This window comes from Myripristis murdjan, chromosome 13, assembly GCF_902150065.1.
Source record: "Myripristis murdjan chromosome 13, fMyrMur1.1, whole genome shotgun sequence".
NCBI lineage: Eukaryota > Metazoa > Chordata > Actinopteri > Holocentriformes > Holocentridae > Myripristis > Myripristis murdjan.
The window spans coordinates 23,355,831-23,427,350 of NC_043992.1; the positions used below are offsets into that span (position 1 = coordinate 23,355,831).

Sequence of the window (71,520 nt, forward strand, 5' to 3'; positions counted from 1 at the left end):
TAGTGTGTTAGTCAGGATTTTATAGTGATCGCCCACAGGGACATTGCTTCGTGACTGGGAGAATAACTAAGCTGGGTCAGTGTGGTCCAAGAGGGTGGAAAACCCCTCTGAAGTTGCACAGCAGGCAGAAGTGACTTTGTTGAGGCTTGTGGGGAGGTTTGTGAAGGAGGTGTTGAAGAACTAGTAGACGATGCACTGGACTAATTTGAATTGCTGCAGACAGAGGGTCTCCTGCTCCTCCTCCCACAGGTTCCTGCTGACAATTAGGCCTAGCCAGAAACTGAGAAACCGCTGATTCTGTCTACTCTGATCCTGGAGAGAGCCCGGAGGCGGTGAGACCTCACCAAGGTGTGATGACAAACAGCGGAGGGTAATTCATGGCAGGGTTGGGAAGTGGGTGTCCTTTGTGTGTTTTTCATAGTGAAACTCTTGTGCATGCTTTTTATAAACACCACCTTCCTGTATGCAACTGTCATGTTTAAATTGATCTCCGGTGTTAAGTTTTGGGAGGTCTTCACCTTTCATCATCAGGCTAAATGGGCCGTTTGGCTGCCCTGCAGAAATAAGGCAGGAGGTACTGGGCCTGCTGATCTGGTGGCTGTGTTTAGGGAGAGGATTACAGCACATGTCTGGGTTACATGCACAGTTGTTTGAGAAATGACATTGCTGTATTTGCCTTGGAAGGACCTAAATATCTGAATGTGGTATGTCAGTTTGGCTCTGTTGCTGATAGTGTTTCTGATGTTGTTGCTGTTACTGTGTTCGTATTGTCTGTTTTTTCTCTCTGTTTTGGCACGGTTGTGTTTTGGTCTCTTTACTTCCTTGTGTTTTGTTGCCCTGCTCTGTGTGCCCCCCTTGTCTTCCAGTTGCCGTGCCCAGCTCATCCTCACCTCCACACCTGCCTTGTGTTTTTCTTGTTGGCCCTGCCCTGCTCCCAATGTTTTCCTTCATTTTAAGAGAAGGGTTTATTAAAGAAACAAAAGTTTCTTTCTCTCTCCTGCTGTCTTCCTCTCTGTTTTTCTCACACAAACCGTACCTTACCTGCAGACACACACCATACATTTGTGCAAAAAATATTAAATACTGACAGGGCAGGTAAGGTAAGTTTTTTTTTTTTTTTTTTTTTTTTAATCTACAGGTCATTAATCACCATGCAACCATCACTTCCTGTATGTTAATGTATGGTGAGATATTTTTAGTAGTTGGTGACAGGGCTAGATAGTCTTCTACAGTCAAACTACTGTCCCTCCTCTCCTCTTCCACTGTGTGTACCCACTGCTACCATTACATCACTTTATACACAGTTACACATTACACTGCATATCCACCTCTTACAGGCTCTTGGTACAGGTTCTTGGTGTAGTCATTCAATGTGCTGATGTTAATTGTTTGACGTTATGTTGTCTTTTGTTGTGTGTTTTTATTGGACCTTGTGTCTGTCAATAAAATAAATAAAGAAAGAAAGAATTGGGCAAAATGTAGCCACCTTTCTCTTCTGGCATAATGTTTACTTGCCTACTAATTACAATGGTTTTCCTATGGCAGGCAATTGACATTCTACACTGCACACACTACTATGGTGGCAAGCAGCCACTCTATTAAAATGTCCACAAGTAAAACAATGAAGCCTTACAAGCTCCAGGTGTGATTTTCCATAATTGATGCTGTACTCTGATCTGCCTTGTGACAGGCGAGGGAGAATTTCCTTATTGGGACAAATACAGTGTCACATCATTGTAGCCAAGATACAAAAGAACAAAGTCCCAACAGCTCCGTGTCCAGAGGATAATATGCATTTAATTTTTTTTACACATAAAGTAGCCACTGGTTGTGATCATAACATGCCCACATCCTTAATAGTTCCCATCTCTTCTCCTGTAGAGTGCAAACCTGATGTCCTCTAGGTGCTGTTTGTAGGTTTCCACATAACTCTACTGATATGTGAATTGGGCTGAAATACAAGGCCAACTCTTGGTATCAATCAGAAGTTGCTTTTTTTTCTCACAGACTGTGTTTAAAGACAAGCTGGCATATTTATATCAGGCTAATTTACTATTGCAGGGGGTAATAAATTTCTGGAAACATTTCCCCTCCACTTTGAGTTACAGCTGGGCTTTCATGTGCACTGGAGTGTGTGTGTGTGTGTGCATGTGTGCGTGCGTGTGCGTGTGTGTGTGTTTGTGTGTGTGCGTGTGTGCTTGGTGTACTTCTACATTTAGGTTTGGAGGGAGTCCAGAGTGGATCAATTTCTCTTCAGGTGTAGAAAAAGCCTGAGCACTTTATTGCACTCTGATAGAAGATCAAGATTTGAGTCCATTCGTTCTTCTAAAACTTGCTTACCTTTTTTCTTTGTCATTTTCTATCACTTTCTTTTGCTTTTATGGTGCAGTACATAAATTAAAAAACTGCCGCTAAGTTGTTCCCAACATGAGGTCTATAGCCTACTGTTTCTGAGGAGGATGACTTTTCTTCTGTTCACTTACACAAATGCACTTGTCTTCTCTCTTTTCTTCCACAACATAAAAACAGAGTGGAGGGTGCAGAGGGTGACACTGGAGGAGGAGATGGACATTGTGGAGGTGGCAAAGGAAGAGTTAGCAGAAGAGGAAGAGGGCCTGTGCGAAGCAGAACTGAAATAAGATTAGTTACACTACATATGGGGAGATTAAATAAGCAATTACAGCTTGGAGTGTGAGTGGTGAAAAAAAGCTGATGAAACGAAAGAAGACATGTAGGGCTGTTAAGGACAACAGGTGACAACTGAAACCAGGTAACCTTGACAGAACAAGGCATTTTGTATGGATGGGGTGCATGGACTGATAAATTGATGAATGCATGGGTTAAAGGGGGAATAGTCTTATGTTTCAATGAGAATGTAATATTGCTAATCACATTGGGTCCCAGGGCAACATTGACATTGTCCAATCTGCAACCTGCTGGGAAACCTCAGTTGTTGCTGTAGTGTAATTTCTACCCCAACTCTCTGTCATAGTATCTTTTAGTGGTTAATCATACATAGCCTAAATCCACTGTACTACACGAGATACCTTTTTTTCTATGGCTGCTTATTGCTTCTAAATTCTGCACTGTGCAATATGATCCCTATATTGTTCTCTGCTTTGGCGCCATCTGGCGGTCACTGACTGTCAGAGGAGGGATGCTTTGAAAAAACAAGTGTGTGTCATCAAATCCATGTCACTGACAGTCCTCTAAAGACAACAATGTGTATACAGTGAACATGTTTATGAAAGGCCCGACAACAACCCTATACTGTTGTTGTGATACAATGTGGAAGCTGCTCGCTGAAACGTGAACCAAAGACAGTGTGGGCTGGTTACCAGTAAATGTCACAACCTGTATGCGTTCCATGCGTATGGAAACCTGATGGACACCCTTTTAAACTGTAATATAAATGGTAAACAAACATGATGGGCGTCCAGTATACAGCCTGTAGTCTGTAACGTTAATTTATTCAAGCAACATCATATATACTCATAACCGACACACAGCATCAGAAAACAGGAAACTGTTTAATTTCTATTTACAATGCAAATTATTGTGTCACGACGCCTGCAGTGGCTTATTACGACCTCTTCGGCTAAACAACAATATATAAGTTTCTGTACTGAGTGACAGAGCCTCAAGCAGCGCCGTCTCCTCCTGCCCACCTGATGTAACTATAAGCGAGGGCAATTAGCTTCCATCAAAACTACACTTCCCATGGTGCACCGCGCGTTCTGGTGACATCCACGGCACGCCGCGATGAGTAGCAGCGGTTGTTTTCGTCCCGCTGCTGATTGTTATTAGCCGCCTTCAACGGGGGTATAAACCGTTGTAACGGGCGGATTGACGCCGTCTTCCCGGCCTGCTGGGGATTTGTTGTTATCTGGGATTACTGTCGAGCCGAGGTTTTTCACCCCAACCTCGTTTTCGGTGAGTTTTAACGCCATGTTATCATCGGTACCGACCAGGCTGATTGCCCGAAGGTCGCGCAGCCTGTCACCGTGCAGCCGCGTGCTTCAGACCAGCGCCGGTGGTGCCTCGTGCCAGGCCATCCGGGAGACACCGGCAGAGACCAACCGGAACCCCATCGTCTCCACCTCCCGGGTCTCCAGGAGGGGCATTTTAGCCGAGGAAGCTGCCAGTGCCAATGTGAACCCAGCGGTGCAGTACCACCACCTCGCCCCTAGGTGGCTCTCCAACCTGGAGAATCGTCGCAGCTCCTGGGCTGCTCTGGCCAGCAGGGGGCGCAATAACAACAAGTACTGGGAGGAGAGCAGGCAGAGGCATGAGGAGGACGGCCGGGGTCACGGCGGGGGGCCAAACCCGTATGGAGTGGCTTCTGCTGGGGTGCTGTCAGCTGCAGCCGTGGCCTTCTGCCTGAAGAAAGACTCTGACCACAAAGGTACACCTCAGCAGCTGGAATGTGTGTGTGTGTGTGAGTGTGAATGTGAGTGGGCACAACAACAAGTGTTTGAGTGTGTATAGTTTAGTATATGTGGGTTTCTCTCTGTGTGCATGTGTGTTTATAGTTTTCACTATTTATTTTGGTAATGTGTCTCTGTTTTTTCCAATTTTAAGGTGATGCGCTTCTGGAAGCAGCAAGGACCAATAATGCTGAAGATGCTGCCAGGTAGCGCTCTCTCTCTCTCTCTCTCTCTCCCCCCCACACAGACACTCACACATTCACGCCTCAAAATCTCACACACACAAGTATAAGCATTTCAGAAGTGTATAAAATCTATATCTAAAATGCAGACATCATCAAATGTAGCTGCTACCACCTCATTAAGCTGTGGAAGTGATTTAAGAACCTGATCCACCTTATGTGGCCTAAATCATGCAAATATATATGCACCCAAAGACATGAATGCATATACACATCTGTCACCAGAGCAACACGTCTCAAGCCCCAGGCCCTTGTTTTTATATTCATGTCCTCTGTGCTCAACACTTATGGAGGTTATATCAAACCAGTGGATGCAGAGCTCTCAGTAACTATGGCTACGTTCACACACAGCTGTTGACAGTGAACTAGTTCTGATGGGTTTTTTTTCTCAGATCTGATCTTTTTGCCTTGACTGTTCACATTTATCTTTGTATGTAACCTGTGAATCACATCAGTGTGACCACATGTTCTCTCCCACATGGACACACTTACAGCAAGTATTCATGCTAATAAAAGACAGTCCATCATCAATGTGAATGAAATGGTGCATTCATTTCTTGAATTGTTTGCTGTGGTCACAGTCCATCAGCTGTTCAGGCTGAGGGCTGCTCTGATCCTCCATATTTGGTTTTGTTTATTACTGCTGACAGTGAAATAATAATACACATAGCTGTCACATCAGCAGAAATCAGCAGAGTGTAAACAGCAAAATTGTTTTGCTGTTTACACTCGCCAAAAAACAAAACAAAAAAAAAAAAAAAACAGGTCTGTGTCACATTTGAGGGAAAAATATGCAAGCGACTTTCTACTGACTGTCTGAACGTAGCCTAAGAAGCAAGTTTGTCATAAAGATGTAATGATTTTGTACCAAAAATGAAATCCATGGCTCTGCACTCCTCAGTTCAGGAAACTATACAATTGTGGTTAACCATGCATTTATTTACAATATTTATTGTTAACTCACCATAGCTGAAAACCTGAAATCTGAGACAGTTCAGTTTTTTTTTCAAGCAGAGCGACCATGAAAAAGGTGAGCTGTTACCCCCCTAGTTTGTTGAAGTTAATAAGTAAGTGAGCTGGCATGGAACTCGCTTCCCAGAAAGCAGCAGTTACAAGCTGCACTTCTGCAATTTAACAGCATTATCTAATTTCTAATAGGTTTGTGATAGAGTAGGGATTGTTATTTTTTCTGAGCTTTGGCCCCCAGATTTTCAGGCTTTTTGTTCACACCACTCCTCTTTATCCCCTCACCATTTCCTGTTTTTTGTTTTTTCCAGTACTTTTTTGAGCTTACAAATGATGCAATCACAGATCACCTGCAGATGCCATGTGCCAGAGTTGTTATACATGTTATTTGGTTATGTCACTGTGCTTGTAGTCCCCTAAACAACCACTAGATGGAGAAAGAGGACTTTCTGTCAGTGTGTGCGTGTGTGAGAGACAGAGAGAGAGACCGAGAATGAACAATTAGTTGCAGCACTGAGGTCAACCTCAGCCATACTGATTTTGCTCAACAGTGTGATTTGATTTTTTCCCCTCTTTCTTGGTTTGTGTCCTTTTCCTTGTCCATTTTCTCTCACTATGCATTCTGTCCTCTATTTAGCCTCTCTAACACACAAATTAATACACACATCCGTGCACAAACACATTCTCACACACACATTCTCTGAGACTGATCTTAAACTCAAACATACTTCCCTCCGATTTCCCAGCACACTCAAATTCAGTCACCCAAAACGGATGGGGCAGGAGGGTGTCTCTCTTTGTGTATGTGTGTGTGTGCCACCAGGCCTATAGTGCTTCTTGGTACCATCTGTGTTCTTGTTAAGAAGATCCGTCTGCTCTAATGACTGCACAAAGTGGCTCATGTTATATTATTTTGAAGAACATAATGTCTCACCTTTTCAAGACAGAGCATGGAGATTCAGGCAGATTTGCACACACAGGCTGAACCTGAACCTTCTTGTGTGAATTTATCCTCTGACTGCAAAATGCTAATAAAATTACCTGTACTTTTACACAAAAACACACATCACTACATGTGTTGTTTGATGGCCCTGTCAGTCAGGACAGAAAAGTTACATGTGTGTTTTTCTCCACTGCGTGTGTGAGAGACGGTGACTGTGTGTGTTTGTGTGCATCATTTTCTGCATATCCATGCAACATGCATGTGTGCAGATATATGTGTCTGAATCTATGTGTCGTTGGGTGTGTGCATGTCTGTGTGTGTGTGTTTATCCATGTGTGTCTCCATGTGCAGGTTTGGGTTACCTGTGCCCATGTGGCAGATGGTGTGTAGGTGAGAGTGCAGTAAAAGAGACAGACAGAAAGACAGTCAGCGGGTCACAGATGTGTTAAGTGCTCTGATTGAGTGTGTGGAGGCGGTGGAGTGTCAGGGTGTGTCTATGCAGAGGCAGCGGAGAGGAGAGAGGCAGCATTTCCACCGCTGTTTTAAAACAAATTCTGCCGCAACTTTGGTGACAAGTTCTCATCTTAATAACATTTGACCAACAGGAGGAGAAACAAAACACTGAACTGACACAGGCACGTGTAGGTTTCCTTTATTAAGAAACAACAAAAGTGAAATCTGACGAGTTTTTCATGACTACTTCTGATTCGTCAGTTAATCAGTTTGTCAATTCACAGAAAATTCATTTGTTGTAATTTTTAATTAAGTAATCATTTTAGTCATTTGTCAAAAAGTAAAAATCTCAAATGTAGGTGCTAGTTACAGCATCACATATGCTAAGCTTTGCTTGGGTTTCTCTTGGTTTCTTATCATTGCAAAATTAACACTGGAGTTTTTTTTGTTTTGTTTTGTTTTGTTTTTTGCTACTGGTCAGAATAATGAAGTAATTCAAGGACATAATTTGGGTAACTTGTGATGGACAGTTGGTGACAGTTGGTAGTTTGGTAATGATTTTTCAGTTAATCGTAAAAGTCAAATAAGCCTTAGTTGTAACCCTACTGAAGACTAATATTTTTTTTTGGAAAGGCCAATATTTTGTGCTGATAGTCAGGATATAGAATTCAGCTTTTCATCCATAATGTTATTTTAGCATAGGTTGAAAAGCCTCTGAAGCAGCATTTAGACAGTCATGTGGCCCTAAAACACTGAAACCCATACCAGTGAAGTACTTGATTTGACGTGATTTAGCAGCTCTCTGGCTCGGGGAGGCACGTTTCATCACAGGTTTCACAGACTGACACCTGAGAGGCTGTTTAGCAAGACCATATCCTCCCTGCCATCGTATCAGCCGAGGTAGATTTTGACTGGCTAGTGTTCAGTTTTTTATAAAGGATCGATTTGGCCTTTTAGAAAATTTGAAATGCTGAGTCTTGTTATTTATAATTGTAAATTTAAGTTGACTTATCAACAGTTGTATTTTAATCATAAACCATTTATAATGGTTTTTAAGAGGCAAGAAGCTGCAGCGGAGTGGTACATGTCTCATTATTATGAATGATGGGTGTCAACATTCAATAACACAGCATGGGCTAAAAAATAATGAGCTAAAAAGCCCAAATTATTAATGGTCTAAACCTTGAACCACAACCAATAAAAGCTGGAATTTGTTCGGTCTGATATGTGAGTTCTTGATTTCCCACAGTCCCCCTCTGTTAGACTGACAGGTGAAAGAGCTTAAAGCAGCTGAAGTGCTGCACTCAGTCCTGAAGCATTTGTCCAAACCCCGATGTCACACACAGACAAGGCAGTGAAAACAGGGCCAGAGAGCAGCGGAGCCCAGAGCAGACCAGACAGAGGCCACCGTGTTGACTGTAAACACACACTCTGTCTGCCTGCCCAGCGCAGGAGGGGACCGACGGATCGCTTACACACAGCACACACTTACAGCGACCCTCCCACTCCAGCACCTGATGTCACACCCTTAGGCACAGAGCTGAACACACACCTGGCTCACACACACAGACACAGGGATCTAATGTGTCGTTCCAGAGAATGACAAAGGGGACAAGAGTTAGTTAAATGGCGTGCCTGTCGAGGCTCACAATTCCTCAGTTTTACACAAGATACGTTTTGTGCAGGGCTAGGCGATATGGCAGAAATCAGTATCATGACATAAGGATTATTTCAGGACTGATATTACAATATGACTCATGTATAATTATAATATAAAAAAATATATATTAAGTAATAGTGATGGGGAAAAAAATCCTCTCACTTAAATATTGCATTTCTTACAATCCATCTTAAAATCTTCAAATCCACCTAAAAAGGGATAACAGGACTGAATGTATTCTTGTTTGAGTATCTGTCTTTGTTAAGTCAGTGTGAATATCGCAGTGCAAAAGAGTGAATTACAACACACTGTGTTTCTTTTTTCCCCATCAGGCTGTTGCGTGAGGGGGTTGACCCCAACCAACGCCACCGTCTGGGCTGGACTTCTCTCATGGTTGCTGCCATGAACCGACAACATAGGTCTGTATGTGTGTGTGTGTGTGTGTGTTTCATTTGCCCTTGTTAATTTGAATGCGCTGAACACATTGTGTGTTTCAGAAACGGCTTGAGAGAGTCTGTGGGTGTTTTCCTCACTGACATGTGTGTCTGTATTACTAATGTGTCATTTTAATATTAAGCAGCTGTGTGTGTGTTTATATGTGTGTGTGTATGTGTGTGAGCAGGCGTGCTGAGCCCTGCCCATCCAGGAGTTGTTACAGTAGGTCTTCTGAAGTGCAAAGTGCTACTTTCAGGCTGACAGACGGTCTTTACCCGGCCCCCATCCCTCTGTCCAACAAATTAAATTAGCCCCCTGGCCCCCGAACACACACAACACAGAGAGGGGCCGAGGTTAAGACTCGGCCAAATCCAATTTATAGAGAGTTTTTTTTTTTTTTTTTTTTTTTTTTTTTTTTTTTTTTTTTTTTTTTTGGACGCTCCATCAGGACTCTGGTAACATTTTTGTTCAGGGAGCTCATATGTTCCTAAATTTGTGAGCACAGGAGAGCAACTGAGAAGCGTTACATGAAAGTAATTGAAATTGACTTTTCCTACCGCAAACCTCAACTTTAACATTTGCTCCCTTTTTTCAGTTTTTGTGGGTCGATTGAATTGATACTATTGAAATGGTCAGGTCGTAATCATTCAGGCTGAATGCCATGACAGGCCTCCGGCGTAAAGATAGCAAACAAACAGGAGGACACACACCGTCACTCAGGAATGCAGTTTTAAGTCTTTTGAGCATATAAGTTTTATTAATTTCATAGTGTGGCTTGCTGTTGTTGGGCCCTTTTTTCATTGTTTCTGAATATATCGCTCGTCTTAGTGCAGCGCTATCTCCTGACCCACCTGTCACTGCACAGCTTTGCATGTTATCCATCTAATTACAGGCTCTCAAGCATTTTACTTCACACACTGTCCTGCCACTGACCCACCCTAAGAGGCAAAGATGATCATACTATTTGATCATTGTACCATGTGGTAAGGATATGTGTGTGTTTATGCCTCGTGTGTGTGTGTGTGTGTGTGTGACAGAAGTTGATGTACACTGTGTGTCATGTGTAGAGTGATACAATGTACTGTGTGCACAATTTTTTGTTACAGATTTTGCTTGTATGTGTCTGTGTGTATACACGCTATTTGTACCAACTCTGTTTGTATAGCATGTGTGTCACTATGTGTTGTGTGTGTGTGGTGTGTGTGTGTGTGTGTGTTATGAGAGCTATAACTCAACAAGGCGATGACACTCCTCTGTGTTTAATCCCGTCTTGCAACCCCCCAGTGAGCCGTCGCTGCTGCAGGGAAGACAGAACACCGATTCACACACATCATTCACACACCGCTCTCTCTCTCACAGGCACACACACACACACGCACACACACACACAAACTTCCATATACCCAAGTGAGGATATGCACGTACAAACACACATAAATATGCGTCGCACACACTCAGACAGGGGGAGTTTATACCAAATATCTTCCGGGGCTTCTGCCTATTACTCAGTCACACACGACTTTATTTGCAGCCACTAAGTGAAAACTCAGGGAGCATTACTCAAGAACGAGGGTCTAGCCCATAGCCAATATGTCAGCATAGATCTCATTGTTGAATGATTCCTCCCCTCGTCTCGCACTATATTTATATTTTCCTCGGCCCGGAGTGATAAATGTATTTCAAGAGGAGCGGGTTTTAACCACGAAGCCATTTCTGGGGAAACTGCAGCAGTCCTATGACAACTTCGAAGTGTCGTGTCCGCAGGACGGCTCAGCTTGTATTCAGGGGTCGGGGTGAGGCTTAGGGGTGGAGTAGAGGGGTGTGTGTGTCAGAATTAAGGGTGGGACACCAGTTGGGGGAGGGGGTGTGTGTTTGCTTAACTTTGATGTAGAGTTAAATCAGGGAGGCGCGGGGCCAGGCCCTCTGTTTACACTCTTTTAATACACAATGCCCATCTCCATCTCTCTTTCTCTCCCTCCATCCCTCCCTCCCTGCTTTCACGTGCACAATGAGCGTCCAACCGAGTGTGACGCCTGTTGACCGTTCCGACCTGTCAGCCAAGTGACTCGTTGGGGGGCGGAGGGATGATAGAACAAGAAGATGAGTGGCTTGTTGGGAAACGGGAGAGGGAGAGAATAGTTTTGCCATGGAAAAAGAGGGTTGTGGAGTGGGATTATGGATTTGGGTCTGGGATTAAGTAGGCTGAATAGCAGCAGGACGGGTGAGAATCACCAGAGAGCTCTCACTAGAATATTAAGACAGTATTTTGGTCACGATACAATGTTATTGTGATGGTGAGCATTTGGTAATGCATTTCTGTTTTTATGAGTTCAATTTTGCATAAACCTTTGGAATGTTGTCCAAATCTGCATTTTTGCAATAAATTTTAAGCTGTTGTTCAATAGAACATGCAAGGCCCATTATTCACATGACAAATGCATCTTCCACATCATTTTTCTTATCTTTAACTTCACCGCATGTTTAATTTTAGTGACTTTATAATGAAATTTTAGGAGTCAGGAAAAATCTTCATTAGTTTGTAAGATTTTGGTTGTAATTCCAGGCTTTAGGGCCACAGAACCGTAAACCCTCAAATAACTATAATGCTTCGCACAACATTCCTCAGTCAAGTTCACACATCTTAGCCCTTTGCCCTGTTGAAGGCCGACTGGTAAATGGGGACGTGTCCTGCCAGAAAGTACAAGATGCCTGTTCGACTAAAAATACTTCCTGGAAATCACTCAGCATGCACCACATCAAATGATGCAGAAAATGCTGCATGCTACATGCTTTTTGCATGGACCTTGATGGTTAAAAACCATCACAATCCAGTGATCTGCATGACCTACATTCTTTGGGTCAAGATATTTTATGGGTCAAATCTCATTGTAGGGTTAACTGTCAAGTTAAACACCAAAGCTAATTTTCAAAGTTTTTTTCTTTCTTGATGACGATATGATAATTTCCATAACGGTACTTAGAAGGCAAACCAGCCACATTTGACCATGTTTTATTTATTTGGCATAAAGATAACAAAGTAAGTAATTAAGTGTGGTGAACCCTTCTTCCTGGCAGCCAGCTGACCCCAGGTGTTGGCCAGGTGAGGTGGGGTCAAGTGAGGTCCAGCGTCTGGGACAGGTGGTCAGAGATATGGATGGTCAGCTAAGCTCAGGTGTCTCATCTTGCCCTGTGGAGGCGGAAGTGTCTGCTTCCTGTCCTCCCTCCAGGGCAGGACGCGAAACTAACACCAGCCACCAGGCACACATTGGCAAACTTTGACTGCAGCTGGAAAGTTACCAGCCACAGAGTCTGCTTTGGTTAACTCTTTCTGCTGTAAGAGGTGGTAAAACAGCAGTTCTTTGTTGTAGTGAGCAGGTAGACCCTCCTTCAACTAAGAACCAGGTTTTTAACTCTCTGTGTCCCTAAACATATGTCCTGCTGAAGTGTCTTTGAACAAGACATTGAATTAGACAGCCCTGCAGTCACTGCTCTGTAGCTGAACCTGAACTCTCTAACATCCTTGTTGAGGGGGGCAAGAGAAAAGAGAAAACAGAAGAAAAGACAAATTTTGTACGGGAATCAGTAAAGTATTACATTGTTACATTATTTCAATAGGGGTATAAGGATTTGCCAAATCCATGGTTCCGTTCAGATCTCAAATTTTGTTTGTTTTTTATTCTATATTTTAATGATCCAAAAACATTACCTTTCAAAAGAAACCCTGTTTAATGCATAAAGTGCTGTATGACATTTTAAGATATTAGTTAGAATTAGTTTTAGGATTTTGAACTAGTCATAATTCCCTCTCTGATAACTATTTTATATTGCTGTGAAACATTTACAAATTTCTCCTTAATACAACTATATCAATCTGTACTATATTTTTTATCCAAAAACTAAACAATAATCTTTCACAAGATTACATTTGAACACGTCATAATAACATAATTATTTATCTTTTCCCAACGCTCATTTTTTCTGATTAGAGCTTAAATACATCATGTTGTTACTCGATGCAACCTCTCAATAACAAGGAGCTTAGAGCAGCTCAGTGAAACCTGGTCTCAGGAAACTGTGACCCAGTTCCAGTTATGATCCTTATCCCTGCTCTGTCCCGACTTGTAGGCCGACTCGGGTAAGATGCAGCTCCACAATCTTGGTTGTCGGTTCATGTGTCATCTGTGACACTGCCTCCATTTATGCTCATCAAATAGTGCAACAGTTTTGCTCACTTCACTGGGGAAATGGTCGGTAACATGGGAATATTGCAGAATGCAAGAGATCAGCAAGACAGGAGACACTCAGTTGTGGTGGAAAACACTGTCGGTAGTTGCTTTAGGTGCCAAAGTTTAGACACTTTTTACTGTGATCTTGAGGAGCCTGTCTCTTCTTCTTATCTCTGCTCCCTTCCTCCATCTTGCTACCGTTGTTTTCAGCTCACACAGTCAAATCATGTCTTTGTGTCACAGTAATTATCGTCCATGCACTCCACAGTATATAGAGTTTAATGCAGCAGACCTGCTATCTTCTGTCTCAGGGCTGCAAGATTGAAGACGGAACCGCAACTCGAGACCATGTTTGTTTATAAGTTTGGTCTTGGTTTCAGAACAGTTACACCCCTAATTTTCAATATCCGAACTGTTAGTGCAGTGGTCGCCTCAAGGTTAAAGATAGGTTAGGCTGACACATAGAGGCTGAGGAGATAGACCAGTAGAAGTACGACAGAGGGAGAAGGTGATGAGGGTGTTCACTCCGCAGTTTTCTCCCACATTAACTCACTCTCACTTTTCCATCCGTTAGCTTTTTAGAATTAGCTTTTAATTTTCAGAGGATATTGTTTCAGTTCTCTTGAAATCAGATTGTAATAGTAAGTCTATTATTTTAATTTTTGACCCAGTCCTTTTGAAGTGTCAGTTTAACCTTGTTACCCTCTGCATGCCTTCAGTTTGGCCTCAAATTAGTGCTGCAGCTCTCTTACTAAATGTCCCAAATAAAGTTAGCCACTTGATCATCAGTTGATTACAAAACTGTAAACTGTTTATAAGAGCTCATTAGTAACAGGACCCTCTTTTATAATTAAATCCCCTTTCATCTTTTTGTCCACCCTTCCCTCCTTCACCCTCTCCTCCTCCTCCTCCTCTTCCTCTCTGCAGTTTTTCTCTTTATCCCTCCGTGTTTACCTTTCTGATGCCATTAACCCTGTTGAGACCATCTCGTTTCTTCACACACCCCTGCCCAGCCTCGTGTGACCAACCATCATTTGTGTGTGTGTGTCTCAGAGGATGCAGAGACCTTGTGTTTGTAGAAGTGCTTGGAAGGGTGAGAGAAGAACCCTCTGTGGGTCACTGCCCCCCCAACCGGCTATAGTGATACAGTAACAAAAGGGGACCCCCCGATAGTCCCTTTTAGCCCCTCAGCAAGGTCAAACACAAAGACCTGGCCAGGCCGTTCTCAGCCCTTGCTCTCCCACAGAAACACACCGGCCCTCTGGAGGTCAGCGCAAACTACCAGAGAGGTCACTCGGCTCAAATTTTACCACAAGGATGGATGGGAGAGGAAGTGATATAATGGGGAAAGGTGTTGTGCTGTGTTCATTTTTCCTCCATGCTTGAACTTCCACAGTCACTGGTCTACCAAACAAGCACCCGGATGAAGATTCCTCTCCTTGCTGCATGCATTAGGTGTGTTTCTGCTGCAGCGTGGGCTATACAGTGTGTTATGCATGCACAGTAACGTGTTAAACTTGGATTATTTTTTGTCCTCAAGTTTAAATGTTTTCTGGCATTGCGATATTTATTTTTTAACAAGCCACATTTCATGTAGCTCTAAGAGTTGTAGGGGTTGTTTAAATTCACTCCTAACCTTTACATTGGCTCCTCTAATATCAGAAATAGTTTTGGAAGTACCTTAGATCCCTTGTGTGACTATACATGCTGTCAAATAATAAGATAAGATAAGATACTTTATTGTCATTATACAGGCATATACAACGAAATTAAGGTGCACAGTCAGGATGTGGACTCATAACGAATAAAAAAATAAATAGGAAAAAAAGTCAATCAAATTGAAGAATAGGCCTAGGGTCTAATGAATGGAAGCCACTGCATGTAACATTAATGACAACCCGCTGGATGGTCACGCTCAGTGGTTCTGAAACCGTTTCATTCTCTTATGGAAAAACATTTTGCTCTATTTAAATTATTCCACGCCCTTTTTCGCTTGCCATAGTCATATATGTGAGATTTATGCATTACTACTACTCAGAGGTTATAATACATAGTCGCAGGTTTGATGACAGCAAGCGGTGTGCTGGCAGAGTTCATGTGTTCATCGCTCCTGTCGTCTCTGCCAGCCGGTGGAGACGAGCTGACTAGCTGGTCTGTGTGCATGCATTCGTGTGTGTCTGTGTCTCAATGTCAAAGCCATTGCTCATGTTCAGGGTGGTAAAGGGAAAGTGCGTGCGTGTGTGTGTGTGTGTGTGTTCTGTAGACGGAGAGACGGTACCTGGAATGTCCGCTGGGTCACAGTGAGTGGTGTTGCCGAGGTACTGGCTGTTTGTTCTATAAGGCGGCGTGGTGCGCTTCACTGAAGGACAACACACACCAACACCCACTCCTACACACACAGACCCCCCAACGGTGCCGGAAGCAAGCCCGACCCTTGCCCCTGCAGTGTACACATATGTACATGTCATGCAGCAGACACACACACACACACACACACACACACACACACACACAGGAGGTCCATGACTGAGCTGTAAAGTGTGTCTAAGTGTGAAGAGAGGGATGGAGTTGGCGCGTATCCATGGTAACAGAGCAGACTGTCCGTGATTTTTAGTCATGAACAACTAAGAAATTGGAAATTTGTGTCTGATGTGTGCCGTGTTTTTATTTTCTGGTGATGAGCGTGAGGTTTGTTGATGTCGAAGGCAGCAGGTGTCCTCATTGCATTTCCAGTGCCACACACTTCAAATGCCTTTAGAGACAAACTCTCAACATTGGCCGTATGTTTGCAGAGGTTTTAGGTCAAGGTTTTAGACGTGATTGCTTCTTTAGGAGTCGGTGATGCCGCTGCAATGATTGGTGAAAAATTGATTAGTTGCCAACTGTATTCCAGCTTCTCAAAATGTGAATATTTCTGGTTTCTTTAGTCCTCTGTGACAGTAAATGAAATATCTTTGGGTTGTGGACTAATGGTTGGGACAAAACAAGAATATTGAAGATGTCACCTTGGGCTGTATTCAACATTTTTTCACCGTTTTTTGACATTTTATGGACCAAGCAACTAATCAATTAATTGAGAAAATAAACGACAGATTAATCAAGCATGAAAGTAATCATTACCTCCAGTTGGGTGCATAATGATTTTGTACTGTGATCGAAACCCGTACGCGTAGTGAACTGTGATGGTTATGTTTCCTTCTGAGTTCTTGCTCTTCATTTATATCATGAATCGAAATTCGTAATGTAAAATTTTCCACAAGTTTTATACAAAGACTCTGCAAGACCTTCACAGAACAACATCAAAAATCCCTACATTCAACTTGTTTTGGTGTTGATGTGTTTAAATCAAACAGAAAGATCATGAATCCTGAGTCAAGTTTAATTTCTTTCAAGTCACAGATTTCAAAGAACCAGGTTGGATTCTAACATATTTCCATCTGTCTGTCTGTCTAACCATGTGTATGTGTGTGTGTGTGTGTGTGTGTGTGTGTGTGTGTGTGTGTGTGTGTGTCTTCCAGTGTGGTGAAGGTTCTGCTTGAAGCCGGTGCCGACCCAAACGCCGGAGACCACTTCAACAACGTTTATGACACTTCACGGGAGAAAGGCATCCACTCACTTGAGGGTAACGGATCACTGTGTATCTGCGTGCACATTTGCTGTGTGTGTGTGTGTGTGTGTGTGTGGGGCTGTAATATTACACATATGAATCCTAACTGTAGCTGCAGACATTATTGGGCATTATAATTTGCATAAAGATTTGCATATATGTACACGTTTTATTTCTCGTGTACTTGTTTTATTTATACTCTGATGTAGTGTGTGCTTTATTTGTTTTTTGTTTTTTGTTTTTTTTTTTTTCTTCACGGCTGCACGCGCTCACACAAAGACACAGTCACACAGAAACGCCAAAAACACACACACAGGCTTGCACAAAGACACATTCAGAAATACACGCACTCACACACACACACACACACACACACATCACCCCCCTCGGTCTGTGCTGGGTTTCTGCAGACATATTTATATGGGATATGTATATTGCAGACATTTATATGGCTGTCAGGTTTGGGTCCACGTGGGGCCGGTGTAGCGTGGGGAAGCGTTTCCCAGACGCACGCTGATGGATGGGCTAGGGGGGCCTGTGCGACGCTTTATTGGGTTAGCTATGATTATCCCGCCCCAACTCACACACACACACACACACACACTGACACACACACACACACACACCGTCTGCGGAAAGAGAGACTGTTGGAGAGAGAAGGAGAGGGAGACTGTGGGATGGATGGACGAAGGGAGAAACTGATGGAGCCGAAGAACCAGAGAAGGACGGAAGCCGAGAAAGCGATAGAGAGATGGAGGATAGGTTATGGAGGGAAGGAGAGGTTAAAAATGAAGGAGAGGGAAGGGGACGGGGGTGCTTGAAGGGGGTGAGGCAGGGATGGATTGAAGGAAATAGGGTGGGATGATGATGGAAGGAGGAGAGGAGCGGAAGTCAGGAAATAGATGAGACAAAGTTATTGGGATAGAGGGAGTGGGGAAGGAGGGAGGAAGAGGCTGTAAGTGACGAAAGGAATTGATGGATATCGAGGATAGGAAGGAGGGGGAGAAATAAAAATGGATGATGGAGGAGTGGCACAAGATGAGTCCTCTTATGAAAAAGGGAAGTAAAGAGAGAATGATAGACTAGCTCTATTATTAGTACGGAACAGAGGCAGGGAAACCCTAAAACAGGACTCACATTATCCGTACGATCTGGGGCTGTTGAGTCGGTGAGAACCACAAATATGAATAACTCGTTCAAAATAAGAAAGCCAATTTTGTAGTGAGGTGATGTTGTCTTTTCTGTAGACGTTTATCGGTCCGAAATTATCGGCGCTTGGATGAATCAAAGCTCTTTTGGATGCAACGGCTCAAACAGTCTGAGCCAAGTCAAGTCTTGTAATCATTTCTCGATCATATCTCAGACTTGTTTCCCGCGTTGACAAATTTGCATATGTTCACAAATGTGTTTTCACAAAAGCTGACACTGGTACAGCGTGTAATTTTGTTTTAGGAGGAATTTTCTCTTTGTTGGTGTCAAATGATCCCTCATCAGACAGCCCTCTTTGAGGACATTTCAGACAATTACACAAACACATGAGCCTTTTTCTCATTTTTTCCCCCTGCAGTTTCTGTGTCTGTGAGATGAGAGCGGTGCTTCCAGTGATGTGTGTATCTTGCTCGTACCAAAGCATACTTTGTGTTTTCTGGCTATGTTGTTACAGCCCTGCATTTTTCAGAGAGTGGAATAAAACTTGTTCTTTTGCTCATTTCTCACTCTTTTCCTACTTTAGTTCCCTCTCTACTTCTCCCCTACTCTTTCCTACGGTCTCCTTTGTCTTTCTCTCGTTCTTTCCCCATCCATCTCAGTGTCTTTCTGACACGTCCTCCTCTTTTACTGTCTCTGAGACGTCTTTCTTTCCCACCTGCCTCCATCTCTTTCACTCCGTTTTTTTTCTCTGCCTGTTTTTTCTTGTCTCCTCTCCTCTCATTGTCCTCCCTCCCTCTGTCCCGGCAGTCCTGGTGTCCAGAGAGGATGAATTCAGCAGCAGGCTCAGCAGCAGGGCTGGTTTCCGTGGTTGCACGGCGCTTCACTACGCCACACTGGCCGATGACCCTCGCACCGTCCGCATGCTGCTGGAGGCTGGTACGTTGTCCTCCCCACCCCACCCCGTCCCACCTCGCCTGTGAGGTCCAGACATTTGCACATAGACTCTTGAGGGTTTCTCTTTGCAGACTTATGCAGAGTATAATAGATATAATAATGGCCAATTGTGCAGTGGCAGTTTTTAGTGTAGTATTAAGCATTCTTGACTTCATTTAGTCCCTCCCTCTGCCTCCTCACATTCAATCCTCTTCTCCCTCTTTTGCTGCCTGGTTTCCTGCCAGTAGAAAGTGCTAAGTTAAACATGGGGTTGAAGTTTGAGATTCTCTGCATGAAATATAACATTATATGGCTCTACACTTTTACAGCCCCAAATCTATCTAAACCATAAATCCGAGCCCAAACATAAAGTCTCTCCACTCACTAGCACAAGTATTGATGAGTGTACTCTCCAGCTAAAGGGGGCGAAACCGTGGCGGTAGAAATTCAACTGTGGCAGCCCGACACAGTTTAATACATTAATGTGAAATCCTGGATCATTTGATTTCAGCGAAACCCAAAGAACGATCCTGTGTTTTGCCTTTCTTGTTCTCCATTTATTCTTCCATCCTCATTCTCAGCCAAATACTTTGTGCTCAGATTTAGAAAGGAGACAATGGACAAGTCTGAGTTTTCATTACAGTTTGGTCAAAGAATAGATGAAACAACAAATAAAGCTTAATTCAAATTTCAAATTCAACCTGATACGTTGTGTGTGTGTTGTGTGTGTGTGTGTGTGTGTGTGTGTGTGTGTATGTTGGACTGTATGTTAAGAGTTTGTGTGTTGTGTTTATTATTGGTTGCTTGATTACAGTTATTTTTAAAAAGAAATTGGATGATTTCATATATCCTGGCAGCACAAAAAAGAATATCTAAGCCTATGAATGATAACAGAATATTGGTAGAAAAATAAAGTAATCAGTTAGACCCTTTTTAAATTAGAATTTATATAAAAAACAACTTAATTTGATGTGGCTGCAGTGTGGTCAACACAGCTGAGCAGCACACCGATGGTAGGGTACAGACAACATCATCACATGGATTAATGTCTGCACAGGCAACAATTTGAGGCTTTTGAAGATGCCAGTTTTATTATAAAAAAAAAAATATATATTTTGTTATCATGCTTTTCTTCCAAATAGCTCACTTTGCTGTACAACATAAACTAATTCTCTTCCAGCAGGCCCAGCTGAAGGCAGTATTACGCCTCTCCAGCTCCTTTAACAGCTTTCCATGTATCATCACCTTAATGCTTCCACCCCCTACTCATCTAAACAGTATTACAACGCTCATTTGAAATTGATCACTCCCTCTCCATTCACCCCTACTACACTCGCACCTGTCGTTGACTCAGCTCCACCAGCACACAAACACACACACACACACACACACACACACACAGAGACCCTGGGGGCAGAGCATCCCCCGTTTCCAAGCGAGCAGCTCTTAAACAAGCTAGGCCTAGTTGAACTGTGACCCCTGCGCAGAACATGCCCTTGGGGTAACACCACAAACTGCGTGTGTGTGTGTGTGTGTGTGGCTATGTGCACTCAAGCTTCCATTTTCAGTTGTTTAAATATTCATAGATATGCTTTCATAAAAAACCCTTTTTAAATCCTTGACAGTGCACATTTGCCTTTTTGAATCATGACTTTGGAGGCACTTGCAGTTGTTGCCGCTGCTGTTTGGTGATTACTTTTTAATCCAAAGCATTCCACATTTCTTACGTCATAGCCCTCCCCAACACACACACACACACACACACACACGCAATCTAGTAATAATGTCTTGTTTATGTTTATGATGGATGGTGCATCTATCTGCCACACCTCTGTCTGTCTGTCTCTCTCGTCTCACCCCTCCGTCTCTCCCAGCACTCTGCGTGCTTAAACAAATCACCTCCACTAACTCAATCAAATGTCCCACAGACGCATTTTTGAATTAAAAAGGTAAGAAATTTCACAAAGCAGAGACATTTGTTTTAAGACAATCAAATTAAAGACGGGGGCAGTTGTTGCTTGGCTGACTGGACCTTTGCCAGGTCGGCGCCGCTCTCACGGCCAATAACAATCGAGACATCACACGCTGTCAATCACAAACACAATTCTGCATGTATGTGCGTACGAAAACACTCATTTCAGACATAATGGAAGGCAGATTATATTCAAATATTTTGGGGGGGTTTCCATTACTCTTGTAAAGGCTGTGTGTTTTTTACTGCCGCCCTTTATCCCCCTCACTCTCCATCATTTCCCCTCCTCTCTTTGCATTTCCTATCCATTTTTCCTTCCCATTCCTCCATCACTGAAGGCACAATACACTGGCACAGCTTAAGATCTTATATGTTTTCATGTGTGTGTGTGTCTGTGTGTGTCTGTGTCTGGTCTGGCCTGCCTGGGTGTGTTTACAAGATTGTTTGTCAGCTCTCGTTCATGTATGTGTACATCTGTGCCGTGTGTGTGTGCATGTGTGTGTCCCATACTTGGTTATTTCCCTTGTGTTTGCGTATGTCTGTGTAACACCAGTAGCCGTGGGTTTGCTCTTTTGGCCTCAGCCGGCCCTCGCCTCACATCTCCATCCATCACCGTCTCCTGGCCCACCCTCAGGCTCCTGTTTACCCCACAGTCCCTCACCCTGCCTGGGGAGGCTCTCCACCTTCTCCCCAGGCTCCATATCGGGCCCTTGGCCAGGGGCACTCAGTAATGGACGTGTCCAAAGGTGGCCGGAGGTTTGGAGATATACCTAAAACACATACACACAATACAGATACAAGGATACCCACAGCACACACGCACACACACACAAAGAACAGCAGGGGCTCTCTCCCACCAGCTGCATTGAAAGAGAGGGAGGAGGAAAGAGGAAAGAGGAGGCGACTCCTAATAGGCATATCTAAAGCACTCCTAATGAAAGGATGTGCCGTGTGTGTCTGTTTGTATGAGTGTGTGAATGTTCAGCTGTGTGTGTGTGTGGGTCAGTGTGTCTGAGGGAGAGAGCCTCAGTGTCGTTACTGCTGATCCTGTTATAAAGTGCTATGGCCCAGAGGGTTGGCCTGATATTAAAGCCTTAAATGATGCTATTTATTATGTCCGAGGTGTGTGTGTGTGTGTGTGTGTGTGTGTGTGTGTGTGTGTGTGTGTGTGTGGGAGGGGGGGTAGTTTATTGCTTTTCTCTTTCATGTTTTTTTTTTTGGGGGGGGGGGGGGGGGGGGGGTTGTTGTTAGGATCGATAGCTTTGTGAGTAGGTCACAAAATTTAGGGGTTTATCGATAATCACCACAGTGATTATTAGTCTCAGTGGTCACTGCTCAGAGCTATAGGACGAACCTGCGGCTGTATTGATTACAAACACACACACACACACACACACACACACAAACACTACCAAGCTCACTTAGAAGAACTTTGTACCTCACAGATATAGTCCGGCTCTGATGCATCGCAGAAATTAACAGTGTTTAATGTCCTGACATGTTGTATTTTCAGATAAGGTACAAATGTGCACCTGCATCAGCAGAAAAGATGCTACAAAGGCCTTTTTATACAAACTACGTCCTGTCTGGAAATATTGTTAATGCTGTTACTTTAATCAGTTTGTGTCAGAGAAACAAAAAGTAAAAAGTGTTTCCTGCTGGTGGCTCATATAATATCCCCAAGAGTTTGCTGCCTTTTTTCCCAAGACTCAGCACTCTCAAATTGCATCAGGGATTCACAGTATGTTCTCAGACGTTGTGTGATCTTCAGTCCCATCTCTGAGCAAAACCTGGTCCACCCAGCAATGTGCCACCCACTAAAAAAACTAGAAAGCACACAGTAGAGTGCATAACTCCTCCAAACACTGTGCAGTTGACAAAATATGCCAGTTCCTCATGTTGGATACTCACCAAAAGTCAGTCATGGCCACCACCACAATCCCATGTGTCCAGTCTTTTTAAAGTGAATAATTTCTTCCTTCCCCCTTGACCTGCCTTTCCACAACATTTCATGCAAATCCGTTCATAACTTTTAGAGATATCCTGTTAACAAACAGACAAATATAGTGGACAACACAATGCGTGCACTGCAGGGGCTGTAATGTTTTGTTTTTGTTTTTATTTCTTATAAAAGAAGGGCCAGGGTTCATATGGTCATGATAAACCTGGAAAAGAGATTAAGTTTGAAAATACAATTTCCAGGCCCTGGAAAAGTTATTGAAAATGAAACTATTTAAAAGTGTTGGAAAAGGTGTGGAAATCTGACTAAACCAGCATCATGTTAAAGAATGATTAACCAATTTTTAAAAAAATAAGAGCATGGCAGCGTTTTGTCGGTGCTTTTGGGATTTGCTTATATGCTCAAGCATCAGTTTGTCCCAGTCTGTTGAATAAAGGCTTAAAATCGCTTATTTTACTTAGATGTGTAGTCATTGAAAACTATCGATGAGAAAGTGTATCAAACCTGAGATATGAGATGAGATATTTCAATATAATTTCCGTATTTCAATTTAGAGACATTCTCTCATTTGTCTTTGGAAAAGTTTTTTTTTCTCTCTTTCATTTTTTCTCACTTATTTTGTGCATTTTTTGTTCTGTCTCACTCTCTCACTGTGGTGCAGCTGGGTGACAGCGCTACTAAAAAATCCACTTGTGTGTGTAGAGGCACGTGTGTATCTTTGTGACTCAGAGTTGAAAGTGCTTGCCCCGGTCAGGGCAGAAGGCACTGCTAACCACCTTCACTGACACGCCTGCCACTGCTCAGCCCTGGCACACGGCGCACACAACACACTCTCCACACACTCCACACACGCTGTGCTATTATGCCTTTTTTTTTCTCTCATTTACCGTCTCACTTAAAAACAGTAGATTAAACAAGCTTTCTCCATTTGACCCCTCCTGCTGTGTGGAAGTGTGTCTGTGTGCCTTGATGCCCCCAAACCTGCAGTGTGTATGGATTATTTAATAGTGAGGGGTGTGTGTGGGTGTAGGGGTCAGAGCTGCATTATTGGCACGCGTTGCGGATATGAAGCCCCCTGCAGACTCACTGCTTGGCCCTCCTGCTTGGCTGCAGTTACCCCAGATGACCCCTGAACTGCGACCTCTCACCCCTTACCTCAGGGTCTCTTTCGATGTTTTGACCCGGAGGGGTCAAAACGGAAGAAAGATGTGGAAAATCTTAAAAACTGAGAACATTTTGTATTGTGTCCTCCTTTTCAAAGGGTTTGTTTTATAAGCAGCTATAGGAGGAAGGATTCACAAGTAGGCAAGGCATCATACCAGAATTTTGATAGTTGATATCAATATCAGTGAAAATCCATGACTCTTGATACCCGAGTCAGCACCACAGCAAAAACTGAAATCCCATTCAGCACATACCCTTGTATGTAAAATTTTCAATTAATATTAACAAGTAGTGTACATTTTGTGTATGTTATGAAATGTCCTGCTGTAGCAGTGAATACAATGTTGTGATTATGTGCTGACATTTTGATTTGCAGTTGATTTACAGTTTACAGTGTATCAAAACAAACAGAATACTGGCTCTAACAGATCAATAGTCCCAAACTTTTTGTGGGTATGAAGCGTGGTTTTTTGTTTTTCATGCTAGTAGGCCAATCCTGGTATTCTGTTTGTTTTGGTGGTTGTTGCAGCCGTGCACTCGATACAAGGTATAAGATATGGAGCTGTGCGCGCCACCCCTCCTTACCATACTGTCCTAAAAGTACGCCCGGAATTTTTAGTGTCTCAGATAATGAACATGTTGGATTCATTGGACTAAGAAGGCTAGTATTGGTATCATTTTCAAAATTTTGGTATTGACCTGATACCCAAATATTAATTCTTTTGGCATCCCTAGTCACAAGTATCTGTGTGTCTGTGTGTTTGTGTTTCTGTTTGTGTGTGTGTGTGTGTGTGTGTGTGTGTGTGTGTGTGTGTGTGTGTGTGTGTGCAGGTGCCAACCCCCTGCAGAGCAATGGCTTGGGACACACACCACGGGCGTATGCAAAGGAGGGAGAGCTGAACACACTCCTGCAGGAGTGGGAGGGCAAGGTATGACACACTCAGCACACTCATCCAGATACAAACACACCATTTTGTTTAGAATTTGTACAAGGCCTTAAACTATCTGGGTCGTAGGGACATACCAGGACATACGAGCTTTAATAGTTGTTTGCTCTGACTGTGGGCAACTGCAGCCTGATAAAATGTAAAATTTTGCACATTCACTCAGCAGACATCTGTCCATCCTGATTACTCGCTCCGTCCTGCAGACACGCCCCTCAGGAGGTCTGTGTTAGTCGGGTGACTGAGTGACAGGTGCTATTGAGAGTTGGAGATGTGAAAGCGGGTGCAGGCTGGTAAAGGTTAACTGGGGTTAAAACAGGTATTATTGCCTAATTATCTAAGCTCTAATGAAGTTCCTATAGTAACAAAATGTGTTAGTAGCCATGCCATTTTGACACTTTGAGACATCTCTGTTACTGATTTGAACCTTATTTCATCATGTGGGAAATTTATATTTCAGCAAATAAAGCACAAACAATCAAGGATGTACTTTCCCAAACAAAACACACAAAACAAACATTTTATGAAACATGGAAAAGTGATTGAGGCACTCCAGAATAAGTTAAAAAGCTTTCATTCTATTTGGCTGTTCATTTTAAAAAGTATAAAGGTGTGGCTGACACATTTTGGCACCAGTGCCTTCATCAGGGTGAAGCTAAAATCCCCTTGAGTGTTCATGTTTGGATGTTTGGAAAGTTTTTTGCTTAGTATTCAACATCCAAACAGAGGAAAATGCTAAAAGCTAAACCAAGTCCAATGCTTCACATCAATACATCACCAGGCCCGCGTCATGTTTTACATCAATCACAAAGATTGTCCTCCATCTTGTACTCTGTGTTTTGTGTAAAATATGGGAAACACTTCAGTGTACACTGTGTTTGCCAGGTAAAGAAAACAGGAGGAGTAATAAGTTACCAAGTAACAGCTTTAACAAAATGAAGGTTGAGGTAACTACAGTGTAGCTGTCTGAGCGTTGGGATGCTAATAGCCTGAGTTTAGCAGCATAGTATTTAGGGTTTTGTAATATTTTATATATTATCTCTATACCTCTGTTGTATATATTATCTCGTATAATATGATTTGCTGTTTTCTTGTACATTCACTTAAGATTAAAACACACACTTTGTGTTCTGTTAAAGTACTATGTTAAACATTCCAGTTGAAAGCTGTACTTACAGAGGAAAGCTAATTGCTACCATGCACAAAAACACAGCAGCTATTGCTTTTCACTGGGAATCAGAATCATCACTTTGGATGCATGCAATTACTTCAACACCACCATGAACACTTGGTAAATACAAACTGTACTTGTTAACAAATTGCCAATTATGTCGATTATTTTTCTTGTTATTAAGATGTAATTTACTTTACTGAGATTGATGGAGAGCAGTCCTTGGGCTTGGAGGGTTTGACTGAGCAAAGCCCTGAAACCAGCTGACCGAGCTTAGCTTTCAGTATCACAGAGCTCTGTAGTGGTAGGAGCAATGAGTGCTCTGTTCTTGAATAAAACTTGAGTTATCCATAGTTATCCACCTGCCTGACAGCAGGCCAGAGCTAAGCAAGATGGAGAGAGAGAATAAACAGCCTGCCTCCACTGCAGGGTGGAAACCTGGAGACTGGGAGACAAAGAGGAGAGGATGAATGAGTCATGGATTAGAGAGAGCTTCGGGGCTGAAGGGAGGAACGTGGGGGAGAAAATGAGGGTGGTGGGGAAGGAGAGGTGAGAGAGGGAGATAGTAAGAATGGAGAAAGGAGACCAGAGAGGAGAGAATAGAGATGAACAGAGGAAGGCAGGGGGAGAGAGATCAAATCAGCAGTAGAGAGGAAGGGATGGGTGTCGGAGGAAGAGACAAACAGATAGAGCGTTAGAGTCTGTTAAAGAGGAGGAGAGGCGGAGGACAAAGACAGAAAGCAGATGGCTGCTGGGAGGTGGAGAGGAAGCATCCTCAAGAAGACGTGTCAGATGAAGATGGAAAGTGAAGTGGGAAGTGACCAGATTAGTGGAGAGTGATAGAGAGAGACAAAGATTTTGAGGGGAGACATTATATGAAACATCATTTTAAAAAATTCACCAGTTGCACAAAACAACAAACAACGAAATGATGACTGGCATGAGAGTAAAACGCACTGTGGGTTGCTGTTGACTTTATTATCCAGCCAAAATCTGTTGCTTACAAAATGGTAACAGACGATATCAGTTATCTTTTAGATACGCACCATTTAGAAATAAAAGAATTTCATACTTACGTAAATTAAAGGAAAATTTCAGCCTAAGTGAAATGAAAGAGCAAGGGCTTCTTGGTCACTAGAAACACAATGAATCCCTGATTTTAAACATTTAATGTGTTTTAAGCTGGAGATGAAGAGACGTTTCCAATATTTTGGGGGAGGATTAGTTGTGGTTTTGTGTTTGGAAGATTATACAGGAGAAAGGTCTCTATGTCTTTCTCCCTGTTTCAGCGCTCCTTCGTCAAGATGAGCTGCAAAGTTGGCAAGGGTGGTAATGAGCAAAGGTGATGAAAAAGAGATAGAGGTGTGTGGAAAGCAGCCGTGGGGACTCTTGTTCACTTTGTCTTTCTTTTAATCACACTGTTGTCTTACAGTTTTTATTTTACCATGTCTAAATGAGCTTATTTCATACTTTTTTCCAGTTTTTTCCTCCCTCGCCTGTTTGTTATAATTTCTTCCTCTTCTGTCTCTCCTGTTCCTTCTTCCTGGTCTTATCCATTTGTCTCTTCCTGTAGTTCCAGGAGGCGCAGGCCCGCAGGGAGGCGGAGGAGAGAAGAAGGTTCCCCCTGGAGAGGAGGCTGAAGGAGCACATCATCGGACAGGAAGGGGCCATCAATACCGTAGCCTCAGGTACACACACACACACACACACACACACACACACACACAGGTGAACAGATACAGAAACATAATACACATAATGCACAGTATACAAATACATATGTAAGTAAACTGATAGATGCATACATAAACTTGTGCACCCAAATTAACTAACAGTGTATTAATGCACATAAAGACACCTTAGCCTCTCAATCCTCTCGTTCTGTTTCATTCCTCTCTCTTCTAGTTCTTCTCTTTTTTTAAATATTTCAACCAGTAGTTGAATGTGACCCATCTCTTGCTCTCTTGCTCTCTTTCTCTCTCTCCTCCTCTCTCTTTCTCTCTCCATTCCCTCTAGCAGTAGGCGGGTTCAGACAGGCTGGCAGAGGCTGTAATTGGTTAATTGTGATGAATGAGCTGTCTGTCAGGCATACACAGGTGCCGTGTGCGCGTGTGCGTGTGTGTGCGTGCGTGTGTGTGTTTGTGTGACAGCTGAAGAGGCCAGGCTTGGAGCCGCCAGTTAACACGATTACAGAGAGGAGAGACATACTACAGACCCCCTCCTCTCTCTCTCTCTCTCTCTCTCCCTCTCTCTCTCTCTCTGCCTTCCCCCACTCTCTATCAGTCTCTCCCCTGCTTTCTCCCTCTCCCTCTCTCCCTCTCTCTCTCCCCCCCTCTCGCCGCCTCCTCAGGGTTCCTCTCCATCTGCACCCCTCTCCATCTCCATCACACACCCACTCTCTCTCCTTCACCCCTCTGTCCTTTCCTGTTCCCTTTGCCCTCTACACATCTGCATCTCTCCATCACCAGTCCTCCATCTCCATTTTTTTTCTCCTTTCTTTTTCTCTTACCTCTTCTCCGGGAACTGTTGCAGCACATAAACAAAGAAAGAAAAACACGGAGAGCAGAAAGACAAATTGACATGGAGAGAGAAGAGATGGAAAGAGGATGTGAAAATGCAATGAGGAGAGAGACAGAATGAAAGATAAGGCACCGAGGAAAAAGAGAGATTGAGGCACCGGGAGATAGAAAAAGAGATGGCAACACTGATGAGAGACGATATTAGAGAAGACGCTTAGAAACTGAAAGCTTAGCATTGACAGAGAGACAAAGAGAGCGAGTGTAATGCATGAAGAAATGGAGAGAGGATGAGTTAGAGCACAATAACGCAGCAGACAGTAAAGAGCTATTACACCAGGCATCCATGGAGGCCATGTATCGATCTGTGGAAGAGAGAGAGAGAGAGAGAGAGAGAGAGAGAGAGAGGGGCTTCTGCACCAGAGAGCGAGTGTCTTTTAGTTTTATTATCTTGGACAGTTTATGTTTAGATTTGTGAAAATAATCAGCTCATTCCCAAGGCTCCAAGCAAGAGAACCAATATTCCAATCTGCAGTGTCATCGTGAGAGCGAATAAAGCAGCAAATACAATCAACAGGAGATTTTTGCCCCAAGATCCAGGTGAACCTAATGACAAAAACACAAACTGCAGATATGTGATCTGTGGATATAGTCTCTAAACCGAAAAGCAATAGCAGTCTGGTAGATGTGGTTTGAAGTGCAGACTTGGGGGAGCGGGGGATCATGGGACTTGTAGTCTTTGGTAAAGTGACGAATGGTTGCCGTTACCATGGTAAATGTCCTGAAAGCCATGGAAGACATCACCACAGTGTGAAAGGAACAGTTTATTGATCCCTGAGAAGTAATTCAGTGTATATATCACACACACACACACACACACACACAGACACGTAGACGATATAGGATGACAGGACTAGAGGGTGCCAAAAGGCAGGCAAAGGATCCTCATGCCAAGATATTTATACCAATGCACACCTCCTACTGCACGGTTATGCTATCATGTGAATGTTTTGATCCAGAGTGCTCTGCAGAACGATGTGCGCATGCATCTTTAATTTGGGAGTTGAACCCGTAACCTCAGTAGTGTCAGAAGGATTTAGAGATTCGGATTGACAAAGAGACAGGAATAGAAAAACAATAGAGGGATGCAGACATGGAGAAATTAAATGAGCGACGGATGTAGAAATAAAGAGAAGAACAGGAGCTACACATGATCATTTTACAAAAATACCTAGAAACAATAATCTCACAGTGGTGTTTATGTGTTTTATTATAAAATATGAATTTATCTGTTGTCTTACAATCAGCAAAAGATTTTGTTGTATATATTGTCCTGCAACTGTGTACTGTAGCAGTCCACAATAAAGACTACTAATATTTAATATAACAGACTGCTATCATACAAAACAAGAAGGAGAAGCTAGAGGTGACCTGAGAGGAGCAAAAAGACAAAAAGGCAAAAAAAAACTGAATTTTTTTTCGAGAGGATGTGTGAAAAGAAAAGTGGAAAAAGTTTGTTTGGTGTTTTTATATTTTGCCTTCAGTGTGTCAGCGCATCTGCAAAAGGACCGTTTCCGCCAGGACTCTTCATGATGAACGACTGGCCTGCAGCAAGATACACACACACACACACACACACACACACACAAAAGAGTATACATGAGTACACTCACACACCAACTACACACAGACAGGAAGGAGGCTAGATTGATCCAGGTTTAGCTCTCAGGGCTAAGAGTTATTGAAGAGAATCATCCCTCTGTAATCATGTTAGAGCCAACCAGACCTGCCCAATACGCACTGCTCTGCACACATGCGCGTTCGTGTGTGTGCGTGTGTGTTCGTGTGTATGCGTGCGTGCACGTTTTCATGCAAGAGAGAGAGAGAGAGAGCTTTCATTTGTTTTTTGCGTCTCCTTGCTTTCCCTGTTGTTGTCAGGGTCCTCTGAGAAATGTCAGTGTGCCCTTCTGTCAAAGTCGGTCTCAATCAGCTAAAACACACAAACACACAGAAGGTTACGCCGTCATTCACACAGCTATTGATAAAGCAGACGGAGCTTTGGAGCCCCTCTTGTCACTATTCATCTCAATAGCCATCTCTGACACGCTCATTCGCTCTCTCCTTATCTCTGTCCCTCTGTCTTTTTTCCTCTCTCTATATATCCTTCTCTCTCCATCCTCACTCATTCTTTCTTTTATCTCCACCTCTCTCTCTCCCCCCATGTTTCTTTCTTTCCTGTCTTTATCTTTTTGTCATCCTTACTTGGTGTTCCTCTCCTTCCTATCCCTTTCTCTCTGTGTCATTTCTCCATCTCTCTCTCTCTCTGCATCCCTCTCTCTTCCTCTTTCTACTTATCTTTTTGAACATCTTCTGTCCTTCACCTACCAAGCCTTGGTGCCCAGATGTATACAGCATTTTAAATAAAATGTTTTCCTCAGCAGTTTGCTTAACATTTCCTTAGGATAAATGCAGAGCGCAAATTTCAGTAAGAATGTTTAAGAAGAGTGTTGTTTATGTTGGTGAATGAGCTGAGATCTATGAGTCTACATGGAGGTGATACTCTGATGCAGAGCGACTTGCAGTGAAGTGAGCAGGTTGGGGTTTAGTACCTTGGTAAAAGATACTTTAACTGGACAGATGGTGGTTGATGAAACGTATTTTGCTGTAATGTGAACAGTGCCCTAATCATTAAATGGTGACAGTGTCAGAATTTTTTTCTGTCCTGCTAAACCACTGTCAGTATTTTTCAGTCTGGGCTATTGAAAAGTTGTTATCATGAGCCAGGCTCTGCCGGAAACTGTAGTAACATGTTGGCCAAATGATGTGCGACTGATGATCAAAATGCTTTAATTTCCACCCTGGAGGCTGTGAAGCTGTCATCTAACCTCTCCCCCTCAGACGGGCAGGGGAAACTCGAGCCAGAGCCAGTTTTGGAGGGAAGGCCAGGTTGCGCTGAAGGTGCCATATTGCAGCTCCTTCTGTTAAACTGACAGAAGTTGGCATTAATTGGCAGCATTTAAAATGGTCACCACAGAAAACTGCACCAGCCAATTCCCAGAAAAACTAAAATCATTAAATTATCTTGACTGATCACTTGACTCCTAAACACTCAAACAATAAGTGTTGGTTTGATGAATGGGCGAAGGAGAGTTTAAATAGACGGGCTGAGAAAAGACAGACTTGACCCAGTGTTTGTTCTGTGTAAAGGCAGAGAAACGCCTGCGCTTATGTTGAGGTAAACAACCTCTCGTGACCCTACAAGCTTGTCCTCACTTGTGCACAAGGTTGATGTGAAAGTTGGACATTCAGTGGGAGACAGTCAGTTGTCAGCTGCTCAAGGTGACGTAACCAATACAGCATTTAATATTAACAATGATTATGCCTGAGAAAAAAATACAGTAGTATTTGCCGGTAGGATTTTTATAGCAGATAGGGCATTGCCAATGTTTGGGAACATAACGTGATATATAGTAATAAAAATTTAGGTCAGGTACATACATGTATACATTAGTCACTTTTTCTCTTCTTTTTCTGTGGCAGCTGTGCCTTAGTTTTGGAGCAGGGGCTGTAACTTGCAATATTTTTAAGTAAGACACTGTATATTACTTGGAGTGAATTTCCCTCCCCGCATTGTAATGATGAGGTTCAAGAAAAGTGGATAAAGGTCATTAAAGATCATTAATCCGAACCCTAATCCCAGCTGTGCAACAGTATTCGCACCAGTGCCACAAACTAAACTGTTGTTATTTCAACTTTATCAAGATTCAAAAGCCATTTTAAGTGCACTGAAGGAGACTTGAGCATGATGATACAGCAGTACCTGCCTCTGCTTTAATTGTATGGTCCAGATGCTATTCAGCCCTGATCTTGGCCTCAGAGTCTCAACAGGTTCAGGTATGGATGAGTTTGTGCTGCTAGCATCTGTGAAACCACAGCCAAATACACTCTCTTTACTTCGCTCCAATCTACCTCATCCCCCTCCCTTTGTGTGGTTGCTGGGGTGATGGCAGGGTTGGGTAGGCACTCCTCTTTAAGCAAGCGTGTGTGTGTGAGGCTGCGATCCATGCTAAACTGATTTAGCCTTGGCCGCGCCAGGGAGGCTAACACAATTACCGCTGGCTAATGGCCCCACTGACTGAGGGGGGAGGAGAGGCATGGCGGGCGGCTTTCTGGAGGTCCTGCATCTCTCTCTCTCTCTCTCTCTCTCTCTCTCTCTCTCTCTCTCTCCCTCTCCCTCTCTCCCTCCCTCGCCCTCTCTTCCTCTCTCTTCCCTCTCCTTTTTCCACCAAATGTGTCTGGCCCTTTTCTTATCCCATCCCTCCTCTCCCTCCTTTATCATCGTTTCTGGGATACCCTTCCCCACGCAGGTCAGCTCAGTTCAGATGAGCTTTACTTGTGCAAACCTTAAATAAGTATCGCCAAAGCAAAGTCAACAAATGCAAATAATTTAGATAACAGTCTCTCTCTGTTTCCGTCTCTCTCTTCACTCTAGCCATCAGGAGGAAGGAGAATGGTTGGTACGATGAAGAGCACCCCCTCGTCTTCCTCTTCCTCGGCTCATCAGGAATCGGTAACTCTCTCTCTCACACACACACACACACACACACACACACACACACACATTCTCTCTCTCTCTCTCCTCATCCCTCACACCCAGCGCTCTCCTCTCTGGTTTGATCTCATGAAGAGATCGCAGCAGCCTCTTCAGCTTCCCAGAGGTAGCTGCCAAAATAAACAGAACACTTGAGTGAAGTGAAGTTTCTGAAGTATTTTCAGTGCGTTTGGAGTTCATTTTCCTCCAGCCGAGTCGTTGAATCCAAATGGCAAAAAAAACGGAACATGCAAGAAAAGCGTAAGCGTAACTTTGTGAAAATGGAAATGTTAAAGATACACAGCAAAGTTGGCAATGGTTGACTGAAATGATTGAACCATTTCGACTCAACAGACAAACAACATGGGATATTGGTGGTTGAGTCTACACAGTTCTCATTGTCAGTCTGGCTCACTAAAAGATTATATCCATGCCACATTTTTTTTTTTTTTTGTTATTTGACTCTAAACGTCCTCACTTCAATTGATCCTTGGCAATTTGCATAGTCCACCTTTAGAAATAATTTTGTTCTGTGCCAGAGGTGTCATGTGTTTCTGTGTTACTTTATAATCTCTTTCCTCTACTTCCTTGTGGAAAATGGTTTGGAGAAAGGCCTGCATGTGAAGAACAGACAGAAGAAGATGTGTGTGTGTGGGTGTGGGTGTGGGTGGGGGGGTGGTGGGGGTTATGGGCCACGCAGATGGATACGAAAGGGGGAGATAGTGAAATGACAGGCTGGAGAGATAGATGAAGCAGAGACAGTGTTCATATTCTCTGTTGCCTTCAGCGACAAACACTGGCCATGAGACATAAATATTAAACACAGCAACAGGACACGTGCACACGCACGCACACAGTGCCTCTGTCTGTCCCAGAGACACACACACACACGTAAACACAATCACCATACCCATATGCATACCAAATACAAGACATCAATATCACATATGAGCATTTTTATGCAGAATATTTTACTGACAAAGATAATCAGTGTTTGTGGAGAGCGTCAGATGATTGAAAGCTTTGTAGAGGGAAGTGCAGAGATTTAGGCCAGCGGTGAGAGAGGAGAAGAGGAGAAGGTCTGGTTCCTTTGCTTATGAATTCTGTGCATATTACTAATATATTCCATGCATATTAGTGTACTCAAAAAGCACTTGTGTTTTATTTGTGTAAAAATAAAAATAGTGGTTAGTGGTGTTTCTGTTGTCTGATTGGTGAATGGCTGCCCTTCTTTTCTCCATTCTGGACTCTAATTGGTCGATGTTCTGTGTCACAGGAAAGACAGAACTGGCCAAACAGGTGGCTCGCTACATGCACAAGGATATCAAAAAGGTATGTGAATTCACACACACACACACACACACACACGCACGCACACATGCACACACAACTGTTTTACCAGTCAATGGTTGGGGTAGGTTCTTGCACCTTAAAAAGTTGATAGAATTATGTTTGTATTGGTTTCTATGGCAACATTTAGTGTTACATGGTCACCCAACCAAGCATAACCCAGATACACATAAAAACTGGTGTAGTATGTTCCGCATCTCAGGAGGTTAATTGGTCCTGTGATTGCAGGGTTTCATCCGGATGGACATGTCGGAGTTCCAGGAGAAACACGAGGTGAGATTCTGTTTGCTCATTTCACCTTCCTTTGAACTGAAGAAGCAGACATTATAGAAATAATGGAAATATTTGATCTAGTCTCTGATGCCATGTTCGCTAACTGATGTCTTGGATGGGTTCCTCTCTGATAGAGTTCATTCATTCCAAATGAGAGAATCTGCATGCTCTGTATCATTCTTCTGCATTTGTGTAGGATTTATTCTACTTATTTACTGTTAATGCATGCATAATCTAGAATGAATATTGTTTTTTCCACCTCATTTTTTGCTAGTTTTGGTGATGAAAACATTTTATCACTGAATCAGAGTTGCAGCGAAAGTATATGTTAGAGTACAACAGTCGGGATCTGCTTCTCCTCAGTTTCACCTCAGTGTGCTGGAAACTAGAACAGAGTTGTGTGTAGAACTCCTGCAGACAGACAGACACAGACACAAAAGCATCACCCAGTCAGTAATAATAAGAACACACTTTATTTATAGGCGCCTCTCAAAACAGTCAAGGTCTCCTTACAAGCCAGAGTTAAAAGAAATAAAAAAAATGTACAATGATACATCAATAATAACCAATAAACAATAAAACACTTAAAGGCCCCATGGCATGAAAAATGCAATTTTCGTTGTTTTGTCGTGATAGGGAAGGTCTCGGGGCCACATAAATACTGTCCCATGCATTAAGCCTGTGATAAATGGAGAAATGCACACAGCCCGTTCTTTGAAACTCTCCCTTTAAGACGAGCGGACAGCTCCAAGTGAATCAATTTGTGAGTCAATGTGTGAAATCATGTCGAGCTTCATTTGCTGCATTATATCCAAGATACTTTGAAGAGTAATTGGCTCACCCATTGTGAGGCCAGCAGTGTTTCCACTCGCACAGCGAAAGGGGTGTCATCCCAAAACTGGTGGGTTTGGTGCTTTAGGCTGTTTTAGTTTTCCTTTCTTGTCTCACCACAGATAGTTCGATAGCAACAGATGATTTTTAGAGTGGAAATATATATTGCAACGACCTTAATAGATAAATAATTGAGCCAGCAGACTAGAGCTTGCAGCACTCACTCACTCCACGGCGGCCATTTTTATTAAATATAAGGCTACGCCGCCCGCCAGCCCGCAGCTTGTTAGCTTGCTCCCCAGGTAACAAGCTAACAAGTTAGCCACATGTCGAAGAAACGTTGCGCCATAGAAGGATGCAAGGAGACTCATGTGTCATTGCACAGTCTTATAAGATGATAAGATGATAATTCCTGTTTACCACTCAGAAAACAGTCAGCCAATCAGTGAATAGATGCTGACTCTCTCTTCTGATTGGCTAAATGAACCATGCTGCCAGAGCTCTGGGAGAAAGGCAAGAGAGAGGAGCTGTGAAACGATATTTAGCAGACCACAGGTACTCAAAACCACAGATACATCATGGTAGGGACATCAGCAGTTAAATTAAAACCCTGGAAAAGTGTACAGCACGGGGCCTTTAAGTGTGACAGCTCTTGAGCACTTACTTTGACCCGTGTTTTTCTCTCTCTCCCCTCCTCTCAGGTGGCGAAGTTCATTGGTTCCCCGCCGGGATATGTGGGACACGAGGAAGGGGGTCAGCTGACCAAACAGCTGAGGGCATGTCCTAACGCTGTCGTCCTGTTTGACGAAGTGGATAAAGCCCACCCCGATGTCCTCACCATCATGCTGCAGCTGTTTGATGAGGTGTGAACATGCATACACACACACACACACACACACACACACACATGCACACGCACATGCACATGCAGATAGACACAGACATCAGTATGTTTGGAGAAATAGAATATGGCCTTGTCATGACATTTCACTTTTCTATCACTCCATCTCTCTGTCTGTATAAATATCGTTCTCTCTGTTTCTCAGGGCCGGTTGACAGACGGTAAAGGGAAGACCATCGAGTGTAAGGACGCCATCTTCATCATGACGTCCAATGTTGCAAGTGATGAAATTGCCCAGCATGCACTGCAGCTCCGCCAGGAAGCTGAGGAACTGAGCCGCAGAAAGCTGGCCGACAGCCTCAGTGAGAGAGAGATGCACTAACACGTATACACACACACACACACACACACACACTGTTCTCTACTCTTGAGGAAAGCCATCTGACTTAGATTTGTTCTGTAGATCTCACTTTACAACTGCACAGTTTCATTGTGTGGAGTCATGTATATTGAGATCTTAGTTTCCACAGCTCATAAATGTAGAATATTGGCATGTTAGCATGCCAATATTCCACATTCAATATGTCGTTATATCACCTTGCACCCGTCTTTTTAACCAAAGGACAGATTAATAAAATCACAGATGATCAAGGTGTTGCCTCTGTGTTTTCCCAGATGATGTACAGAAGAGTGATGACATCAAAATCTCACGGCAGTTTAAGGACTCTGTGATTCGACCGATCCTAAAGGTAACACACACACACACACACACACACACACACACACACACACACACACACACACACACACACACACACACACACACACAAACAAACAAACATACAGATGTACTGAAGACAAAGTCACACCCTTTGCTGGTTTCATTGCAGGCGTATGTTGTCATTATTTTAGCTCTAGTTTTTGTTGTTTTTTTTACCTACTGACTCATGTTGACCTGAAAACTGTTATAATTAAATCTGCGGCTCCTGCCCAGGCCCACTTCCGGAGGGACGAATTCCTGGGTCGGATCAATGAGATCGTTTACTTCCTGCCCTTCTGTCACTCAGAGCTGCTGCAGCTGGTCAGCAAAGAGCTCACCTTCTGGGCCAAGAAGGTAACTGTGTGTGTGTGTGTGTGTGTGTGTGTGTGTGTGTGTGTGTGTGTGTGTGTGTGTGTGTGAATCTTTTCACCTAAGTTGTGACTCCCACAATCCTCTTGTCATTTTCACAAAGTGTTGTATCATCTGCTCTGTTTGCAGTCACTCGGGTCAACATCTGATGAAAAATCTGTTTTTATGAACTCTCTGTACTATTTATTGTCTGGTTTCAGCTGCTACTCAATTGATTTACTTTTAGGTGGGACTTTTTGGTCAGAAGTTAAGCCCTGTCTGGCATGGGTTACAGCTAGAGCACATTTTACAGCATCTTTTGAAATCATCTTCCGAACTGTAGCCTCTAAAATTACACATGCATCATAGAAATGTACAGACTCAGTGTGTAGATTCACGCAGCCCGGCTAGATTATTGTGTTTTAAAATATTTGACAGCAGACACACCAGCCAGAGAATGAATACTATAGCTGCCTTGCTGAAATACAAACACACGATTAGCTGAGACTATATAGAAAGTGGACGAGTGTGTTTCCAGCCCAGCCAAGCCTCCGTCTTTGTATCTGAGAAAGAGAGAAAAGGAAATGTGCCGTTTGGTTGAGGCTCCTCTGCAAAGCCTCCTGCATTTGTAGCCCGGGTGGTCCCAGTGGGAGTGGCAGGCCTCACCCTGGCAGCGTGAGCCCCACACTGCAGCCGCTGAGCTATGCAGGACCTCAGATCAATATTATGTGCCACTGCTGTTCACTATAATGTGATTACAGTGTTTAACATGTGGAGCCTTCATCAATATTTAATTATTAATATTACAGCTGGCGTCCTGACAGCCAACACTGCCCCCCAGGCTACTGATAGGGACCTGACTCATGGCTCTGTGTGTGTGTGTGTGTGTGTCAAAGTCTCCGTCTGTCTGTCGGATGGTGCAGTGTGTATATTTGTGCACACATCTATGCTTGTCTGGCATCGTCTCCGTGTCAGTATCTCTCTTTTATTTTGAGCATGCTCACAGCAGCTCTCAGTGTTATTTATATTATTGTTGACATCTTATTATTACAGAATTTCCACAAGCCATTTGTTTATCATTCACTCACGTTAAATGAATTAAATGGGTCCTGCCGTATTGTGTTATTTATGCTGTTGTAATATTAGTGATTATATCTCTGGAGTACAACATGGCGTGTTATTTATTGAATGGAGTGTTAACAGCAGTAGCTAAATGAGCTGCTCTGATCACTACTATTGACTGGTGTTTGATTAAAACGCATTAGGGGCCGGTTGATTAGCGCTGGCAGACATGCTGCTTGACACAATCTTCTGTCTGCTCCTGATGCATTTCTCTCCTTTCTCCCACTCACTTTTTTTTTTAATTCTCTGCCTCCTTGATGTAATTTCTGTATGTCTGTCTCATCCCTTTTTTGACCTTCTCGGATGTAACATCTCTTTGTTTCTCTGTCTCTTCCTCTGTCATTAGGCTAAGCAGCGCCATAACATCACTCTCCAGTGGGATCGCCCAGTTCTTGACCTGCTGGCTGGAGGATACAACATGCATTATGGAGCACGCTCCATCAAACATGAGGTACACACACACACACACACAAGGATACTGACAGACAAGGGTACCAATATGTGTCCAGAAAAAAAATACTATTATTATCCCCAACTCTCAAGAACTTAATAGGTACTGAATGCAGACAAAAACACTGAAAGTGTTTCTTAATGTTAAAAAATAAATAAATAGCCTAAACCTAGGTTGTTCTCATTTTCACCTTATTTCAGTTACAAAATATTACTATTATTTCAGTCTGACTGGCATTACAAAGGTGTTTAAAGTCTTAAACTCAACTTGGTGAAGCAAAACAGATTTGAATCTTCTCACTTGTGGTTAAACGCTGCACTACAAACCACAACGTCCATCCAACACCAGGATACATACTGCACACACACTGACATGGATAAGCACAAAGTAACATGATGACGACAGATTATTCAGTTTCTCACTGTTAAAATGCTGCTTTAATACGATCTCAGAAATGAAATGAGCCTATTTTTGCCCATAGGTTTTATTGATAAGGCTGATACCAGCACTCTTGAATTGAAGCTGCCTTGATTTTAACCATTTTTATACACAAAAATTACATGTGCTCAGTGTGTCCCTCAGGCACAGGCAGAATCGAAACACCTGACTCAGCAGTCAGACCATGTTGGGACACAAAGTCTCCCCTGAAACTCAGACAGTTCTTTCAGGGTTAGCAACTTTAAGGCAGGGTCATATCAATATTGACAATATTGACAGTATTTATAGGCATCTGATTTGTACTACTGCCAGTCAGTTTATTACGTATCGGTTGCCTGTCAATAATCCAGTACAAACACACACACACACACACAAGACAAAATGCCATTTAACTCCGTCACTGATCCCTCAGGTTGAGCGGCGAGTTGTCAACCAGTTAGCCGCAGCGTACGAGCAGGAGCTCCTGCCCAAAGGCTGCACCCTGCGTCTCTCCGTCCAATCAGAGGGCGAGGAGGAGCGCAGCACACCCAGCCTGCGCCTAGAGGTGGTGGGAGAGGACAGCTCACCGAGAACACTGGACATCCGCCCACCACTCAGCCCTGAGCACTGACACAGTCACACAGGCACACGCACACACACACACACACACACACACACACACACCGGGAACCGGACACTGACACAGAGACACACGCATACACACACACACATATTCACAAGGTATGCATACAAACTCATGTGCACACATCAGTCACCATCATCATCCTCATCCTCCTCATCCTCTGTGACATCAAGGAGTGTAAAGGCTGTCTGATGAGATCTCTAATAAATTACCTCTCTTATGAACAAATCACTGCCTCTCGCTCTCTCAGTATCCACATGCAGGACAGGAGCGCCAGTTCTGCCCTGACGGGACTCATGGCGCATGTGCCATAACTGACGACATTACACTGTCAAAACATAAATAAAATAAAATAAACAACACTCTGTTTGAATGTTTATACATCCTGTCAGAAGTAGGTGTCATACTTTACGTCCATTAAATCTGATCTCAACATATGCACATGCGTCGCTCTAACAATGTATGTTCATTATATGAATGTGTTTGCAGGTACGGGTCTAATTGTAGCTTTCCACTCAGGACCTTACAGGCTGTAACACCTGTAACATGGAGCCTCAGCATCATCATGAAAACCGAATAAACATCTCATTGTTATTGTGGATAGAAGCCATGTTGTAGCCAAGTTGCATTGAAAAGCAAGCGTGCTTCAGGGCGCTGATTTCTAGGCTTAGCTGCTGTGCTATCTGTTTCCTGTCTCAATGTTAGTTTTTGATCAAAGGGTCCAGAAAATATCTATCCAGGCAGCTCACATTTATTGAAGTGAGTCCAGCGGTCTAATTTGTCTCCTCTGATGATTGAATAAATTTAAGAAATTGGTCATTTTCCACACTGAGAGCTCCTCAGCTGCAGCAGAACAGTAAAACAAGGTCAAAATATTTAGAAATATGATGTAGATTGTTATATAACTTATATATGTATATTTAAACTTCACAGTAAGCAGTATCTTTTGTGTAGGAAATTCACACGCAAAGCCAAAGTTAATACAGTTATGTATAGCACTTTCTTGTGGCTCTAGTCATTACATTTGGCAGACATGGGGAATAGCCACTGAGGCAGAAATTTGTTGTCAATATCGATGAGAGGATTGTAACTTGTAGTCACTGAAAACACAAAATGATTTAATACAGAGATGGATACATTTTGCCAGAGTGGGATAAATAATAGACACTTGAAAGCTGCCCATTTGCTGTCAAGGAAAGAAAGTAAAGAAAGCTAAATATTGTCAGATTGTTGCCCATGTGTCATGGCCTTTAGAAATCAATGTGTTTATCATAATGTGCGTTTGTGTTGTGGGGAAAACAGCACTAGCAGAGTTACACTGATGAATACATATATATATATATATTAACACAGCTTATTTATTCATTTCATCTGTTAAAAAAAAATGTGTTAGTGAAGAAATTACACAACCAAAAATGTATGTTAGTCAGTGTAAATTATGGATAATATAACTGCCTTGTGAATTGCTTGTGTTGATGCATGTCAAATGATAAAGATGCCTCTGTCATGATCGCGCACTCTGGTGCTTCTCAGTGTGTTTTTGTCTTTACAGGCAAATCCATTTGACATTAAGAAGAATGTAGACACATAAAGAAATAATATTTAAACACTTGTATCATAAATGTTTGATGTGAACAGCATGCTGACAGGGCGCCGAGCTTAATAGGATGGCATCTTTCATTCTTGTATCCGACATCCACCATGTAAATAAAGTCAACGCAACAAAAAAAGGAATTCCTACTTGTTTTCTGTTTGTGTTGCACTGACACCCCTGATGGATGTGTGTGTGAGTGTGTGTGTGTGTGTGTGTGTGTGTGTGTGTGAGAGAGAGAGAGAGAGAGAGAGAGAGAGAGAGAGAGACAGCAGTGCCTGGGTGGGAATTCTACAACAATAACGCTTGTCCACCCAGTGAAACAACATGACAGAGGAATTTCCCTGGAATGCCATTTTGTGTGTTTGTGTGTGTCAGTGTGTGTTGAACAGTGGGAATGCAGCAGGATACTCCTGAATGCCATGGAAATGTAGAGATGTAGAAGGCAACACGCACACACACACACACACACACACACTGCAGGCATGTCTCCCCTGTAGGGAGGGATTAGCATGCAGGAAAAGGACACATTCAATCTTACTGTTCCCGCCTGGACCCCCCACGACACACACACACACACACACACACACACACACACACACACACATCTGCTTCACTCATGCTTACAAACAGTACACTCAAATGCTTCTCCACAACTAGAGATGTAACAATATGAAAATTATAAATCATGATAATCGGGCCCAAAATGTCATGGTTTTCAGTATTGCAGTATCGTTAAAATGTACTGAAACTGTTAAATAATTGCTGATAACACATTGAAATCATGTCACTGTTTTGTATTGAAAACCACAACTTAGATTCTCAGCATGACAAACTGCAATAAAATCATACGTGACCATGAAAAGAGGAGGCGTCCCTAGTATTTAGACACTGAGTGTATGACGATCGTCTGCACTAGTGTTGGATCAGCTATCGCTAGTTTGTTTGATTATGTGTCCTAACCGGTGAAAATGCTCCTGTATCTCACAATAAGTTGAAATTTGGCAACTCTATTCCTCTCTGACAGGAAAGCTAACTTGCTGGAAGTCGTGGCAATCCTACAATATGTACATCGGGACAGTAGACCAGCTTGTGTTTAGATAGTTCAAAGGAATACTCCAACATTTTAGCAAAATACCCTGGGTGGGTGAAATTTTGTGTTAGCTTAGCATAAAGACTTGAAGTCTATGGGAGTCGTTAGCCTAGCTCCAAGCCGAAGTGCCAAAGTGAAAAAATAAACCTTACAGCAAAACTGAAGCTGTCTTACTTACACAATGTATCGTGTATTTGAAATGCACATCTTGGATTTTTTTTAAAGAGACTATGGATGTTGGATGTATAAATATCATCTTTGTGCTGTGACCCTGCCACCCTAGTTACGCCCATGGTTACCAAGCAGGTAAATTCCTCCCTCCTGCAGAGAAAAGTGAGCAACAGCACAGCGAATGTTTAAAAGTGAGACTGTGAAGTGGCTGCATCTGGACACTAGATCAGGTTGTGTTATGATACCTTGAGGCTTTTCCTGTCTCTTATAACCCTCAAATACATCTACACTTTATGGTTTTAGGAAGTCTAGCTGGTGTGTGTGTGTGTGTGTGTGTGTGTGAGTGAGTGCGTCATGTGCATGTGTATCCGTTTACCCTCCCTGAGGAAGACAAGAGGAGGAGGAGAGAGAGAAGAGGCTCTTAGTCGGTCCGTCAGGCTATTTCTGACTGCTGCCATTTCTCTGATTAGATTATGGAGAAACAGAAACCGAGCCCTCCATCCTCCTAACCTCTCTCTCTCTCTCTCTCCCTCTCTCTCTCTCTCCCTCCCATTACATTTTGTTCAGCTCCTCTATCCATTCAGTTTCTCTCTCTCTCTCTCATGCACGGTCTCGCTCACCTTCTCCACATCCCTCTCACACACACAAATTCTTCCTCTTCATGTACTCTCTCTCTCTCTTTCCCTCTCTCTCTCTCTCTCTCTCTCTCTCTCTCTCTCTCTCTCTCACTCTCTCCTCTCATTTCCACCCACCATCCTCAAGAGAGTTCAAGGTGCAGGGGGGAGGCAGAGAGGGAGGGAGTGGAAAGTGAGGGAGAAGGGGAGAAAATATCAAACCTTGGAGAAAGGGGGAGAGAGAAGAAAAATCAAAGACATGAGAAGAAGGAGGAGAACAAACAAAGAGAGAAGGAGGGAGAGACAGAGAGAGAGAGAGAGAGAGAGAGAGAGACAGGTGATAAAACAGGATCCGCTGGGAGAGAGATGGAAAGTGTAGACACAGTGGAGACTTGTGATTCAGGATATGTAACATACAGAATAACCTCACACTCAGCCTCCATCTTTCCAGTAACAGAAGAAAGGGTGAATGAACTATGGCCTCAAGTCAGTGATCATCATTTGTAAAAAAAAAAAAAAAAAAAAAAAAAAAAAAAAAAAAAAATACTGTCAAAGAATACCATTATCTTATTTTCAAATAATAATGCTTGCTGACCACTGACTGTTGTGTGACTAAAATATAAGTGAAACGTGACCACGCTGCCACACTGCTTTGATTTTGGATATGCTGCCCTTTTTTCTACCTCACTACAGATACGATGAGCAGGCTAGACCCTTCGTCTCTGCAAATGAACAGGTGAGGTGAGTCCAGGTGACTCTGCCCTCTGCTGTATCTTTGATACTCGGTTTTGGATGGGTGTGTGAGCGGCAGGCTGTGGCCCTGCGGCAGCTCCCGGGGCTGCAGCTGTGCAGGTGGAGGTGGTGAATGATGTCCGACTCGAGCCTCTCCCATTATCATATCTGTCCCTGCTCTTAACGGGGGATTTTCATCTGTGTCCCTCTCCTCTCCTCTCATCTCCTCCACCCCCAGCTCTCTCATTCCGCTCCCCCAGGACGCACTGCGATCGATTACACCTCCATTACCTCGCTCAGCTCGCCTCTTCGTTTAAGGAAATGCTCCTCGGTCACAGATGTAAAAAGGATCACAGCCTGCGCTGCAGAGTTTCACTTTTGTGTTAATCACAGGCATTTCGGCAGTACGGGCCTTTCATTGCGGTAATTAAAAAAGGTTTCTTTGTACCTTTGCAGTGATGGTGGCTGTGATGGTGGCGGCCTGTGTGTCGGGATGGACCGGATGTTCACCAGCCGTGAGCTGCTGTCAAACCCGTGCAGTTACCGCAAGGCAAGCACGTGACAGTCCCCTGGGAAAATTAGCATAAAAGACAAATAAAGGACCCCACCAAAAACACACCAGTCTGCCCTCCTTTCTTTTAAAGAAAAGGAACGAATCCATTCTGCCTAATTCGAACCTTGCTCAGGGACAGCTCGCGTGGCAGATTGCAGTCTAATTAGTTTAGAGGGAATTTAATTCAATTAACTTTCCACAGCTCCGCGCGCCCCGCCGCTGGGCTGCTTTCAGAACGCGGGGCCAGAGCTCGAGATCTAATTAGTGTGTTTGGAGAAGCTCTCCTGCGCGCGGCCATCCCTCGCTGCTCCAGCTGTGGTAGTTTCGGGTGTGTGTGTGTGTGTGTGTGTGTGTGTGTGTGTGTGTGTGTGTGTGTGTGTGTGTGTGTGTGTGTGTGTGTGTGTGTGTGTGTGTGTGTTCTCTCGGGACCTGGTTTTGATCCTAAAAAGCTTCTTTTTTAAGTAACATGCCTGTATCCATTAGGGTAATACAGCTCTGGTGTGGCAGCGCATTGAAGAAATGTGCATCGCATATGAGCAGCCGCATAGAAACAGTTGCTCTGCATCATATTCTGCGTGATGGATTCCGCAATCTCGAGTGTATGCAGGCTTGGCCTTTGGTATAAATTAATTATAACCCCTTTCTTTTCGTTACCAGTGAGGCTGTAGTGGCCCTAGCTTTCCAAGTCGAAATTAACCCTCGAGCTCAAATTTCACAACTGTTAGGCCTAATTTCTGTCTTATGTTTCTGATATTGTTTACATATTGCGTTTGTGTCATTTTACACTATTGTTTTATTTTTTGTAACGTTTGCCAATACCTAGCCAATCGAAATTGTGCGTCTCTATGGCTTGATCCTGCTTTAAATCATTAAGATAATTTTTTTCAGATACACCCCCAACAATTAGGGAGTCTTATCCCCGTGCTACTCCATCTATCATACTCCATCTATACTTTTTTCCCCCAATAAATAGACTAGGCTACTTCGCCTCAGTATTTTTTTTTACTTAATTTTCACCATATCTATCTATCTATCTATCTATCTATCTATCTATCTATCTATCTATCTATCTATCTATCTATCTATATGGACATGGATATAGATTCTTTTTCTCAGTATCAGTATCCTGATAATGAAATGTTATTTTTCATTGTGTGCTACAGTGCTCTCTCGGTCAGAACGGGACCAAACCTGTTTGATAATGCGGAGCATCATTTGATGCCTTACAGTGAGCAGATATTCGTCGGCATCACGGTCACATGCTGTGGTGAGGCTCCTGTCTCTAACCCGGTTAGACGTGGCTCGTCGTGTCGAGCCTGAGCGTCATGGTACATTCAGGTAATTGGGGATTGAAATGCGGGGACAGTTGCACCGCCGGGCCCCCCGGCCCCGGGCCCCTGGTGCATCGTCTCTCATCCATCACCGGCTAAATCAAATGCACACAGATAGAGAGCCGCGAGCCGCCGGAGGAGCAGGCCGAGCCTGTGTGTTAACGACAGGAACCGCGGGCTGTATGTTTTTACACACTCCGACCTCCAAGGGAAGAGAATATATTAAGAGGAGTGATGAAATAACACATTTCAGTGACACAGGTAGAGAGCTGGTTGTTTCAGCGTTGTGTCAGCACCCATGTGTGGAAGTCAGGCTGTTACACAGAAGTTAGTGGATGATGTTGCAGAAAACGATGGCGAAAAGACGTGTTATAATTCTAAAATAATTTTTAAAAGTATACTGGGCTATTTGGCTACTGCATAAATAAAATAAATAAATAAAATAAAAGCGCAGTAAAGCAATATAACTGTGAATTTGACCAAACTCGTTAATATTTGCTGTGCGAACATGTAGGCTACAAATACCTATAATAACTGAGAGAATGCAAATGTAGGCCTAGTTTCTATTGTTAAACGAGTACCCTATCTGTTGTTCAATTTTTGGCTTATTTTGGATAGAATAAAAATATGGAACTTTTTTTTTTTTTTTTTTTTTTTTTTTTTTTAATTTCACGATTAGGCTACTGAAGATAAATGATCATGTGGGTATTTGAGTACCTGTGGAATATGAATGATTGAGGCGCACCAAACGTGTCTGTGTCGCAGGCCTGCTGGAGCCGCAGGACGCCTGTTTTGTCTTTTGTCCCTCTGGCTCCATTTGTCTCAGCAGCTGGACAACAGAGTCGTGCAGCTGTGGGCTGACGGTGCTCCGCATTCTGATGACAACATGTACATGATTGGCCCTTTTGTTTTGTCCTCAGCCGAATTAAGTAAAATAAAGGAAAATATCATTATAATACTCTTCGTTGGATTATCCTGTGTGGGTTGAGCTGCGGCTCTTTGATTATTATGCTTTAATGTTACAGCCTCAGTTTGAGACTGGGCCTGGACAGCCTGTGTGATGGGTGTCTCAGTCTGAGGCCAGCAGCTTCTTGCTCTTTGGGGGTTCATGATGGATGGGCCGCGCTCTGTTTTTGATTGACAGCTTTACTTGCTTTTCGGACCACCACTGCCTACCGCGGGACAGATACCGGGTGGGCCTCCCGCGTGGCTTTTCTTTAAACCAGAGTCTTTTCGCTGTCCCATCCTTTACCCATCCCTTATCACTTGTCTCTCTCCATATTTCATCCATCCATCCACCCATCCTACTGGCCCACACTGCAGTTTTGTCCTGTTTTTCCGAGCGATTCTCTAATAACCCGACAGAAACAGAATCACGGCTGAGCCACCGAGTGCCTCTGTTGAAAACTCACTATTATTAGGTTTTTTAAGGCTTCCCCCACTCATATTGGCCAATGTTAGTAATGTACCACGGTCATATAACAAGACGCCGTTTGAGTAGCTACTGGATCAACCCTGACAAAACCTGGTGATTTCTCATTCTCTCATTTAACACCCATAACGAAAAAAACAAGATATTTGTGAAATTCGTTGTTGTATACTCATTTTCTTATTTGTTGGTTTATTTATTATTATTTGTTTATTATCCCCTGGCCTTTATGGTATATCTCTATAACAATTATATAGGGCCTGCATTATAGGGCCTGCATTGCTCCAGTTCCGCTGTGATGTTAAAATGTCTTATAGAATTAGGCAACTAGCTTTTTTGTGAATTGATAGAGTGAAAACATCAACAAACAAGTGACGTTTATGATACGTTGTGAAAATTAGACTCACCTATCAGAAAGAGGAGCATAAGAGCATCCAGAGTGGTTTGGATTTCCCCCCATAACCCAAACTGGGGACTATAATCCCTTCCCTCTCTCAGGGGCCTTGAGGAGCCTCTAGGGGCCCATTGTGCTCCCCTCTGTTGACTCAGACGTCATGAATGTAAAAGATCCCCGTTACTGTTTCCGTCCAATCGCTCCATGAATGTAAAAGTCCAAAGTTAAAGCCTCTGCAGAGAGGGAGTCTCCCCCTGCGCTGGAGCACTATAGAGCGGATTAGCGGCTGGGAAGAGACCGGTCCCCTCTTTGAAGGGATTACGTTTAAATGCTTAAAGCGGGAGAGCTAGGGTCGCTCCTCGCTGCTCTTTTGGGGGATAGAAACAGGCAGAAATGGGCCGGGGAGTTTAACTTTGAAACAGTTTAAGTTTCACAGTAAACTCACCTCTGAACCCGCCAGACGGGACGTGGTCACACAGCAGACGGCATGGCCTGGGAGCCCTGACCACGAACCAGCAGCCTTTATATTCCTTTAATGCTCCAACAGGGATTTATAGTGTGTCTGTGGTAGAGCTTTATGATCTTTTGTTTATCTCCTATAATATTCCTATAGGGATTCATATACACCACCGCGCTCCAGTGACCCTATCGCACTTTATGACATTTTCAGCTCTATGGGACCACTATATTCCTATAATATTCGTAGAGAGATTTTGCCGTGACGTTTGTAGCTAGAGGGGCCATTGAAACTGCAGCTGCAAAACTGCCTGATGGAGCCGCTGATTTTGAGCATCCCAGCTTATTCATGGACGCCAATAATTTGCATGAATTAGAATTTGAATCAGAATCAGAATCAGGACAAAAATGTAACAAGCTATGATAATATCTAGAAAATGATTAATAAATGGAGTCAGAACTTCATAAGAAATAGGCCTATAAATAGAGTCAGGGCCACAAACCCTAACACACGACCTATGTGGAACGAGGAACTATATTCAGAATACAAAAAAATACAACAAATCAGTGTTAGGCTACAGTTAGGCTACAAAAATGCATGTGTTCATGCCATTCAAATACACTTTGTATTTTTATTTGGGGGAACACTGATACTAACTGTTTTACATTTAAACCCCACTGAGACAATGGATAAGGATTCATCTTTAATGTGCAGGGGTCTCATGTTTGGCCTCTAAAGAAACAGCGCTGGTCACAGAATATAGGCTGTTGATTTACTGGGTAATGTAGTGGGTCAGCTGCACTGAGGAATTACAGGAGACACCACGAGAAACTGCTCGGCCTCAGAACTTACAACCGTGAGGATGCCAGCGTGCCTACAGCCCCTCCCCACAGGTCCAGCACTTCAGACCAACCAGACAATAAACACTTTAACCAAATCTTATTATTAAGAGATGTTCATTGTTTAATTTAGCCGGGGCTTATTATGCACAGCAAAGTGTGCGTGTGTGTGCGTCAGGGTGCTTGGGCGCGTGTGTGTGTCTAATGACATTATGGAGCATCATCATACAGCCGCTGGTCAAGCAAAGAAAGATAAGAGCGCACACACTTTGAGCGCCATGTACACGCACACATGCAAACTTAATCAATTTCTCGCGTGCGCGTAAAACACAATTTTGGTTTGTGAATGATATTATTTGGTGGGATTTATTCACTAACAAAAAGCCTCTTAATTGCATGAGGCGATCTTGAAAGCCAGCAGCAGTGACGTTAAAGAGCCCAAGATTTGGAAGCTGGAGCCCGCGTCTCCCTTTATGCAGCCCACCTGCCTGCCGGTTTGAGCCCTCTCTGTGATGGGGGCCGTGTGGGATACGACTTATCACATTGTATGACACCGAACAATAAACTTAAACCAATTTATGAGGCGTCAATGCGTTTATGGTTAGCCTGTCGCGGTTGCTCTCTTGTCTGAGGTGCTTTCCGGAGCCAATTCCCTCTCTAGTCCTATACATCAAACTGACGCGCTACTCCGGTGACATCTCCGTAAAACTGATCGGAATCAAATCAAAGCTTTTAATCTCCGGAATCGCCGTCATATCTGGCGCTTTTCCCTCACATAAAGACTTCTGTGGCTGAACTGTGGGTTATTTCTACAAGCCGTCTGTGGAGAGGGAAACAAACAGCCTGTAGCGGAGCATGCCTTGGCGCTTTCTGCTCCCTGTGCTCGTACACGTATCTCTCTATATTTTTATAACACCATTACAACAGGTTCAACACGCTGCATATCAAACATTATAAGCTAAATAGGCTATATACAAAAATGTAAGCTATATACGAAGGATGCAGATTTATAAATAGGCCTACTTTGACTGTAATATCAGTGGTTTGGTTCTGCTTGCTCTGAAAGGCCTAAAACTGACTTAAAGGAAAAGCTCAAATCTCGCCAGAACTTAAGCCATTGTGTCCGATAAAGGATGCATGTGCGCTGTAATTGTAATTTGTTGCACCGGTGAATCAAACTCCTTGTTTTAACGCACCTCCATCTGACACCTGCGCGCTGCTCCCAGGCGCGTGGGCGGTGCGAGCGCGCGCGGGGGGAGGTGGTGTCGGTCGGGGGGGTACATCAGTGTACATGCTCACTGGCGGTGCCCCCTCCCCTCACTCGCGTGGCATTGTCATGGAAACTAGACCACCGCCTCGCTATTGTCTCGCGCTCTGCCAAGTTTATTATAAACACTGCGCGAGCTGCACGGTGCACTGTCAAACGGAGCGCGAGCAGACCAACGGACGGCAGTCAGGGAGGGAAAAGCTGAAGGAGCAGACAGAGAAAAGACGAGGAAACCTGGGAGGAGAGGCAATGAGAAGAGCGTGAAACTTTAGAGATATAAGGTGGACTTTATCCGGACCTCTTGACCAAAACCGTGCAGCTGGAGAGCCAAACAGTCCTGGGACATACTATCAGAGAGACAGACAGCTCGAGCACCTCTCACCTGCTTTGGCTCATTTGAACAACACCCAGCCTACAGTTTATAATCTGCAAAAACAGCACCTGAAAATATATTTATCACTCCAACATCAAGTGTTCTGACTGACTTTTCAGCTAGAACTTCGTTTTTGCCAGCCGGAGGTTCCTCTCGCTGACCTCCATGTATAAAATGGATTACTCCTACCTGAACTCCTATGACTCCTGCATGGCGGCCATGGAAGCCTCGGCCTATGCGGACTTCAGCTCCTGCAGCCAGGCCAGCTCCTTCCAGTACAACCCGATCCGGAGCGGGCCCTTCTCCAACCCGGGCTGCACCCCCCTCAGCACGGCCAGCTGCACCCTGGGTGCCCTGCGAGAGCACCAGCCCACTCCCTACTCCACAGGTAGCCTACGTCCTATTCTATTCTATTCTATTCTATTCTATTTTATTCTATTCTATTCTAGTGTTTTCTCGTCTGTTTTGTCAAGTGTGTTCAGTTAAATTGTATGCTAACAAACAGTTAACCTTCATCTCCGGCCTCCACTCAGATTCACCTGTCCTCATCTCTGTTAAATTCATGTCAGTGCTCAGCATTCAGTTTATTTAAGTCATCAGGAGAATAGTGTACAGCACTATGGAAATAAGAGGGCTTGATAATTATTATTCTTTAGAAGGAAAAATGTCAAACAGAGAGGAAAGCACCCGAGGACATAGTTAATGAGGGTGACAAATTTCTTCGTCTCCATCACGTTTAAAAATAGAATAATGATAATAAGAATAAGAATAAAAATAAGAACTGATAGGCTACAAACTCATGGTTTATCGTAGCGGTGTTTTCATAGCCCAATAAAGTTTATTTCCATAGCCCATAGCTATTACGGAATTAAATTTTGTCAGGTGAGTGAATAGCTTTACTTTCTTGGCCTTAATTGCTGTGTTGTTATAAGAATATATTTTGAATACATTTTAGTTTACTCTATGAATTTCTGATAAATAAAAACTAATTTAATGACGTAAATTGTGTTTCAATAAAGTAATGCAATAAACATATTATATGCATCCTGAGAAATATAACATGAATTTAGGGACTGTTAAGTCCTATAATAAATCATTTAGAAGTGGGGCATTTTGTTTCCACACACGCACACACGCGCACACACGCACACACACGTAGGCTATACACACACGCACGCACCTGTTGGCCATTGTTTTTGCACTACAGATTTATTTATGAAAGCTCTGCCTCTGAAACTCGCAATTTTGCCAAAAATAGCAAAAATTATAGGCTACTATAATTTATACATAAGCAAAAGCATTTTATTATATTATTTGATAGACATCTAGAGGTGTGTTGGCACTCCTGATAAACTATTGTTGTGGCAATAGCTAAGCTTGTCAAATAAATAAATACATAAAAATAAAACAAAAATAAAATCCGACAAGTTGCTTTCTACTTATTAAGCCTATATGAACAATTTTAATTCTTGTTCATTTAGGTTTCAGCCCTATAGAAATTAAATACATTGTGAATGTTTTGTTGTTGTTTTTTTCTGGCGCTTTAAAATTATTTTATGTCAAATGAAACTACTGGCTACATGTCTTGCTGCAGAAAAGGAGATATTTAAGATGAAAGTTTATCTCAAAAATTAATTTACAAATCTGTCAAATAGCCTAAACAGTGTTATGGTCTGCATCTGTTTGGGTTCGCCTCCATATGGGTTATTCTCTTTTTGTGCAACACTACGACGATCTGCAGGACAAACAGCTATTTCAGTAAAATAAACCAATAAATAAATAAAAACCAATGGTATTATAAAATGGATTTTTTTTTTCGCATAGGCGTAATTATAAACTAAATATCTAAGTATGAACCCTAATAGTTTTTTGACGGATTTCTGGCCACTAACAAAATCCATTGCGATAAATGGGTTAAACATTTGAACACTGCGTTACGAACATAGGATTCTGTTAGACTTTTACGTTATAATATAATCATACAATTTATAATATAGCCTGCTCTTACAATGTTATTATTAATTTGTCTCAAAATTTACTCATTCGGTCTTCAGTTCTGATTGGCCGAAATACCTGATAAACACACCTGTGACACAACAGGCAATTAAACTAATTAATTTAATCGAAATTCATCCTCTTTCCACCACGCCTAACAGCAACCACTTTATTGTAGGAACTGGTCTATATTATTTGGAAGAGGGTAAAATATGCCTAAAAATTAATGTTTCAAACGGAAAGGTTTTCTGAACACGTACCTCCTATTTAAATACAGATAAACGACGCATTGCAGTTATTAGTGTTTTAGGCCAAAGCCTGGCGAGGCCACAGGGATTCAATTAAAAGACATCATGGTTTCATAGCGGTCCGCCTGGTGCCTGAGAGGCGTGAAACTGCTCCAAATTCACCGGAAGCCGCAGCCTCTGTTACCTCCTGGATATTTTACAATTTCACCAGTCGATCAGTGACATTGTTTGTCTCCCGCAGTCCCGTACAAGTTCTTCTCGGACCCCTCCGGCCTGAACGAGAAGAGGAAGCAGCGGCGCATCCGGACGACCTTCACCAGCTCCCAGCTGAAGGAGCTGGAGCGGGTGTTCGCCGAGACGCACTACCCCGACATCTACACCCGGGAGGAGCTGGCGCTGAAGATAGACCTCACCGAGGCCAGGGTGCAGGTGAGAGCTCCCATCATCACAATATCAGCCCCTGATATAGTGAAAAACTGTTTATTAGTACTGCATCGTTTTGGGATTATGTCTGTGACACTGTGATAAATGTAAAAATGTTTTTTTAAATAATATGTTAACAGAAGCATCTATTCAACTCTTAGATTTGCTTTTTTTAATCTTAATTTTTTGTTGTTTGCACTTTATGCATCTTGATGAAGTTGAAACGACAATTAAAATCACCTTTTATTGACTAAATAATTAATGCAATTCATTTATTTTGACATGAAATAGCAGTTAAACACAGGGGTTGTTGACGACATTAATTGAGCTTCTGTTCCACTTAGGTCTAACAGAGCCATTCCAGCCATCTATTAAACTGACCATAATCAAATCTACATTTCACGTTGTGTGTGTGTTTGACAGGTGTGGTTTCAGAACAGGCGTGCAAAGTTCCGTAAGCAGGAGCGAGCAGCCAACGCCAAATCAGGTGCAAACAGCTCTGGTGGCAGCACTGGCAGCAGCACGAGCAGCAGCTCTGGAGGGAAGAAGGGCGGGGAGCCGAGGTCTTCCTCAGATGATGATGAATCCAAAGAATCCACCTGCAGCCCCACTCCTGACAGCACCGCCTCGCTGCCAGGCTCGGCCAGTGGAAACATGGGCAGCCCTGCCAGCCTGAGCCCCAGCCCCGCTCCAGCCAACAGCGGCTACGCCAACGCCTCCAGCTCGCCGGTTCTCCAAGGGTTGAAGCCGCCCAGCTGGTCCAGCCTGGGTCCGTCTAACCCGGCCATGGCCCAGCCTGCCGCCCAGACTCAGGAGCTGCTGAAGGCCTGGCAGCCGGCGGACAGTATGACCGGGCCCTTCGCCGGCGTCCTGTCCTCCTTCCACAGAAAACCCAACCCCACCATCAAGACGAACCTGTTCTGAAGCACACAGGCAGAAACAGAGACACACTGTGTGGTCCACTGGAGCAGCAAGGAGTTTCTAGCTTTTTGTGGACAGAGTCAGGTCATGCCCCGTTCACATTATAACCTTGAATTCACTGTTGTAGTCTGCTGTAGTTCAGTGAAGTCCCTGGTCCTGCTGGTGTCCGCTCAAAACAACCAACAGCCCCGTCCACGTCCTGGAAGATTTAAATCTCAGCCACGCACAGAGAGACGTTTCAAAGGTCTGGTCACTGATTTTCATACCAAAAAGGATTTAATATGCAGCTGTGCATGTGTGATACACTCAAAAAAAATCAAGCCAGACATGATCATGCTGTTGAGACACTGCACTCTGACCCTCAGACCAGAGCTTATTGATACAAAAAGTTGTCCAGCGATGGCCCTGTGAGAAGGACTCTCAGCTGTCCATTCAATTATATTAAATTCTTTATGTACAGGCCCGTAATTTATGACCTGACAAAGACCTTCCTAAAGGATGTTTGTGTGTAGCCTACACCACTGGTATGCAGTTTGTTGTGTCCTGCCCTCTTTCGTACAGAATTGCTTTGACTCATCATGCATACACATGGATGCATGCACACAAACACATATACATTGTCATACTCATTGTCTTTTTCTATCTTTCCGTCTCTCTCTTTCACACACCCACACACACAGATTGTATTGCGTTGTAACCAACACTATCGGTCCCCAGCAACAGCAGCGGCTCTGCTGAGAATGGCAGTTGGGTTTAAAGTCACGTTTAAAGCAGATAGCTGAACACTTGGCTCCGGTCTCTACAGGGAAAACAAAACCTAAAGTGTTACCAGCAAGCACAACTTCCTCTTAAGCCCCTGACAGAGAGACCCCAGGGGGATCTCATCAGAAGGCACCCACTAAATCGCCTTGCTGAGCAGAACAGGGCACCCCGAAATCCAATTAGGGCAACCGGGTCCAGACAGGACCCCTCCCCAGTTCATCCCATCCTCCCTCTCTCCTCCATCCTCTCTGCTTTTACTGTATCAAGTCCCGTCCGCCCCCACTCCCTCCTCTCTCTCTCTCTCTCTCTCTGTGTGACCCCTGGTGCTTTCTGATCCCATCCATTCACTCCCTTTCTGCCTCATCGTTCCCTTCTCAAACAGTGGGCGCTTTGTTCAAATGGGGAGACAAACGGAGACGCCAAAGTGCCGTTCCCCCTCACTCTCCAATTCAAAATCAAAAGTAAGATGAGTTAGACGGAGAGGATGGGGGCTGTTTTACCGTGGGTGTGCACCCTGCCGAAAACCTCTTCCCTCCGCAGTGCTGCAGGAGCACGAAGGGTTTGAGAGCCTGTAGTTAAGTTGAGGTTATTACACAATTACCTTTTCACTTGGGCATGCAGAGTGCACTCATCTATCAGCCTAAGTGTAATTGACTTGTTGTGGGCGTCGGCATCCTGGCACGGCTGAGCTCAGCTGTCGTCCCACGTCATCACTGGGTCCTACATCAGTGTCTGAAGAGCTTTACGATTCTCCTGTGGGAGTGATGGAGGTGACTCTGGCCTGTCATCCTCCTCAGACACACTCACTCTCTGTGATTCTGTAGGGAAGTGGCACATTGTTTATTACAAATGATGATTTTATTGTGTAGCTGACACTGAAATGTGTGGTTTGAACTCTAGTGGACTAACAATATTCATCACACTCTGTTTTAATAATCTTTCAGACACATTTTGTCCAAGTCTCCCACAGTTGATGGTCTTGGTTCCTCAAATGCATGACACTAGCTCAACACAAGCTTGCCACATATGGGCAATATTTGTAGGGGATCAAGAAGTTGGAAAATCTCCCTGTGCCCATTTTTAACATTTTTCTCCCTAAAAGTGTCTTTTTCCCCCCGCAATTATCTGCCACTGTTTTTTTTTTTTTCAAAAGCAATTGTTTATCTCAGTGTAATGGGGCTTTTTTGGGAAGCCTTGTCCAGGACATCTACGCAAAGGGCAAAAGTATGTATTTATTAATAATTTTATTTTGTCGGTGAGCAACCAACGGATCTCTTTGAATTGCCACATGAAAATCTGTGACCGGAAAATTCTGTAATTATTCATATAAATACTAGGTAGCATTTTGTTTATTTCTTTCACATTGCTTTAAAGATTTATTTCATTCCAGAGCATCTGTCTCCAAGTCCAGTATGTCCATTAAAGTACGGACAGGAGCTCTAGTGAATGAGAAGTTATAGCACTACTCTGAATATTCTGTCTAATAAATCTACATTATGGAAGCACTACTCAAAGTGTGTGATGATCTGGTGTCTCCTGTGTGATCGGTTCATGAGACAGTAAATGTGTGGGATCATTTCTCGGCTTAGGGAGGAACTAGGACTTCCATTAAAATTGATTTCAAAGTGGAAATATCCAGAAGAAATCCTGAAATTTGAAGTTTTAACTCTGAAAATAAAGGAAAGTACTGTCCCAGGATCTCATGAAATTGCGTCGCTTGACGTGGTTGAATAGAATTTCAGTGACAGTCACTTTCCTGCTTCTTTATTGGAGAAAAAAATATGATTTTTAATATAGGTGGACAAGACTGGGCGTTCAATTTGCTCTCAGACATAGGCACCATAATATGATGGCATTTTAGGGAAACAAACCGAAAATCAATTCTGGTGGATTTTGCTTATAACTGTTTTGGCCTCGGCCCAGTGAAGTTGTTTGGCTGCGTGCTCCTGGTCCTCTGTGTCCATACGCACTGTCAGTGAGGACAAGTAAAGGATGCTGGTTAGGCACCCTGAAAAAAAAAAAAAAAAAAAAGAAATCACCAGATTTAACAGCAACTGCCACGTCAGGTCACCAGTATCATTCTCTTGTTCCCTTCGTTTTTTTTCTCCAGATGATAATTGAGAACTGTAAAAACCACACAAAGCTTTAAAGTGGGAAAGATTAGTTTTTATTTATAAAAAAAAAAAAAAATAACAACATGGGGTCAGCAACTTACATTAACTTAACACAGCCGAGGGAGAAGGCTAGTCCTAAGGCTACTCAAACAGGATGAAACTGTGGAGTGGGATGGAGAGAATAACAATGACAGGCCTCTCTTTCTTTAATACTCACACATACATACTCAAACACACACACACACACACACACACACACACACACACACACACACACACACACACACACACACACACACACACACACACACACACACAAATGAGCATACAGATTAGAACATTGAGAGGCAATTTGAAGAAATACTTTAGATTTCAATGGCAGATCCACATTCTCTGTATTATGGCTGTTATGTTTGGCTGAGACAATATATGACACACAGGAGCCTGACGTGTCTGTATGGCACTCACTCACACTCACACTCACACACACACACACACACACACACACACAAAACATATGACACAGGAGAATGTCTGAGTCTAAGGATGGATGCAAGCTACAAGATTCAAGAAACAGCAGCGGAAAAGAAGTAAAACTAGGATTTCCATTAGAAATCAGCGTGGCTATTTCATCTAAAATCCTCAAAAATCCTTAATATATTTTGGAAAAGTCAAACTGTTCAAGATTTCATCAAATAAGCAATACCTTGCTATTGTTAAAGAAATACATGAGAATCCCATGTTCTACTGTTGCAGAGGCTTTCTCAGAGCCGGCTGTTCACATAAATTTTGGGGGCGAATACAACTTAGGTGCATACCCGGAGAGATCTTGTGGTGTGATCCACCCTTAGAAAGAGAGTTGACAATAAGGAAAAGAAATGGGTGTACTGGGATTTAATCCACATCACTCCATCTCTTAAAAACAACACTTAAATGGCACTGAAATTTCTGTTTTTTGGCTTCATTGCCAGAAGGAAAGAGAAGGCAGGATTTTTCTTAAGGCTACAAAGAAAGGCAGGCAGGACACAAAAAAATGTAATTCAACTCTTTCCCAACATGTGACACAGACTTAAACTGTTAAAGAACTTATATACACAGATCAACACAGATCAACAGAAGTAAAAAGTATGAGTCCTTTCACTTCACATGACTTGGCTGTGAATTAATTTCCCTAAGGTTCAACAGTCAGCTCTACTCATGAGGTTTATGGAATAGCAGCACCACCTGCTGGTTAAACGAGTGAACACCAACAGAACCCTCATATCGTCCGTGTCCTGCAGAAACCTTTAGCCCCCCCACTGACACCCTGACTTCACCATTTGTCTGCTTTCATCCCACTGTGAGAGGTGACATTTTCTCCAATATATACAACATATTCTGTGGTCCTAAAAATAGGCCGAGCCATTATCAATGTCATAATATAACACATATAAACTGTCAAAAAATGTATGGGCATCAATAGTTGAAAGGAAGAGGGGGGAAAAAAACACTTTGTATATTACAGAACAGTTTTGGTGATACAAGGTTTTTGCAAGACAATGACAATATGCTGTTTTACTCTAATGAAGCCTGAATAGAGCTACCGATAGTTCATCTACTTGGCTGTGTTAACAAACTCCCTGAAACTGCCCAAAATCTACTGATGTGGCACTGCAGGTTAAATGTTGGGTTGGCAAAAGAAAAACATCATTTTTGAGCCTATATAAACATGGGTCACATGGAACTATATATTTTTTTTCTTATTCCATAAATTGAAATTTGAAAAAGTCCTCACAGACAATTAAAATGTGAACAGGAGCCATATAATGGGTAAAATCTTCCAAGTAATATTTCAGTTTGGTGCAGCATTTATAGTCTTGCATATAAGCTCATGACTTCATAACGTGTCTGTACAAAAAGACCCAAATATTGCCCCTAGGTAGCCGGTAATGTCAGAGGCTGACAGCTGACAAAGTCACTTGAGGAGAGCAAATTAAAAACTGATAATGCTGTACCAAAGTGAAATATTGTTGTGCCGATTTGGTTGTTTCGCTCCATATTCCCTTTATCTTAAAAACAGAAAAAAGCCCATGAAACAATAAATACATGCAGAGACACTGACACATATCATTAACAACAAGGATGCATGCCACCATGTGAATAACAGCAGCCGACGCATCATCACAAAAATACAATCTGAAAAATGTGAGTTGTGCTCACTTCAGTCAGACATGCATCAGGTCTCGCTCCTCTCACTTTCACTCTGATGATGTCACCAATTCCTGCCAAGCAAGCGGGCTGCTGGGCCCGAGTTGTGGGGTGTGACTAAGAATTAGCTTCTCCCCCGTTTCCTAAACCCGCCTGTTAGAGGGGAAATGATCAAACCTGAGAGGTGAGAAGAGGACGGTGATGTCAGAAGAGCCTGAGCTGAGTCATGTGGAGTGGAGACTCTGGCTTCAGGTTTTTATGACAAAATGTCCTCTTCTCAGTTTTTTTTTACTTGAAAGTCTGAAATTTCTCAGTTCTGAGTTAAATACATATTACTCCACAGGGCAAAGCAAGGCCATCAAGCTTTAATGCTGGGATGAAGGTGCAGGTCAGACCTGGCAGTATGAAACAGGTGGAGCGATATTCCTCTCTGACTTGTGCAGTCTCTTGCCATCTCTTGTGGACAAGACGTCATAAATTTACACCACACAGGAGTCTCATTTCCTATTCTGGCTGGTCATAATAATATTGCGTGGTCCTGCATCTGCCCCTTAGGGTTTAAAACAAGGGTTATGTAGTGATGCCTGAAGGACTGAAATGATTATCATTAAATAAAGCCGTCACAACGACAATTACATCATACATACATACAGTACATCTGAAATGGGACGTTGGCTTGACAAGTGTTTTTAAAGTAAAAATGGAGTGCAATTTCTCTCAGAAGGCACAATAAATTGGCACAATCCAGCTCAGTTCAATTCTGTTCGGTTCAGTTCAGTTCAGCTGAGATTTGGCCTGCTTGACACCTGGTTGTTTCCAGGCCAGGTTGGACCAGTCATACACCTGATTGGTACAGTTCATTTCTGCTGCTGCTGCTGCTGCTGCTGCTGCTGCTGCTGCTGCCGGAGGCTCTCCAGCAGGATGCGCTTGTGGGCGGGGTCTAAAACTCCCGCCTCCTCGAGGTCCTCCTCAGTGATGTCACTGGAAGAGTGCACAGGATTGGATGAGATACAGGAAACAAGTAAAAGATAAAGAACAGCCAAAACCGAAGCTACAAGGATTTCCAACAACACCTGCAACAAGTCGATAAAATGTACACATGGAAGAAATTAGCAGAGTGAAATTTGTAGTTCTGTTTTTAGTACAACCTATAACACCTGCTAAGACTAATAAAATAAACATGATAACTGACTAAAAACAGTTTAATTCAAAATTCCCATTCCAATTTATTAAAAAAATAGAGCAGTGCATTAACATGTAGCTATAACATCACATGAAAATTAAGTTCATGACAAATACATATCAAATACAAGGGGCCAGAGGACTGAAACAGTATTTCAGAAATGTTATCACAGTACCTGCACAGCTCTCATTAGAATGTCAGTAGTCAAACAAATTGTAATTCCACGCAAACTAAACAGTCTTAGCTCCCACCATGCTTATGTCCTGAAGCTGGAGATCTTGCTCCTCACCATTGGGTCCTCACGTTTTACTTCCACTCACCAGACTGTGTGTGTGCCAGTGTATGTATGTATGTGTGTGTGTGTGTACCTGAGGAACTCCAGGTCATCCCAGCCGTTGTGCAGCAGGCCCTGCTCATACCTCTCCAGTCCAAGCCTCTGGAGCCACTCCCCGACTGAAGACTCGCCCACAGACAGGGAGGAGCTGCTGCTGCCCCACAGCGCCTGCACAGCGGAAACAAACATGACAACAACTGAAACGGTTGCTGTAGCGACATCACACTCCACACGGTGGGTGCTGTAACACTCATACTAGCTATGTTACAGTTATCACTAGGCATTGATAAATATGGTATGCACTACATCCATCCTACTGATGACATTCAGTAAGAAACAAGTTACTGCTGCTGAAGAACAGCAGGATATTTCATGCCACTGTCTCCATTCAGATTACTAACCTTGCTTTTAATTGTTATGCTAGAACTTGGACTGAAATTTGAGACAGGAGGATCCAAGTCTTCTGGTGACACCTGAGTGGTGAGAGCTTGCTTCTTCTAGAGGTTTTACTTGCTATGCTATGGAATGGCTAAATAACAAGGACTAAATCAAAGAGTAATTGTGTGTATTTGGGAGACAGTAATACGTACACCAAAGCAATCGAAAAGAAGCCACAACATAAGCAATCCAAAACGTCGTAGATTCAAGCCATTGTGTTAGTCAATAGCCATGTTCTCCTTAAGCGAAACACCAAACCACTGCCTACTAATTCTATATCATTCTGGACAGGAGCGTAAATTATTTCACATTTTCATTTTACAATATCAACATTTCAAGGTATTGCCCAGTTCTACTACCCACCTCCTCAGGCAGGTCCTCTGCGATGCTCTCTGTGATGGGGTTTCGAGGGGGGAAGGTGCGGCAGGTGTCCAGTCCTAAGCCCAGCCCCTGTCCCCTAAGGTGGGGCGGTGCGGAGGGGGCGCGTGGCGGCTGCCCAGAAAACTCACTCTCGCTCAGTGTCTTTGCCATCTGCAGCACCGAACAAGACTGGTCATCTAGTGCCCCTGCCCCGCCTCCTCCTCCTCCTCTCCTAAAGCCCTCCCCTATGCCAAACTGAGCACCAGGGTTGGCTGCTGGAATCCTGACCTCGGCCACATCTGGGTACGCTGGGCGGGGTTTGGGGAAAGGGGCCTCGGAAACCATCTCCAGGGCTCCTTTGGGGAGAGGGGGTGGGGGGAAGTCAGGAGGGGGTCGATTCAGCGTGCTTCCAACCACTGCTCCTCCTCCCACCTGCACCCCTGTCAGACCAGCGCCTCCATCATCCTCCGAGGGGCCCTCCTCGCTGATGGTGCGGACTGTGTGCCCCGCAGTGGGCCTGCGTGGGTGGGAGGGCACGGAGGCTGCAGTGGGGGGTTTGGTTCGTGCCCCAGCAGGAGGAAGAGGAGCTTTAGCTGTTGGCGGATTGGCAGAGGAAGGCGATGGGAGGAGCTCAGGTGAGAGGGCGGCTGCTGACTGGTTGGGAACCCCCTCAAGGATGTAGTAGGCGGGGTTATTGTAGCTGTTCTTGCTGACAGATGGATCACCGTCTGACGAATCCTGCTTAGACCTTCACAACACACACACACACACACAGAAACAGAACAGCTGTCGATATGACATTCAGTCTGATGCCAAACAAGTTCACACAATGATGTTTAAATCATCCACCGACCGCCCTGCTTTTTGCAATATTGTGCAAAGCTGGTGTCTGTGGTGACACTCCTGTGGTGGTGCTTTGTTGACCTTTAGTGATGCGTTTTGTCTCACCCACACTTCACAGATTCTAATGGACTTGTGTAACTAAAATTATAGAATAGTGAATTATATCATCTAACGATATATATTAGTCGGTGCCGGGGAAAGACTGAGAAGGATTCAAGAAGCCAGATGGCACATCTGGATCAGGATCTCTCCTCATGTCCTCAGGCTGAGTGTGTAAGCATGTGTGTCAGTGTATCGTCCTATTTGTTGCCTCTCTATCATCCTTGTTTGTGTTTTTGTGTTTGGATGCTGTCAAATGTGTAAAGAAAATTCGCATTAATGACTTCACCTGTCCACAGTAAGCACTACGTGTGTGACTGTATGGTTGAAAATCATGTGTTTGATGTGAAGGGTGTGTGTACTTGCTGGTAAATGCATGTATGAGTGTGTGTATACCTTGCAGCGGGGTCCTCCTTGGCACTCCTTTCTCCCTCCTCACTGACCTTCCCCAGCTCTCCTCCTAGCTGTTTTCGAGTCACAGACGGCCTGCACGGAGGAAGCAACACAACAGCACAGAGGTTAGCAGGTGGGACAAAATGCAGCAAACAGCCTAAATAACCTGACAGTATGATTCAAATCCATGACAGTTTAAAGTCTAAATGCTTTTAATGCCACGCAGTCCAGCTAATGGAAATTATGTCAGCACAGGATTAAAAAATAGATCTGACATTTACACCATGTAATTTTGTGCAAGTGTGAATAAAACACAGCAGAAAATGCAAAGTGTAATAGAATATGACGTGAAATTTTGCAACCTATTAAGGCCAAAATCTTGTTTTTTAAAGATAATTATGATATTTCTTCTTGATTAGACAATACAAATTTGGGAGAGAGGTAGAGAGAATGAGAAGAAATGACACGTGACACAAGAGAGAGAATGAGAAGAAATGACACGTGACACAAGAGAGAGAATGAGAAGAAATGACACGTGACACAAACAGATCTACATTTTCATAAAAATTTTTCTTGTTACACAAAACAGATTTGGGGGGGTTATCGTGTGGGCCAATCAAGTCAAATTTAACCGTTAACCTACAAGAACACAGTATTTTATACAGCCAACAGATCGTCAGGAACAGTTCCCTTTGGACAATTTAGAGAGAAATTTTCAAATTGCCACAATTCACCTATGAGCCTCATCCAAACACGATATGAATCGCTGTGATACAAACTCAGAAAACAGAGATCTTGCACCTGGGGTTAGGGTTCTGAGCATATGTCTTCCACTATCATGCTTGCATATTATTTGGTGGGGAGGAAAAACAAAGAAGGGTTCAAGGAGCCAGGGGGCAAATCAGGACTGCACTGTGTACGAACCGGACGAAATGCAATATTAATTTTAAAAGATCATATACTAACTTGACATAATCATGTCCCACTCTGGGAGGCAGGGTGGATTTCCCTTTAGGTCCACCAGCTTCATCTTTGTCCACGCTGATCCACTCTGAAATACAGTGATACAAAATATAAGGTCAAAATGCAACATGCAAAATGTAAACATTATACACCATCGAGTTGGACCATTTGCACAATTCATGTCTGAATTGCAGCACAAACAAACACATTAAGTGCTACCATAGAGTCTCTCCCTGGTTCCCATCCTTTCAGAGGGGACTCGGACCCTCATGGACCCCCTGATGTTTCCTGTCTCCTCCCCACGGTGGGACAGGTAGGTGTGGAATTGCTGCGCTGTGCTGCCAATCATCGACTTCAGAGCCAACACACACTCTCCTGATGGGGCGAAAAACACACACATCATAAAATACGACGTTCCAAACAAGAGTGACTGTCAGGTTGTGGAAGAATTGTGTAGCTAAACAGCTGCAGGCTGAAAGAGGTCCTCCTGAAGAAAAACATGCTTGGCACAAATAATCAAAAGTAAGACAAACAGAGGCTAAACACACAGGTGAAATGCTACCTGTCGGTGAACACATACACCATCGTCTACATTAGGGCTGCCTCCTGAGAGTCAGACTCTGAGTCGACTCTGGAAATTGTGAGTAAGGTACGGCCCCAGTCTACATAAACATGCACAACCCACACAACTACACACACTCCATACCATAGGACTCGTATCCGTCCAGTGACTTCACTGTTAGCAGCAGGTGTTGATCCTGCAGGTACTCGATCTCGGACAGGAGGGGTTTGAGCGTCGTCAGCTGTTTGTTGGACCAGCCCACGCGCAGGAAGTTGACATTATCACTGCTCTGACTGTCGTTCTCATAACTTTTCTTAAACTCTACAGAGAGGGAGAGAGAGGGAGAGAGAGAGAGAGAGAGAGAGAGAGAGAGAGAGAGAGAGAGAGATGAGGGCAAAGCAGTTGGGAGAGAAGAGGGAAAGGAACAAGGGAGAAAAGGATGGAGATTATTTTATGGTACTTGTGCTTTACCCAAAAGTACATGATGGAGAGGAAGGGAGGAGCAACAAAGGTCAAAAAATGGATGCTAGCAAAAAGGTATACTAACTGCCTGAGGGAGACAGACAGAGAGAGAAAAGACAAGAAGGGAGACAAAGATATTATTCTATAATATCAACCAGGCACCAAGCCGTGCCACAGAAATCATTCTTTGTTGGCGTAGCTCTGTATCTCCTGATAAATTTCTGTCAGCTTGTGAGGAAAGACCTGTGTTTATGTATACATATAAGAGAGTAAATCAGTGCACGTGTGCATGCATTCGTGTGCATCTCACCCTCCAGACAAGTGGAGTAGAATTCGATGAAGAACTTGGTTCTACTCGCCGTCTTCACTATGGCCTCGATGCTCTCAAACTCTATGTAGGCCTGCTCCGAAGACTTTGGCAAGCCTGTGCAAAAACGAGTGGCAAGGAATGGAGGGGGGTTACAGGAAGAAAGTGGGAGAGAGTAAAACTAAGTAGGTGGCACACAATGGGATATGTGCATTAGTTATTTACTTGTAAATGTGACATTTTGGCTAAATCAAAGAGAGGAATGGAGAAATGAATAAGTGCATGTGTGCTGGGAACACACTACAGCACCACAAACATTCTTGGATACTGCCATTGTCATTCATAGATTTTTGTTTTTACAAGTAGGGCTCTAACAACATGCAACCCTAAAACTTTTGTAAACATGAACTTGCACACGAATGCAACATGAAACAAAACAATGAAGAAAAACTAAAAACCTGAGTTGGAAAAAACTTGCAGCTGCACACTTTTATTTTCCTTTTTTATGGCATTAAATTATGTCATTCAGCAGAGGCTTTTGTCCAAAGTGACTTACAGTAAATAAATAAATAATTTGTCCACAGTCATCAATTCAACCATATATCACAGTCTTTGTCTCTCATGCACAATACGCATTGGCTACCTCCAGTCTCTGTCTCTTGCAGGAAAATGTCAAATTTTGTCCATGTCATTGTTATGGCCCTGATTAGTTTGGGAGGCATGTGTCCTTAACCCTCATACACTACAAGATTGTCTGTATAAAAAAAAGGATGTGAGAAGAGGGAGGGAGAAAGAGAAAAAGAGAGAGATAGGGAGAGAGGGAGGGTTCTCTCTACTCGTACCTTTCTTGGAGACAAACTGGGATGTCACCCCCACCTCGAAGGTAGCGAACACCGGGGAATGGTCACTGGTCACAATATCATCTGTACAGCCTGACAGACAAAAAAAAAAAAAAAAAAAAAAACAGATATCTTTTAATTTCCCTTGTTGATAAATCATCTAACTGTCATGTAAGTGCAAATGCAGGTGCATCCCACGAGCCGTGTGCCAGCGGTCTCACCATAGGAGTTGCAGACAATGTGTGTTTCTGGGTAGGACTTCCACAAGATCCTGTCACACCAGGACGGAACGTTAGTCCTCATCTGGGACAGACAGAAAAGGGGAAGACAAGGCATTGTTATCGGGACAACTCACAAAAAGAGGAAACAATGGGAGGGAAATTCTGGACAACACAGGCAATTGTGTTTCAGAAATTAGAAATGAATGGCACTGAGAGTATGTGGCCTCAATCTCCCCAAACAGCCAATTTAAAAGGATGGTAGAAACAACCCACCCTAACCAATACTGGATGTTTAGTGTTGATACCGATGCTGACTTGAGAAAAAACTAACAAAAAAAAAAACTTCTGATATCTTATGATACATTGGCTGATATTTTTGTAGCAAGGAATCATCAGATATGATAAAATTATTACATTTCTGGGTTGTTGTTTTTTTTGCTATCTTTAGAGGTCTGAGGGTCTCCAGCTTCTTTTAATTTGAAGAAGGCTCTACCACTCCAGCTAAAGCCCCTAAAAGCTGTTTTACCAGTTGAATAATCAGTTTCCCGTGGTTATGCATCTGACTGGGTGATTGTGATTGGGTTTATTTTCATAAACGTACCCCCGTGGCCTTCTGCTTCTGCCAGACGTACGTGTCCCTGGAGCCACGCTCATAGCGGTACGTGGGCGGGTAAGAGATCTCTTCCTCCGCTGCAAGTAAACAGACACATTCCTTCACTCATCAAAACAAGTAGCAGTTTAGCGTTTTTACATTCGAAAGTCATCAGTGTAATTACTCTAAACAAACAAGAAAACTACCCAGATGATAGGCAGTGTTTGGCGGCCTCTACACTGGACTTAAACGCCATTAAGACTCTTCGGTAAAGCCAAAGAAAAAACAACAAACATGGACAGTGATAACAGAGGCCGAAGGGGGACAAGTGGAAACAGTTACCAAGGGGGTTTATGGGAATTGAGGCCTTACCTTTGAGAAACACTGGAACAAGACCACCGACGTGTAATTTTGACCAGGGTCTCATTTGTTTATAGTAGTTACACTGAGCAATCACAATGAATTGGACCATGATAAAATAATGATTTTAAAAGCTACATGCTGCACATTTAAGAGAAGCTGAGCTGCATCCTTTTGACGTGGATATCACGTGGCCTTCACATGGTTTTCATCTGTTTAATGTCACTATCGTTGTTAATGATAGACTTATATTGGCATTGAAGAAACCAAGAAAGCAAAATATCTCAATGTGCAAGTGAGACTTTAACACTACTTGAGACAATTTAATGACTGTTACAGCCTTCTAAATGCAAAACAGAATTTAATACATTTTTAGACTTTTTGAGGACCTTCTGTTGATATGCACCTTCTGAAACGCCGTCTCACACACAGCAACTTCTTGCTACAGCTGAGATATTTTTAACTATTATTTCCTGGCATTCAAAACATATCCAGCTCTCAGTCCTGTGTGGAGGAACATCCTTTCCGCTGTGCACAATGAGAGAAAGTCGCCTGCACCACCAGGCCGTGTGGCTGGTGGACGTGCAGGCCTACTGACCGAAGCGAAGAAAGACCTTGTTCTTCTCCCTCTCCAGGTTGAGCTGGTCCACCTTCAGCAGCGGCTCAAACTCCTTCCTGTTGATGTAGTTCAGAATCTCCTGGACACACACACACACACACACACACACACACACACACACACACACACAAGACAGTCACATGATGAGACGTCATACAAATCTGCTTTAATTCATCAGTCCATGTCAGTGTGTGTCTGTGTGTGTGCTTTGCTGTACCTGTATGTCCATGTCCAGCCTGTAGTTGAGGTCTCCCAGCCAGAAGAGGTGTGTGAAGCGCAGCGAGATGTCGAAGGAGCTCAGCTGTTTGTCTCCTAGCGACAGCAGCCGCAGGATGTCTAGGTAGTTCTGGTTCCTCCTGCAGGGGTCAAAGGTCACAGGTGGAAAAGAGGTAAAACGGTGGGAAGGTGTGTGTGTGTGTGTGTGTGTGTGTGTGAGACATCTTAAGAGCTGTAAAATATATGTCATGATTCCACTTTTAAAAAAATACCCATTTGAGAGAACATTTTTGTCTCTCCACACAACCGGAAATTGATATTTTAGGGTTAAGAGCAACAGGATATGTGGAGTTAATATTTTTGTGATGGGAAACATTTTAAAAGTGGGATTTGGGGAAGGCATTGCAACAAATGGAGTGTCCTCACAGGTGTGTCTGCGAGTTTGTTTGGGACAGTACCTCGCAATCTTCTCATTCCCTGATGTCAAGTGGCAGTTCACAAAGCCGAAAGACGTGCCATTGAACATGAAGGACACACCCACTGCCCCTTTGTTACCTAGGAAACCATCAACATCACACACTCAGACACAATGACTGACCAGTCTGACTGAGTCTCACAAAATATGTCAAGACATAATGCTGTAAAAAACAATTTAGGACTAACATTAAACTGAGAATTTACAGTTTAAAGAGTTTAAATGTCATTCTGAATTTTAGTGGATATTGCTGTTTTTTTTTTGTCCCATCAAGAGGGAAAAATTTTCACTTTGTCCTTCAGCGATCAAAAAACTGACACATTAGCACACTGTATCACAGAAACTAAAGTGTGCTTGTGACTATTTTGTGATTAACTCTAAGTATTTGTTTCAAAGAATGCAGACTCTTTTAGGTGAACCAAGGGAAATCTTTTCATTATAATATGACAGGCAAAGATAATTTATTTATTTTTAATACCCTCCTAAAGCTGCCCCCAATTCTGCTTCTAGGTACAATACTGCTCCCATTTTATTTTTTCCTTCACACTTGGACGAGGAGAAGAGAGAAGCACCAGCGCTGTGTGCGGTTGTTACCCAGTGTGTTGGCGATGCCCGTCTTGACGCTGGACACTCCCACGTGGCTGATCCGATTCTCATGTTCAGGTTTCACCAGCACAGCAATCTTTATGTTCCACAGCGTCTGCACTGCAATCTGTGTCCAAAAACAACAAAGAGAATGAGGAACCTCTGTGTGCATGGTCTTCCTCTCTTCACAGTGACACAGACAGCCACTGTGATACTGAGCAGCATCCTCTTTTTACAAAAGTCCAGGACCCCAGTTTGTCTCCACTGCTCTAAAAGCCTTTAAGCTCCTCATAAATCTTCATGACTGAACTGCATTTGACTGGTGAAACAAATTCAGAGCATAACTAATCTAGTCAAGACATTTAATATTTAGAAGCAGTTAAAATCTATAAAGTCTCATTTGTGTCTTCCCTTTCCCCTCACCGGTTTATAGTCCAGTTCTGTCTGTTCCTTCAGCGTGGTGCGGAGGGACTCCACCCACTCCCGATCACACACCGAGTTTTCTTGGGTTCCGAACACATACAGGTCATGGGGGATGGTGACCGTCATCTCGTCCAGGGTCTTCCCCAGGCCGCGGCACAACACCCACGAGGCCACAGACTTGGGTGCAGGTACCGAGCCTGCAGACAAAGGCCAAGATGGAAACTTCTCATCAAACATACTAATATACACAGTCTTTAAAAAAAAAAAACACAACACAGATATATCAAAGTATTCATGTTTCTGGTTTGGGAACACACATGCATTTGTGTCACTTTTTTGCTTAAATAAATTGTCTCATGTGAATATGTTGCTGTTTACATACAAGGTGTGTTTTTTTTTTTTATTTTAAATAAGAAAATAAGAACAATTTAAAATCAATAGCCATACATGCATATTCTTTTCTTCTGGCTCTTGTCCTGAAATCGCCCACCCCTCCCCTGCCAATCAAATGGATGTGCATTGCCTCTCTACCTCACATACCACCAGCTCAGATTGTGATTTGTTAGTTTCAATCTGCTGATATCTAACCAGCATCAGACACTGGCACCATTGTCCCCTCATCCTCTGCGTAACAAGCAGACAAGATCAAAAGAGCCTTTCCAGACTCTAGAGAAACAGCCTCTCGATGTTAGTTGTGCTAATAACACCCAGGCAGCCATTAACGAAAAAGTATTTCTGATCAATAGCTGGTGTTGTGTGGGTGTTTATGGCTTCATGTCCCACCCATGTTCCAGGTGCCGATGAAGACTGAAATCATGTCCGGCTCGTCCTGGTTGGAATGTTTGTTTTTCATCAGCTGCAGCAGCTGGCAAAACGCCTCCCGCTTCTGAAACACACACACACACACACACACACACACACACACACAAGTAAACCAGTCAGCCCAGTGGTCACTGCTGTTCATAACTGCTTCTCTTGTTATCCATCAGCTGAAAACCAATATAAACCAGTATGAGCCACTATGAGCTCAGACGCCACAAGTTGAAATATTCTGCAGTAATCTGAGCTTTGGGAACAATGTGAACATCTCCGCAGCTCCCCAGGGCCTCGGTGGAAAGTGAGTCTCCACCCACAAAGGGAGATTTGTATATGAGTCATCGGCCAGCATGACCTGAGCCACAGATCTCAGACGTGTCGCTGTCCTGTGTCTGATTAGGAATATACAAATAAAAAGGAATAAGTGAGAGCATTTCCTGGATGGATGTGTATTCCATTGTAATGTTGGCGTTCACATCGACATATTCTGACCACCTCGGTGTGTGTATGTGTGCGTACGATAGTGTGTGCCTGTGTTTGC

General features: G+C 43.3%; 3 protein-coding genes across 3 annotated transcripts in view; 2 read left to right on the forward strand and 1 right to left on the reverse strand.

The window, feature by feature from the left end:
• Positions 1-3,948: 3,948 nt before the first annotated feature.
• clpb (ClpB family mitochondrial disaggregase) lies at positions 3,949-40,623 on the forward strand. Its single transcript, XM_030067937.1, has 16 exons — positions 3,949-4,405; positions 4,582-4,633; positions 9,024-9,110; positions 16,871-16,974; positions 18,916-19,044; positions 24,969-25,066; positions 27,826-27,940; positions 33,261-33,338; positions 34,636-34,691; positions 34,938-34,982; positions 36,515-36,676; positions 36,860-37,016; positions 37,330-37,403; positions 37,649-37,768; positions 39,231-39,335; positions 40,186-40,623. The coding sequence occupies exons 1-16, from the start codon at positions 3,949-3,951 to the stop codon at positions 40,381-40,383; spliced, it is 2,037 nt and encodes a 678-aa protein (XP_029923797.1). The 3' UTR covers positions 40,384-40,623.
• Positions 40,624-51,404: 10,781 nt separating this feature from the next.
• Positions 51,405-55,220, forward strand: phox2a (paired like homeobox 2A). Its single transcript, XM_030067938.1, has 4 exons — positions 51,405-51,627; positions 53,724-53,911; positions 54,329-54,407; positions 54,447-55,220. Exons 1-4 carry the CDS (start codon positions 51,405-51,407, stop codon positions 54,827-54,829), a joined length of 873 nt encoding a protein of 290 aa, XP_029923798.1. The 3' UTR covers positions 54,830-55,220.
• Positions 55,221-59,439: 4,219 nt separating this feature from the next.
• inppl1a (inositol polyphosphate phosphatase-like 1a) overlaps positions 59,440-71,520 on the reverse strand; it is a 39,971-nt gene continuing 27,890 nt past the window's right edge. Inside the window, exons 11-27 of the mRNA XM_030067936.1 lie at positions 70,947-71,049; positions 70,164-70,360; positions 69,750-69,867; positions 69,139-69,235; positions 68,682-68,820; positions 68,444-68,543; positions 67,495-67,583; positions 66,894-66,975; positions 66,676-66,765; positions 65,837-65,950; positions 65,209-65,385; positions 64,722-64,877; positions 64,506-64,590; positions 63,543-63,632; positions 62,208-62,952; positions 61,441-61,574; positions 59,440-60,870 (exon numbers count right to left, since the gene is read on the reverse strand). Of these exons, the coding sequence (XP_029923796.1) occupies positions 60,747-60,870; positions 61,441-61,574; positions 62,208-62,952; positions 63,543-63,632; positions 64,506-64,590; positions 64,722-64,877; positions 65,209-65,385; positions 65,837-65,950; positions 66,676-66,765; positions 66,894-66,975; positions 67,495-67,583; positions 68,444-68,543; positions 68,682-68,820; positions 69,139-69,235; positions 69,750-69,867; positions 70,164-70,360; positions 70,947-71,049 (2,640 nt within the window). The 3' untranslated portion in view covers positions 59,440-60,746. The remainder of the gene's footprint in view (positions 60,871-61,440; positions 61,575-62,207; positions 62,953-63,542; positions 63,633-64,505; positions 64,591-64,721; positions 64,878-65,208; positions 65,386-65,836; positions 65,951-66,675; positions 66,766-66,893; positions 66,976-67,494; positions 67,584-68,443; positions 68,544-68,681; positions 68,821-69,138; positions 69,236-69,749; positions 69,868-70,163; positions 70,361-70,946; positions 71,050-71,520) is intronic.

Excerpts from the sequence above, each read along its gene's own strand:
- clpb (XM_030067937.1), top strand. The coding sequence starts at position 3,949 with ATGTTATCATCGGTACCGACCAGGCTGATTGCCCGAAGGTCGCGCAGC. Across the intron at positions 34,983-36,514 it reads AGTTCCAGGAGAAACACGAG|GTGGCGAAGTTCATTGGTTC; the intron begins GTGAGATTCTGT and ends CCCTCCTCTCAG. Across the intron at positions 37,769-39,230 it reads TCACCTTCTGGGCCAAGAAG|GCTAAGCAGCGCCATAACAT; the intron begins GTAACTGTGTGT and ends CTCTGTCATTAG.
- phox2a (XM_030067938.1), top strand. The coding sequence starts at position 51,405 with ATGTATAAAATGGATTACTCCTACCTGAACTCCTATGACTCCTGCATG. Across the intron at positions 51,628-53,723 it reads GCCCACTCCCTACTCCACAG|TCCCGTACAAGTTCTTCTCG; the intron begins GTAGCCTACGTC and ends TGTCTCCCGCAG. Across the intron at positions 54,408-54,446 it reads ATCAGGTGCAAACAGCTCTG|GGAAGAAGGGCGGGGAGCCG; the intron begins GTGGCAGCACTG and ends GCAGCTCTGGAG.